Source organism: Ovis aries, chromosome 3 (assembly GCF_016772045.2).
Source record: "Ovis aries strain OAR_USU_Benz2616 breed Rambouillet chromosome 3, ARS-UI_Ramb_v3.0, whole genome shotgun sequence".
Lineage (NCBI taxonomy): Eukaryota > Metazoa > Chordata > Mammalia > Artiodactyla > Bovidae > Ovis > Ovis aries.
In genome coordinates this window covers 137,826,705-137,898,793 of record NC_056056.1, presented here as the reverse complement: position 1 = coordinate 137,898,793, position 72,089 = coordinate 137,826,705, and the positions used below count along the sequence as shown (strand labels likewise).

The following is a 72,089-nucleotide window of genomic DNA, read 5'->3' as shown; positions in this document are numbered from 1 at the left end:
ATAAACTAGTTATAAAGTCTAAGAATAAAAGAGGCTTCCCCAGTGGCTTAGTGGTAAAGAATCTGTCTACAAGGCAGGAGGTGCAGGTTTAATCCCTGGGTTGGGAAGATCCCCTGGAGAAGGAAATAGCAACCCTCTCCAGTATTCTTGCCTGGAAAATCCCATGGACAGAGGAGCCAGGTGGGCTACAGTCTATGGGGTCGCAAAGAGTCAGACATGACTAAGTGACTGAACAACGACAACAAGTGAAAAATAAAAGTAGATCTGAGGGCAGGAGCATAACCAGGCATGAGAAAGGACTGGAACTGAACACAGAAAGTGTTTAAGGATCAAGATCAGAGAGGTATACAACTGAGATACATAGAGAGCTGAATGTTTAAGTATGCCTTTCTAGACTGGAGAAATAAATGTGAGATCCACTTTATCTGGACACAGTAAACAGCAACTGGCAATTTCAACAGAAGATAGGGGCCCTCATTAAGCAGCAGCTGGTACAGGACCAAGAGGGTGAGTTCCCAATATTCTCTTACATTCTCTCTGTTCTCCTCTGTTTCAGGGAACGGTCCAGAGTCTTGTTCTAGAGAGGATCTTCTATCCCAGCTGCTCCTCTGAGTACTGACGTAATTTCCATTCACATCATTCACTTCCTTCTTTGACTCGAGTTTTCTGCCCAACTGAGCTATGCATCCATCCCCAAAGTAATATAAGGGCAAGTGCCAAAGATAAAGATATGCTGAGCATCCCTAATACTCCCTGCCCTGTCTCATTACAGCTGCTCTTCCTTTTGAGAATAATCACATGCCCATCCCTTCTGAGTCAAACTGCCCACAGTGGTTTAGCTTTGGAGGGCTTCCCAGGTGGCACAGGGAACCACTCCAGAGCGACTGCAAAATGCCAATCTTCAGCTATCTTGGTAATTTCTACATGATTTTCTTATACCTCCTTTACAAAATAAATGCAGTAATTATCATAGCAAAAACTTGAATTTCTGATGCAATTTCTTGCATCACCCTGCAAGAGGATTTATTACATGAATTATGCCTACAATGTAGCTTATAATAATAATGAAAATCATAATCATAATAGGTGAGTATTATATAGCATTTTTCTAAATACTTTATATATAAGTATATTTTATTCTTACAGAAACTTTATAAGATTGAGATAATTATTCCACATAGGCAACAAAACTGAGATACAGAAAAGTTAAGTCATTTATACAAGGTCTGAGGAAATTAGTAGTGGAGCTGAGATTTGAGCCTACACTGATGCTTACCTGCAACTACACTATGCTGTTCATTCATACTCTACAGTCCAACTATAAAGAATGATCCTATTTCCTATCTTCACCTTTGATTCTCAATCTGCTGTTCTCTCAATCTGCATGTCTCTCTAGAGAAAGCTTCAGCTCAGTTCAGTTCAGTCGCTTTGCTGCTACTGCTGCTAAGTCGCGTCAGTCGTGTCTGACTCTGTGCGACCCCATAGACGGCAGCCCACCAGATTCCCCCCGTCCCTAGGATTCTCCAGGCAAGAACGCTGGAGTGGGTTGCCATTTCCTTCTCCAATGCATGAAAGTGAAAAGTGAAAGGGAAGTTGCTCAGTCGTGTCCGACTCTTTGTGACCCCATGAACCGCAGCACACCAGGCCTCCCTGTCCATCACCAACTCCCGGAGTCCACCCAAATCCATGTCCATCGAGTTGGTGATGCCATCCAACCATCTCATCCTCTGTCGTCCCCTTCTCCTCCTGCCCTCAACCTTTCCCAGCATCAGGATCTTTTCAAATGAATCAGCTCTTCGCATCAGGTGGCCAAAGTACTGGAGTTTCAGCTTCAACATCAGTCCTATCATGAACACCCAGGACTGATCTCCTTTAGGATGGACTGGTTGGATCTCCTTGCAGTCCAAGGACTCTCAAGAGTCTTCTACAAGACCACAGTTCAAAAGCATTAATTCTTTGGCGCTCAGCTTTCTTTATAGTCCAACTCCCATATCCATACATGACCACTGGAAAAACCATAGCGTTGACTAGATGGACCTTTGTTTACTCTTTCTTTAAATCTTTTCTCAAAGACTTCAATATTAATTCATGACTGGCCCTTTCAAAAGTCACCTCTAACACTCCCACTTCACTAATCATAATAACCTGTATTCATATATGTATCTCACAGAAGTGTGATCTTTAAAATGAGCGAGAACATGCTTAGTTCCTCATCATATTTAAAGTGACTGATATAATGTGTGGCTTAGTTTAGAACATAAGTATTTATTTGCTGATTGACAGTATAATAAAAGAAAATCAACACAATGTGGAAAACTGAAGGATAAAGAAAACACCACTGACAGGATTTTTTGTATAACATTTAGGAAACAGCCTTTGTCAACGACTTTGGGGAACCATAGCACCATCACTCAATTCTTCCTCCTCAGGCTGTCTACTGACCCACGTGTCCAGGCTCTGCTCTTTGTGTTGTTCCTAGAGATTTACCTCCTGACACTAATGGGGAACCTGATGCTGCTCTCAGCGATGGCCTAGGACCACTATGCCACCATCTGCCACCCTCTGCTTTACAGACAGATGATGAAGAAACAGCTGTGTGTGCAGCTTGTGTGGGGCTCATGGGGCTTGGGTTTCTTGAAAGCTCTTATCAATATCCTCAAAGCTACTAACCTGGACTTCTGTGAGAACCATACCATTAGCCGCCCCAGCTGTGAGGTGCCCTCTCTCGTCCCTCTGTGCTGCTCTGATGTCTCCATCGACCTCATAGTCCTGCTGTGTTCCAGTCTGATGCCTGGGTTTTGACCCTCCTCCCAGTAGTTTTTTCCTGTGCTCATACTGTCTCCACCATTCTGAGCATCAGCTCCACCTCGGGCCGAAGCAAGACCTTCTCCACCTGCTTGTCCCACCTCACTGCAGTGAGCTTCTTCTTTGGCTCTGGGTTTCTCCGCTATCTCGTGCCAACTTCAGGATCCCCTCTGGAGTTGATCTTCTCTGTGCAGTATGGTGTGGTCACTCCCATGGTGAATCCTCTCATCTACAGCCTGAGGAACAAGGAAGTAAAGGCTGCTGTGAGAAGAACACTTGGAAAATATATGCGATGGTCCAGATGAGAAAATAAAGCCAGAGGAAAATGGAGAATCAGGATAAAATGATGCCAGTTAGATATTATGAGAGTTCTCACTAAGAAAAATTTCCTGGCTCTACGCAAAGTGTTATGTTACAAGATAAATTAACAGTGCATATGAAATGAGCACAGACATAGAGAGATGTTGGGGTAGTCCAAATACAGGGGAAATGATGGGCTAAATAACTATCTCAATCCAGAATATGTGGTCATGAAAGTGTTGACTCATTCTTCCCAGTACTCCTCAAATATTCACTTTGGTCTTCTTATTAGGTAAAGTATTTGTATATTGAATCACTACTTTAAATTGAATTTAGAAAAATGCACTGAGAAGGTCTTCCCTGACAGCTCAGTTGGGAAAGAATCTGCCTGTAGTGCAGGAGACCCCAGTTTGATTCCTGGGTCAGGAAGATCCGCTGGAGAAGGGATAGGCTACCCACTCCAGCATTCTGGCCTGGAGAATTCCAAGGACTGTATAGTCCATGGGGTTGCAAAGAGTTGGACACGACTGAGCAACTTTCACTTTTACTAAGTATAACTATACTATTAAGAAAATATAGATTATTGGATAAAGAGTCATAAACTTGGAGGTCACAGGAAGGGAAACAATGAACTTCAACTGAGTGGCCCTTGACATAAGTAAAAGAGATAAAGGTTCTGAAGAAAAGTTGAGTCTGCTTTTAGGGATAGATGTTTCATGGAAACCTTCCCCAAACTCTGCTGTTTCTTTCCAGCAGTGGCTCACAGATTAACTTCAGCTCCTGGGGAGTCCTACTAATTTCTTTTACCAAGATTTACCTGAGAACACATCACTGGAGAGGGGAACACTCTGGGAGCACAGAATAAGGAAAGTCAGACTCACTGGTACAATACAGAACCACTAGCTATGGTTTGGGTCAAGATGGTTACTGGTCCAAAAATGCCTGCCTGGCTCTGCAACTGAAGGGCAGTCATTCTCCATTTTAAAATTTAAAAAATAAAAAACTAAAATTAAAAAAAAAATAAATAAATAAAGTAAACTTACTTAGTCTCAATAAAAAAAAAAAAGTCATTACAGTTTTTGAAAATATGGCAAAACAGCATGGGTTCTGGGCATAATTTTTGTTATTGTTCAGTCGCTTGGTCACGTCTGACTCTTTGTGACCACCTGGACTGCTGCACACCAGTCTTCCCTGTCCTTCACCATCTCCCAGAATTTGCTCAAACTTATGTTCATTGAGTCAGTGGTGCCATTCAACCATCTCATCCTCTGTCGTTCCCTCTTCCTCCTGCCTCCTTTAAAAATTTTAAATAATAATTTTAGAGCATAATTTAAAAAGTGAATAATTTGATAACATCTGCCTACCCATTGTATAACTGTTCCACTTCTTGGTGACCCACTTTCATCCATTTCCATCCTCTGCACTTTGCAGATCTGTGCCAGCCTCTCGCTAGCTGCCCATTCTACAAAAACAATTTACTCAAAAAGAGGCTTATTAAATTCCTTTTCTCTAGTAATAAATTGTCTCTATAATAATAAAATCAAACCAGTCAATCCTAAAAGAAATCAATCCTGAACAATCATTGGAAGGACTGATGCTGAAGCTGAAACTCCAATACTTTGGCCACTTGATATGAAAGGCTGACTCATTAGAAGAGACCCTGATGCTGGGAAAGATTGAAGGGTGGAGGAGAAAGTGAACGACAGAGGATGAGATGGTTGAATGGCATCACCGACTTAACGGACATGAGTTTGAGCAAGCTCTGGGAGCTGGTTAAGGATAGTGAAGCCTGGTGTGCTACAGTCCATGTAGTTGCAAAGAATTGCACATGACTGAGAGACTGAACTGAACTGATTGAATAAAAAAATAATAAATAATAAATTTTACCAAATACATTGATTTGGTAATATCACAAATTTTGCATAGAAACATATTATACATTTTAATATGTTGACATTTTTTTCCTTGGCATTTGACTAACTTCAAGATTAATTAAATTATTGATTTTACACATACATTTTCTCCTAAATGTCAGTTCAGTTCATTCGCTCAGCCATGTCCGACTCTTTGTAACCCCATGAATTGCAGCACGCCAGGCCTCCCTGTCCACCACCAACTCCTGGAGTTTACTCAAACTCATGTCCATCGAGTCGGGGATGCCATCCAGCCATCTCATCCTCTGTCATCCCCTTCTCCTTCTGTCCTCAATCCCTCCCAGCATCAGAGTCTTTTCCAATGAGTCAACTCTTTGCATGAGGTGGCCAAAGTATTGGAGTTTCAGCTTTAGAATCAGTCCTTCCAATGAACCCCCAGGACTGATCTCCTTTAGGATGGACTGGTTGGATCTCCTTGCAGTCCAAGGGACTCTCAAGAGTCTTCTCCAACACCACACTTCAAAAGCATCAATTCTTCAGCACTCAGTTTCCTTCACAGTCCAACTCTCACATCCATACATGACCACAGGAAAATCCATAGCCTTGACTAGACAGACCTTTGTTGACAAAGTAATGCCTCTGCTTTTGAATATGCTATCTAAGTTGGTCATAAAGTTCTTCCCAAGGACTAAGCGTCTTTTAATTTCATGGCTGCAGTCACCATCTACAGTGATTTTGGAGCCCAAAAAAATAAAGTTTGACACTGTTTCCACTGTTTCCCCATCTATTTCCCATGAAGTCATGGGACCAGATGCCATGATCTTCGTTTTCTGAATGTTAAGCTTTAAGCCAACTTTTTTACTCTCCTCTTTCACTTTCATCAAGAGGCTTTTTAGTTCCTCTTCACTTTCTACCATAAGGGTGGTATCATCTGCATATCTGAAGTTATTGATATTTCTCCCAACAATCTTGATTCCAGCTTGTGCTTCTTCCAGCCCAGTGTTTCTCATGATGTACTCTGCATATAAGTTAAATAATCAGGATGATAATATACAGCCTTGACGTACTCCTTTTCCCATTTGGAACCAGTCTGTTGTTCCATGTCCAGTTCTAACTGTTGCTTCCTGACCTGCATATAGGTTTCTCAAGAGGCAGGTCAGGTGGTCTGTATTCCCATCTCTTTCAGAATTTTCCACAATTTATTGTGATCCGCATAGTCAAAGGCTTTGGCATAGTTAAGAAAGCAGAAGTAGATGTTTTTCTGGAACTCGCTTGCTTTTTCCATGATCCAGCGGATGTTGGCAATTTGATCTCTGGTTCCTCTGCCTTTTCTAAAACCAGCTTGAACATCAGGAAGTTCACGGTTCACGTATTGCTGAAGCCTGGCTTGGAGAATTTTGAGCATTACTTTACTAGCGTGTGAGATGAGGACAACTGTGTGGTAGTTTGAGCATTCTTTGGCATTGCCTTTCTTTGGGATTGGAATGAAAACTGACCTTTTCCAGTCCTGTGGCCACTGCTGAATTTTCCAAATTTGCTGGCATATTGAGTGTAGCACTTTCATAGCATCATCTTTCAGGATTTGAAATAGCTCAACTGGAATTCCATCACCTCCACTAGCTTTGTTTGTAGTGATGCTTTCTAAGGCCCACTTGACTTCACATTCCAGGATGTCTGGGTCTAGGTGAGTGATCACACCATCATGATTATCTGGGTCATGAGATCTTTTTTGTACAGTTCTTCTGTGTATTCTTGCCACCTCTTCTTAATATCTTCTGCTTCTGTTAGGTCCATACCATTTCTGTCCTTTATCAAGCCCATCTTTGCATGAAATGTTCCCTTGGTATCTCTAGTTTTCTTGAAGAGATCTCTAGTGTTTCCCATTCTGTTGTTTTCCATTTTGCACTGATCGCTGAGGAAGGCTTTCTTATCTCTCCTTGCTATTCTTTGGAATAGTACTAAAATTACTTATCAATAGGCAGACACTGATGTATGACATATTAACTGTGTTTTTTAAAAAAAATAGTTCATTAGCCATAGCTGTTTCTACTCACATTTGATAATACTTTTTGTGATAAGATAAGCTTATCAATCATAGCACCTACACACATTCATTTCTTTATAGTAAGGGATTACTCTGTGACCAGTGGACTTAGAATATATACAGCAAATTATTGGAAGTTTATTTTATTTTCACTGTAATAATCACTTGATTCTAGATGACTAATAAGGTTTTTCATTTCCCAATGTTAAAAACATATAAAATTTAAAATCCTCTCCTTTTACAAATAGAGGAATGAGCTCTCATATTACCCTACTAACATCATCTGTCTGATCTAGACATGGAAAAGATCTTATGTGAAATAATTTTGTGGCTAAATCAAACACCACTGTTTTCCACATGATGAAGACATCATAGACTTCTGCACTCTCTCAAAATATCTTCCAAATTTTTTAGACACATTGGAAACAGGAGTGGCATGGTTAACACTGGCAGATCTGGTCTGGCAACTATTACTAAGGCCACAGAAAAGGCATCTGACCACAACTGTTGGTCATAAAAATATAGATGCTAGGAAAGATTGAGGGCAGGAGGAGAAGCGGACAACAGAAGACGAGATGGTTGGATAGCATCCCTGACTTAATGGACAGGAGTTTGAGCAATCTCTGGGAGATAGTGAAGGACAGGGAGCCTTGTGTGCTACAGTCCATAGGGTCACAAAGAGTTGGACACAACTTGGCAACTGAACAGCAACAAAAACAGAGAATATAGCTTTTTCTTTGTGAGCCCTACTTTCAATTCTGGCATAAGAGGAAAAGTCCAAATCAATTTCTCATATAATAGTCTGTACTTTATGCCTGGTAACAATCATATAATTTGCAAAAGTGTATATCCATCTTACATGCTTAATGTTGTAAGAGTTTTTCCATATTGATTCAAAGACATAGTAAACATAAGTTTTAGTTATCTTAATATTTAGTTATCTTAACATTCATCTTCTTCACAGTTGACTAAACCATTTCCTGAGAATGTCATTAAAGCATATTTCACTGTTACATTTTTAGAATTCACTTCTTTTCATTGTTTAGAACACAATTTGAGTTAGACATTCACTCTTGAAAGTAACATTTTATTAGACTTTTTTACACATTTCCTCAGTTAGAATCACTCCTGAACTGGTTTAGTGGATTAATCGGTAAGAATATTGATGAATTTCTTGTCACAAATTGACAGACTGCTTTCTGAAAGGGTTGACCAGTTTAAAGCCAGAAATGATACTAACAACTGTTTCTCCTTTGCCTTAGATACCACTGTCTTCAAAAAATAATGTACTAATTTGGAAAGCAAGAAACATGAATTTTATGATTTGTATTTCTTTGGTTATTAGTGATAACAAAATATTTTGTGCCTTACTAATTATATTTATTCTTCTGTAAATATTTTCTTCATTTTCTATTTTATCTATCTTAATATATAGCAGTCAATTTCTCAAGGTCTTTAACATACTCACCTCATTACAATTGGTCTGATCATGGTTTTTCTATATCATTGACCTCTCCCAGGTGAAGCCTCTTCTTAATAGCTGTCAACAATCAGAATAAATTTTTTTTTAAATTCAATAAGCACTGTAACCCTCCATGAATGTACCTTCCATGAATAATAGACTATTTCTATTGCTTTCCTGGGCTTAAATTGGGGAATAAACTCCATATATATGCGTAACTCCAGGAGTCAGCATTCCTTAGAAGATTTGGGTCATAGGGTGACTATTGTTATCACTCTGAAAGAGGCTGGTTATAGTCAGCATTCTAGTATCACTTGGATGGCAGTGATTGAGAGAAAAAATACTAAAGACTCAGGCTTATACCTTACAAGGGTAAAAGGAAAGGGCACAGTAGTATTATAGCATAAAGGCAGTCCTATAGATCTCACAGCTATCCCCTCAATCATATCTGAAGACTGTTCCTACTAGGCAGATGACAATAGAGGCAGGACAGATTCTTGAGAGGAAATTTTATTTCATTTCATTGTTACATTTCATTTGGTGGGACATTTTAGGATCTCAAGTCCAGGAGGCAGGAAGAGAGAACTGCTCCAAGGAAGCTAGGGGAAGGGGACCCAAGATATACAGGAGTTTTGCAATAAAGGGCAGGTAGTCTGAGGAGGCCGTACAAATAGCTGAGAAAAGAAGAGAAGTGAAAGGCAAAGGAGAAAAGGAAAGATATAAGCATCTGAATGCAGAGTTCCGAAGAATAGCAAGAAGAGAATAAGAAAGCCTTCCTCAGCAATCAATGCAAGGAAACAGAGGAAAACAACAGAATGGGAAAGATTAGAGATCTCTTCAAGAAAATTAGAGATACCAAGGGAACATTTCATGCAAAGATGGGCTCGATAAAGGACAGAAATGGTATGGACCTAACAGAAGCAGAAGATATTAAGAAGAGGTGGCAAGAATACATAGAAGAAGTATACAAAAAAGATCTTCACGACCCAGATAATCACGATGGTGTGATCACTCACCTAGAGCCAGACATCCTGGAATGTGAAGTCAAGTGGGCCTTAGGAGGCATCACTACGAACAAAGCTAGTGGAGGTGATGGAATTCCAGTTGAGCTATTTCAAATCCTACAAGATGATGCTGTGAAGGTGCTGCACTCAATATGCCAGCAAATTTGGAAAATTCAGCAGTGGCCACAGGACTGGAAAAGGTCAGTTTTCATTCCAATCCCAAAGAAAGGCAATGCCAAAGAATGCTCAAACTACCACACAGTTGTCCTCATCTCACACGCTAGTAAAGTAATGCTCAAAATTCTCCAAGCCAGGCTTCAGCAATACGTGAACTGTGAACTTCCTGATGTTCAAGCTGGTTTTAGAAAAGGCAGAGGAACCAGAGATCAAATTGCCAACATCCGCTGGATCATGGAAAAAGCAAGCGAGTTCCAGAAAAACATCTACTTCTGCTTTCTTGACTATGCCAAAGCCTTTGACTATGTGGATCACAATAAATTGTGGAAAATTCTGAAGGAGATGGGAATACCAGACCACCTGACCTGCCTCTTGAGAAACCTATATGCAGGTCAGGAAGCAACAGTTAGAACTGGACATGGAACCACAGACTGGTTCCAAATAGGAAAAGGAGTACGTCAAGGCTGTATATTATCATCCTGATTATTTAACTTATATGCAGAGTACATCATGAGAAACACTGGGCTGGAAGAAGAACAAGCTAGAATCAAGATTGTCGGGAGAAATATTAATAACCTCAGATATGCAGATGACACCACCCTTATGGCAGAAAGTGAAGAGGAACTAAAAGCCTCTTGATGAAAGTGAAAGAGGAGAGTAAAAAGTTGGCTTAAAGCCCAACATTCAGAAAATGAAGATCATGGCATCTGGTCCCATGACTTCATGGGAAATAGATGGGGAAACAGTGGAAACAGTGTCAGAGTTTATTTTGGGGGCTCCAAAATCACTGCAGATGGTGATTGCAGCCATGAAATTAAAAGACACTTACTCCTTGGAAGGAAAGTTATGGCCAACCTAGATAGCATATTCAAAAGCAGAGACATTACTTTGTCAACAAAGGTCCATCTAGTCAAGGCTATGGTTTTCCAGTGGTTATGTATGGATGTGAAAGTTGGACTGTGAAGAAAGCTGAGCACTGAAGAATTGATGCTTTTGAAGTGTGGTGTTGGAGAAGACTCTTGAGAGTCCCTTGGACTGCAAGGAGATCCAACCAGTCCATCCTAAAGGAGATCAGTCCTGGGGGTTCATTGGGAGGACTGATTCTAAAGCTGAAACTCCAATACTTTGGCCACCTCATGCAAAGAGTTGACTCATTGGAAAAGACCCTGATGCTGGGGGTGTTTGGGGACAGGAGGAGAAGGGGATGACAGAGGATGAGATGGCCGGATGGCATCCCCGACTCGATGGACATGAGTCTGAGCGAACTCCAGGAGTTGGTGGTGGACAGGGAGGCCTGGCATGCTGTAATTCATGGGGTCGCAAAGAGTCGGACGTGACTAAGCGACTGAACTGAACTGAACTGAGTTTGAATATCAAAAGATTATTGTTAATTAAAAAAAATATATATATATATATCTTGAGTAAAGGAATTCAGCACTTTTCTATGTTGGGAAGATGCAAGAGCCTGAGCTCACTAAAATCATTTCTTTGATAAGCACCTTAGTTATCTGGAGCCAGTATCCTGTGTTTTCCCATCCTGAGTTTCTTCAGGGCTCAATGTAAGGAGTGGCTGCAGTCTGATAGCTACTAGATCAAGGTATTCTTTCCTTCCTCAGTGAGAGGGACTCTTTTAAATTGACCAGTTCATGATGATGTTTCTCATTTAAATATAATTTTAGATATAATTTAGACATAATTTTATCTCTTTATTATTGAAGTATTAGTAACTTAATTTTTTGTTATTATGTTAAGTAATTTAGTTGTAAAAGAAGATACAGTTTAAATAATAATTTTAAAAGGACAAACAACAGATTCTGGTGTGTGTATAATAGAATCTCATTGTGGTTTAAATCACATCTCCTTTTCTTGGGCTCCAAAATCAATGCAGATGGTTACTGCAGCTATGAAATTAAAAGGTGCTTGCTTCTTGAAAGAAAAGTTATAACAACTCTAGACAGCATGTTAAAATTAGAGACATTACTTTGTCAACAAAGGTCCATCTAGTCAAAGCTATGGTTTTTCCAGTAGTCATGTATGCATGTGATTTTGGACCATAAACAAGGCTGAGCACTGAAGAGCAGATGTTTTCAGACTGTGGTGTTAGAGAAGACTCTTGAGAGTCCCTTGGACTGCAGGGAGATCCAACCAGTCAATCCTAAAGGAAATCAGTCCTGAATGTTCATTGGAAGGACTGATGCTGAAGCTGAAACTCCAATACTTTGGCCACCTGATGTGAAGAGTTGACTCACTTGCAAAGACCCCGATGCTAGGAAAGATTGAAGGCAGGATGAGAAAGGGATGACAGAGGATGAGATGGTTGGATGGCATCACCCACTCAATGGACATGAGTTTGGGTAGGCTCTGGGAGTTGGTGATGGACAGGGAAGCCTGGCATGCCGCAGTCTGTGGGGCTGCAAGGAGTTAGCGACAACTGAGCAATTGAACAACATACATGAATAGTCTTAGAGACATATAAGAACAAAAGTTGTAAAGAGAAAATAAATAAACATAAAATTAGAATTCCACATAGATTAATAAAAAATTAAATGTCTAAAAAAAAGTAAATTTAATTATCCCAAACATCTTTTCTATTTCTTTTGTTTACTAGTTTAATTGGCAAGTGACAGTAGGGAATAATTATTAGGTCACAAAAGTCTAGTTTGAATGAAAACCTTTTAACTCACTGTAACAAAAATATAGAAATTTTGGTTTATATGAGACTATTCCTACTTAAGACTATAATAAACTTATGAACAAGCATTCCCCTAAATGCTCCCAAACATGGGAGCACACAAATTGTAACACAGCCCTACTTAGGAATCTAATTGGATCTATCAAAGTAAATAAAATTAAAATAGACAGTTTAAGAAAATGATTATCCTTATTTTTTTGTCTGTTTACTTATTTGATCAACAAAATACTTTTACACAGCAAGTTTAACTGGAGGTGATTTCGCCAGAGAGAAGACATAGCCCCTGGAGTGTCACTTGTAAACTATTCCTTTCCTGCTTGGGGAGTCAGATAAATACTCCTTTGGCCATTCTTATTTCCAACTCCCACTAGCTCAGGCGATTTTAGAATTGATATTTAAAGGTCATTGCATCACCTAGACATTCCAAAGGACATACCTAAGAGATCCCCCTTGGCCCTTACAAAACTCAGTGTTGAAAACAGTTCTTAAAAACTAAGTCCAACTTCAGATGGTGACTATGTGATATAAAAGCTGTGCCCTTACCACCTCCTGGGCTGCCAAGGGCAAGGAATCAAACCAGCCAACTGCCTAAACATAGCTGCTCCGTGAAATGGTCAAACTCAGATCTATGTGTGGCTGGGATGTGATACTGGACACAAAGAAAACTAAGGTGTATTGAGACCCACTGAAAGAAAACTGCTCTCTGGCCATATAAGTTTATGAGTGTAGAATTCAGTGAAACATATCATCACTGGGATTTTATAAAGTCTCTCATGACACAAGACTTAGAAACCACTTTTATCTTGGTAGATGAATCATCTTCCTTCTTAATAGATGAATCTAAATAAAAGTTCTGCAGGCACACTGGAAAGCAGAGTGCCTTCTCCAACAGGATGTACAGGTAATCAATCTGCTTTGGGGAAGTGGGGAGATTCTGAGGTGGGTTTATGGGTAAGAAGTCAACGAGTAGGAATCAGAACTTCCCTTTGGCCAAGCTTTGAACTTGCTGGGAATGGACGGGACCAGGAAACTGACTGAGCCACCTCAGTGAGTCCTGCAGGTAACCGAAGACCAGACTTCCAGGAGTGAGGACAAAGCTGGAAATCACTGGTAACTATTCAGCATTCAAGTGGCAAGAGCTTTGTTGTAATCAAGACCTGAAGACATGAGAAACAGAGTCGAGAGACATGAACAGAATCTGGCCATGGAGGAGAAACTTGGGGTATGGAGAGTGAGGACAGTATCTAAGGACGGAAGACAAAAGCTCATCTAAACATCTGTGCAAAAGAGGAATATGAGTGAATGTTCTATTCCTATTTTTTTTTGAACTTGACAATGATTTTATTTTATTTGACACCAAATGCAAAGGCAACAAAAGCAGAAATAAGATTACAGCAAACTAAAAAAATTCTGCACAGCAAAAGAGGCAGTAAACAAAATGAAAAAAACAGCCTATTGAGCAAGGAAAATATTTATAGTTGATGTATTCAATAAGGGGTTAATATATTAAAAATAGAAGGAACCTGTAGATTTCTAGCAGAAAACCAAATAAATGAACAAAGGATCTGAATAGACATTGTTCCAAAGAAGGTATGCAAATTGCCAATAGGTGTATGAAAAGGTGCTCTACATCAGTAATCTTTAGGGTAATGCAAATCAGAATTGCCATAAGATATTACCTCATACCTATTTGCCTGTCATCCAAAAGACAAGATGTAATAAATGTTGGTGAGGATATAGAGAACAAGGAGCATTTGTGCAGTGTTGGTGGGAGTATACATTGGTGCTGCTGCTGCTGCTGCTAAGTCGCTTCAGTCGTGTCCAACTCTGTGCGACCCCACAGATGGCAGCCCACCAGGCTCCCCTGTCCTTGGAATTCTCCAGGCAAGAACACTGGAGTGGGTTGCCATTTCCTTCTCCAATGCATGAAAGTGAAAAGTGAAAGTGAAGTTGCTCAGTTGTGTCTGACCCTCAGCGACACCATGGACTGCAGCCACTATGAAAAACAGTATAGAAGTTCTTTTTTTTTTTTTTTTTTAAGGATAAGAAGGTTAACTTTTTTTTTTTTTCAGACGTAGACTGGCGATTTAATTCTTACATGATAGTATACATGTTAGAATGCCATTCTCCCAAATCATCCCACCCTCTCCCTCTCCCACAGAGTCCAAAAGTCCGTTATACACATCTGTGTCTTTTTTGCTGTCTTGCATACAGGGTCGTCATTACCATCTTCCTAAATTCCATATATATGTGTTAGTATACTGTATTGGTGTTTTTCTTTCTGGCTTACTTCACTCTGTATAATCGGCTCCAGTTTCATCCATCTCATCAGAACTGATTCAAATGAATTCTTTTTTACGGCTGAGTAATACTCCATTGTGTATATGTACCACAGCTTTCTTATCCATTCATCTGCTGAAGGACATCTAGGTTGTTTCCATGTCCTGGCTATTATAAACAGTGCTGCGATGAACATTGGGGGTACATGTGTCTCTTTCAATTCTGGTTTCCTCGGTGTGTATGCCCAGCAGTGGGATTGCTGGGTCATAAGTATTCCTATTTTAAACAGGCCTCTGAATGTGAGCAGAAAAAATGGATAGAGATCTCCTCCTAAGGGACAGACAGTAGCCGCAGTGGGTATTTCCAACAGAAGGTAAGAGCTCTGAATTCTCACTGTCTTATAGGATTAATTTCCAAACCTGTTTGCTACACCGTATTGGAGGGAGGTCCAGAATGTGTGGTACTGGGCAGAGTCCTCTTCCCTGACTGCTACTCTTTCCTGCAGCATGAAACCTCTCAAGCACTCCTCTTGCTGGCTTTCCTAGAGATTTCAACCTGAACTGGGAACACATCCATCCCAGTAATGCTCCTCCAGGTGGGCCCAGGGGTTCACACTGAGTCCCACCCACTTTTTTCCCCCAGTCATCTCTTTAGTCTTACAGCTATACTTACAGTAGAAAATACTTATATAAATAAATATATGTATAGTGGAAATACTTTTATTTCCTCCTTTCTGAGTGAAAGTACCCACAGTAATTACGAATTGCTTTCCTCCAAAATAATTCTAAAATTTACTTTACAACTTCTCTTGGTAAAGGTATATAAGGTATATAAAGTATATACAGGTATGTAAAGTTAAGTACAACAGCAGTATTAACAGAAACAACCTTAGTCTCTAATAGAGCTTCACCGTATGTGAGAATTTAGCTGACTTTTGCCTAGACTTACAATCTCAAATAATAACAGTAATGGACAGTTAGGAGTAGATGCTTTTTAAGAACTTTATATATAATCTCATATTTAATCCTTTCTTAGTACTGTTATTAATTTGCATTTTAAACATAAGGAAATCCAAGCAAGGAGTTCTATGCATCATATACAAAGTCATGTACCTAATTAGAGGTAGAGCTGAAATTTGAACCTAGTCCAATGCAGGAGCCCACATTTTTAGCCACTATCTTTGATGCCCATTTATTCCCTAGGTGTCAGCATCTTAGATCTGATTTTGTGCTCAGTTACTTAGTCGTATCCAGCTCTTTGTGACTGTAGCCCACCAGGGTCTTCTATTCATGGAATTTTCCAGGCAAGAATACTGGGAGCAGGTTGCCATTATGTTAAACCAAATATAATTTGATTTTTCTCTGAGCCTTTGAATACAAACTTCATGTTCATGCAAACTAAATATCTGTCAGAAACATTTTCCAAGAGCAATCATATTGCTTTTGTAAGGATATTGTCAAATTCACTCAATGTAATGTCATTATTGGCCCTCACTAAATCTCAATTTGAGTTCCCATTGTAGTAATTACAGTTATATATTTACTCTTTACATGCATATTCTTCAATGGATATCATATTTTGATCATCTTTTTGTTTCAAGTGATTGACACAAACTGAGGTCATAATAGAAAGCAAAAACATTTAAAAATAATGGTGATATGAACAGAGGACAAATACAATGGAAAAATTCCAGTGTAGCCTGAGGTCACCGAGGAAAACCCCATTATCTGGGGAAAAAGACTTTTGGCTCCCATGCCTGTTTATATTATTTCTAGGGAAAGGCCTTTGTAAATGGACTTGAAGAACCAAAGCACTGTCACAGAGTTCATCCTCCTTGGACTGTCTGCCAACCCTCACACCCAGGCTCTGCTCTTTGTGATGTTCCTGGGGATTTACCTTCTGACAATAATGGGGAACCTGATGATGCTGCTGGTGATCAGGGCTGATTCTCACCTCCACACGCCCATGTACTTCTTCCTGAGCCACCTCTCTTTCGTTGATATCTGCTTCTCTTCAGTCACCATGCCCAAGATGTTGGAGAACCTCCTGTCTCGAAGGAAAACGATATTGGTAGAGGGCTGCCTAGCTCAGGTCTTCTTTGTGTTTGTTGCTGCAGGGACTGAAGCCTGTCTGCTCTCAGTGATGGCCTATGACCGCTATGCCGCGATCTGCCACCCTCTACTCTATGGACAGATCATGAGCAAACAGCTGTACATGCAGCTTGTGTGGGGCTCCTGGGGCCTGGGCTTTCTGGACGCACTCATCAACATCTTCCTAGCTGTGAACATGATCTTCTGTGAGGCCAAAATCACCCCTCACTACAGCTGTGAAATGCCCTCTCTCCTCTCCCTGTCCTGCTCTGATATCTCCAGAAACCTCATTGCCTTGCTCTGTTCCACTCTGCTGCATGGGCTGGAAACCTTCCTTTTGGTCTCCCTATCCTATGCCTGCATTATCACCGCCATCCTGAGCATCAGCTCTACCTCAGGCAGAAGCAAGGCCTTCTCCACCTGCTCTTCCCACCTCACTGCAGTGACACTGTACTTTGGCTCAGGTTTGCTCCGCCATCTCATGCCAAATTCAGGATCCCCTGCAGAACTGATCTTCTCTGTGCAATATACTGTCATCACGCCCATGCTGAATCCCCTCATTTACAGTCTGAAAAACAAGGAGGTGAAGGTGGCTCTGAAAAGAACTTTGGAAAAGTATTTGCAGCATATCAGATGCTGAAATGAAAATATAGGATAGTGAAGAACTGGAATAAATCTACATAGAAAAAGACATTAGGTGAGTTTCCAGTAGTAAGGAGCACTCTTGAGTACTTATAACGTCAGATGCTACAACCTACATCAGAAATACATGAGAGAATGGCATTAAGTTATAGGAAGGAAAGCATCCTTTATTTTCTTTTAAAATAATCACCTTAATCTAGAAAATTTTGTTATGAACAAAATTGATCCATTTTCTCATTCTGAAACATCTGTTTTAGTAAAATTATTAGTTTCATGAATCTATCATTATTTTTACTAACTCTGGAGAATATGCTAAAAGCCATATGTTTGTTAAGAATGTAGGGTCCTGGATCTTTAAGAGAAAAAGTCATAGGTAAGGGTAGAGGGTTGACAATAAAAGAAGTCCAACTGGGTGGCCATAGAAGAGAGGCATAAAAGCTAAAAGCTCTGCAGAGAGACAACGAATGTACAGAGATGGAGCTCAGGCTGGATAATAGGTCTAAGAACTCACGCATGCGCAGTGGAAAGTGAAAGTGAAAGTCGCTCAGTCGTGTCCAGCTCTTTACAACCCCATGGACCATACAGTTCATGGAATTCTCCAGGCCAGAATACTGGAGTGGGTAACCTATCCCTTTTCCAGTGGATTTTACTGACCCAGGAATCAAACCAGGGTCTCCTGCATTGCAGGTGGATTCTTTTCCAACTGAGCTATCAGGAAAGCCCCCATGTATGTGCATCAGTTCAGTTCATTTCAGTCGCTCAGTCGTGTCCGACTCTTTGTGACCCCATGAATTGCAGCACGCCAGGCCTCCCTGTCCATCACCATCTCCTGGAGTTCACTCAGACTCACGTCCATCGAGTCAGTGATGCCATCCAGCCATCTCATTCTCTGTCATCCCCTTCTCCTCCTGCCCCCAACCCCTCCCAGCATCAGGGTCTTTTCCAATGAGTCACCTCTTTGCATGAGGCATAGTGCTGGCCAAATCACCGGTGTAAGAGGCTATAAGGAGGCTCTGTGGCTCTAGAAACTTTATTTCTCACATAGTCATTATTCAGACTCGCATATTCTCCAATTAGCTGATCTCATCAAGATCTTCCCCGTATAGAGTGTAGGCAATATGCCTTAGACAAATAATTTGATCTTATCATACAGGAGTCCTGAAACCATCTTTGTCCCTCACCTCTCAGCTGTCAAACTACTGGTCACTGTGTAGGGGCTGATGGTTTGCTGGTTTTAAGGCACTGCATCAATCTCACATAATTCAATAGTACCTATAAGACATAAGACCTGTAAGACATAAATCAAGTCTCATGCTGCTTCTGCTTTGTTTAATCTGTATTTTGCAATCATCTAAATAACTGTAAAAATGAAAAGGGCAAAACTAAGCAAAAACTTTTTAATTTACTTAATACTAACTTAAACATTTCTCAGGCCTCTTTCATAAACTCAGTTTATGAAACTGTCTGCTATAAAGGTTTTTCAAGCTCATCTAGCCATTTATAATTCATAATTGTGGCCTCTTTTCCATTGATTCTCCAGAAAATTCTACATGCATTATCACCTTCCACAGGCAAAATATTCAAGGCCTTATTTGGTTTCTTTAACCTAAGGTGAAGCACCAGCTAAACGTCCAAGGTCCAGCTCCTAGTGGTGAAGGAACTGCACCCTGGGATGAAAGCTAGTTTTACAGTCAGTGCACAGGTGTCACAGGATGGCAGTGCTTGAGAGAAGATACCAACAAACTCAATCAAATCCTCTGTAGTATAAGTAAAGACACGAACTTAACTGCATGAAGACAGCCCTATAAACCAAGAGGCCCAGCACTGTCCTCTCCTTTGGAGGGGCCATGCCCTTGAACTGCAATGACCATAATGTTACCCCACTGCTTACTAGACTGCCTGATCGGTGAAAGGATTCTGTCTAGGCCGTAAAGAAGCTCTTGCCATTCTCTCAGGGTTTTTTATGTCCATCTGGCCTCCAGAAGTTTGAGAAGACCTTGCTCACATATAGTCTTCCCAAGAGGTATAAGCAACTGGTAATAATCCACCCTATACCTGAGTGTTTATCATTGAGAGGTTACATTTATGCAGAAATTCTCAGTATTAGTTTACCAGGAACACCATTCCCTTAGTAGGCCTGAAGTTTCTTCCTTCAAAAGGTGACCCCAAAAGGCCATAAATATGCCAGAGAACGAGACTCGCAAAGTGACAACTCAAGACAAGTTCTTCAATTTGACCTTAATTCATTATGTCCTTTGCTTTTTTACTGTTAAAATCTTTGCAATCTATTTTATGCCTTTTATCACTTTATCTTTAAAAATCACACAAAAATATACAAAACACATCTGTACGAGTTAGAATAATTACAAAATGAAAGCACATGTACTCACCCTTCAGCTTAAGAAAGTGTTCATTTTACCATCTCTTCACCATGCCTCAAAACTGACACTACTCCGAATTTTTAATTATTCCCTTGATCTTCATTACGTACTTTAGTTTTACCTGTTTCTGAATTTAAATAAATAGAATTAAGACTCATGTATTTTGGAGACTTGGTTCTTTTCACTCACATGAAGTTATTACCACTCAGACACTCTGGCTTTGGCACTCACCTGTGATGTGTCTAAAATTACTAACATAGTCTGCTGCCTGTCTTACTAAGGGGCTCTAAGTTTCGGCAACTTTCTCAGGTTAGGGGCTTAGAGAGCAAATGTACCTTCTGATAAGGCCTACACTAGTGTGTAGAAGAACTGAAATGATGACCTGAAAATTCAGATGGTAAATTCCAACAAGCTGGAAATTTTCAGATTCTTAAAAGAATTAATTTAACTCACTATTTCAGTTTGATATTATAGTATCAAAATTCAACAGAATTTGAAAAACCCAGAGATTAAAACAGTTCCTTAGAATTGACCAGTTGGTTTTTCTTTGCCTCTGACAATTGGATTTAACACCTGAGGCTAAATGTTGCTATTCTGGTCAGAATGCAGATATTCTGGATGTATGAAGAGATAAGAGGCTAGGACGTTGAATGAGTATATAACAGGAATTTTGTGGGAAAGAGAATGAAGAACTGAGAAATTCCCTGGAATAGCAGAATGGAACTTGTTATTGTAGGTTCAAAGATTCAGAGTTTGTGTCATTAGCCAAGGCCAATATTATGAACAAGCCTCAGAGTTCTGGTAGACAGGTCAATATATTGTTGAGAGGCCACCTGCCAATGAGGTCACAGTGAGGAGCTCAATCTGAGCCACAGAGCAAGGTTAAATCTTGGCACACAAAAAAAAATGAAATTACTTGGATACTGCCACAGCTGGTTTACTGGTTAAGTGATAGAGTCTGAAGTTTTGATTGTAGCTTTCTCTCTTAGAGCTATGTAACCTTGATTTTTAAACCTTTGGTGACCTCATAACATATTTTTATGGGGAATAAATGTGTTAATACTTAGTAAAACATTTAGATGTGACTGCAACATACACTGTATTATATAGGCAGTTTTTTACATATTTATTTATGTTCGGCTGTGCGGGTCTTCACTGCTGCACAGGTTTTCTCTGGTTGTGGTCAGTGAGGGCTACTCTCTAGTTATAGTCTGCAGGTTTCTCGTTGCTGCAGAGCAGCAGCTTCTCTTGGTGCAGAGCCTGGGCTCTAGCGCACAGGCTCAACAGCTGTGACACAAAGGCTTAGTTGCTCTGGGGCATGTGGGATCTTCCCCAACCAGGGATTAAATCAGTGTCTCCTGCATTAGGAGGCAGATTCTTTGCCACTGGGCCACCAGGGAAGCCCTATTTTTGCATTTTTAAATTCCATGTTAGCTCAACAAAGGCATATAAAATTCTCTTATCTGTGTGTGCTTTATATGGTAACTTACACATCGAGAACTCAATAAATAACTTTTGAAATAATCAATACTTAGCACAATTCATTGCTAAAACAATGACTAGATATCTGGATAAGGGAAGGAGGAAGGAAGAAGAGGAGAGATGTATGATAAGTGCCTCGATAGCTTCTTGGTGGTGCTGATAGCTTTTCCAGTGCATATAGGTGAAGTTCACTAAGTGACATGGAATAAAGTCATCTAGTGTCAAACCAACAGTGCAAGATTCAGAGAATAAGTCTGGTACATTTCAGATTTAGGAATGACAATGAATTGGGGAAGAAGTGCCTGCAGGGAAGCAGAGAGCCAGCCCAGTAAGATGCATCACCCTGAAGCAGAGGAGCATGGCCAGAGAGAAGGATGAATAAACAGTCTGCTACCAACTGCTACTTGGGAATGTAGTCAGTAAATTTCTTGTAAAGGAAAATTCAGTGCATCATATAGGTAACAATTCATATAATTTATATATTTCAAGAAGACAGCTGTGAAAAGAATAAGACCTAGTATGAAAAGAAAAAAGGAAGCTGAAGATCAGGGATAAAGATATGAGTGGAAAGGAATGGTTCAATTAAGGTCAAAAGTGTGAAAGGAGGATAAACAGAAAGTACAAAAAAAGGATGTTAGAAATTAATCCAAACAATGGTAATCATAATAGATATAAATGGCTTGATTCTAGAAATAAATGGCTTCCTTCCACAGTTAAAAAACAAAACTTATAAGCTGTAGAAAAAATATATATTGTTTAGAGGAGACACCTCTAAAACACAAGGTAGAAAACACAAAGAAAATTCAAAAAAATCAAAGAGTGGAAAAAGGCATAAGAGACAAATATAAACCAAATTATTATATTATATCATAGAAAACAAATATGGCTAAAGAATTTTATGAGATAAAATGTGTCACCTGCAATGATAAAAGTTCAAGTGATTGGTTAGAAAATGTAAATTTAAATAGGGTCCAAAATTTTAATCTACAGGGAGAAGGGAATTAAAACTGCAGCTTAAGGTCACTGAGGAAAACCCACTGTTATAGGGCAAGAGGAACAGAAAAAAGTCCTATATACAGGAAAAGGGCAGGGATATTATTAGTCAGCCAGAGGAAAAAAGATACCCTATCTATAGAGGACCACTTTCTTATACCATATACAAAAATAAACTCAAAATGGATAAAAGACTCCAAAGCATAAAACTCTTAGAAGAAAACATAGGTTGTAACCTCTTTGACACTGATCTTAGAAGTATTTTGGGGGAACCGTCTCCTTAGGCAAAGAAAACAAAAGCAAAAATATATGTCAAACTAAAAAGTTTTTTGCACAGTGAAGAAAACCATCAACAAAGCAAAAAGAGAATCTACTGAATGGGAAAAGAGATTAGAAGATGATATATCCAATAAGGTTTTAATATCTAACATTTATAAAGAACTCATATAATTCAGTATCAAACAACAACAGCAAACAATTGAAAAATGGGCAGAAGACCTGAATAGACATTTTTCCAAGGGAGAAATACAAATAAATGACCTGTCGGCACATGGAAAGGTACTCAACGTCACTAACCATCAGGGAAATGCGAATCAAAACCACAACAAGCTAATCACCTCACACCTGTCTGAGTGACTATTATCATAAAGACAAGAAACAAGTGTTGGAGAGAATGTGGAGAAAAAGGAATCTTCATGTGCTGTTGGCGGGAATATAAATTGATATAGTCACTACAAAAAACAGTATGGAGGTTCCTCAAAAGATGAAACATAAATTCAGCAATTCCTCTTCTGAGAATCTATCTGAAGAAAATGAAAACACTAATTCAAAAAGCTATGTATATCCCGGTGTTCACTGCAGTACTGTTTAAAATACTTGAAGCAACTTAAGTGTCTGTCAAAAGATGAAAGGATAAAGAAGATAGGTTTTCTACACACACACACACATACACACACATATACACACAATGGAATAATATCCAGCCATAAAAAAATAAATCTTGTAATCTGTGGCAACATGGCTTGATCTGGAGGATATTATCTAAGTGAAATAAGTCAGTCAGAGAAAAACAAATATCATATGACTTTTTTAATATACGGATATACGCCCGTGGTGAATTCATGTTGATGTGTGGCAGAACCAATACTATATTGTAAAGTAATTAGTCTCCAATTAAATGAATTTAAATTTTTTATAAAACAATTTAAGGCAAAAGGAGAAGGGAGCAGCAGAGGATGAGATGGTTAGATAACATCATCAACTCAGTGGACATGAATTAGCTCAAACTCCAGGATATGGTAAAAGACAGGGAGCCTGGCATGCTGCAGTCCATGGGGTTGCAAAGAGTTGGAGAAGACTTACCAACTGTACCACAATAACAGCATGCTATCATGTTAATGTATGGCAAAAACCACTACAAGATTGTAATTAGCCTCCAATTAAAATAAATAAATTAATTTTTTAAATGATCAAAGAAAACAGAAATAGATTAATAAATACAAAGTACCAACTGGTTGTTTCCAGAGTTGGGGGACAGACGGAATAGGTGAGGGGATTAAGAGGTATAACCTTCCAACTATAAGATAAATGTGTGTGTGTGCGTGTGTGTGTGTGTGTGTGTGTGTGTGTGTATCCAACTCTTTGTGACCCCACAGGCTATAGTCTGCCAGGTTCCTCTGTCTATGGAATTTTCCAAGCAAGAATAATGGAGTGGGTTGCCATTTCCTCCTTCAGGGATCTTCCCCACCAAGGGATTTTTTTTTCTTACTTTACAATATTGTATTGGTTTTTGCCATACATTGACATGAATCCACCATGGGTGTACATGTGTTCCCCATCCTGAACCCCCCTCCCACCTCTCTCCCCATCCCATCCCTGTGGGTCATCCCAGTGCACCAGCCCCGAGCACCCGGTATCATGCATCGAACCTGGACTGGAGATCCGTTTCACATATGATAATTAACATGTTTCAATGCCATTCTCCCAAATCATCCCACCCTCTTCCTCTCCCACAGAGTCCAAAAGACTGTTCTATACATCTGTGTCTCTTTTGCTGTCTCGCATACAGGGTTATCATTACCATCTTTCTAAATTCCATATATATGCGTTAGTATACTGTATTGGTGTTTGTTTTTTTTTTCTGGCTTACTTCACTCTGTATAATAGGTTCCAGATTCATCTACCTCATTAGAACTGATTCAAATGTATTCTTTTTAATGGCTGAGTAATACTCCATTGTGTATATGTACCACAGCTTTCTTATCCATTCATCTGCTGATGGACATCTAGGTTGCTTCCATGTCCTGGCTATTATAACTGGGGTACACGAGTCTCTTTCCATTCTGGTTTCCTCGGTGTGTATGCCCAGCAGTGGGATTGCTGGGTCATATGGCAGTTCTATTTCCAGTTTTTTAAGGAATCTCCACACTGTTCCCCATAGTGGCCTACCCAGGGATTGGAGTTGCGTCTCTTGCATCTCCTGCATTGGCAGGCAGATTCTTTACTGCTAGCACCACCTGGAACAATGTGATATACATACAGGGACTGTAGTCAGTAATGTTGTAACAACTTTGTATGGTGATGGTGGGTAATTGGCCTTATCCTGGTGATTATTCTTGTCTGGAGAATCCCAGGGATCGGGGAGCCTGGTGAGCTGCCATCTATGGGGTCGCATAGAGTCGGACATGACTGAAGCGACTTAGCAGCAGGAGCAGTGGTGATTATTTCATAATGTATAGAAATATCAAATCACTATGCTGTACACTGAAACAAATATATTATATTGTTAATTATAACAATAAAATAATAAAATAGTATGTGAAATGAGCACAACTGTATGTTAGTTGAGAAATGAAAATCAAAACTACAGTGAGGCAGCACATCATACTAGTCAGAATGGCCATCAGTAAGAAGTCCACAGATGATAAATGCTGGAGAGTGTGGAGAAAAAGAGACCTTCCTACACTGTTGGTGGGAATGTGACTTGGTGCAGCCACTATGAAAAATGGTATGGAGGTTCTTCAAAAAACTAAAGATAGAATTGCCATATCTAGCAATCTCACTCCTGGGCATATACCCAGACAAAACTATAATTTCAAAAGATACATGCACCCCTATATTCATGGCAGCGCTATTCACAGTAGCCAAGACATGGAAACAACCTAAATATCCATCAACAAATGAGTGGATAAAGATGTGGTGCATATCTACAAAGGAATACTACTCAGTCAGGAAAATTATGCAGTAATACCATGTTGCTTTCAGCAACATGGATGGACATAGGGATTATCATACTAAGCAAAGTGAGTTAGAAAGATGAATACCATATGATACCACTTAAATGCGGAATCTAAAATGTGACACAAATGAATTTGTCTACAAAACAGACTCGCAGACATAAAGAAGAGACTGGTGGTTGTAGTCAGGGAGAAAAGGTTGGACTGGAAGTTTGAGACTAGCAGATACAAACTATTAAACAGGCTATGGATAAACAACAGGGTCCTATTGTATAGCACAGAGAACTATATTCAATGCCTTATAATAAACCAAAATGGAAAAGAATATATATAGATAAAACTGAATCATTTTGCTGTATACCTGAAACTAACACAATATTGTAAATCAATTATACACCAATAAAATGTTTAAAATATAAAACTATATACATAAATAGAGAGTATCATAAAATCTTAATCATTGTATTATGAATGATAAAGGGCAAAAAGTAACACGTATCAAATAACATGTTTAAACCACAATACATCTTTACATTAATATCAATTCAGGTATCAAAATATATTTGGTTCTATCAACAGCAAGGAATGGCATAATCCCAATTGCAAATATAAGCCAAAACATACATACAGAAACAAATACATATAAAAAATAACCCCCAAATAACAATTGAGCTGTTTATTACAGTGAAAGCAGGAGAATAATAAATGACGTGAAATGCGTCCTGTCTGCTTGCCCAGAGTCACCCTCCAGAGCAGGGGCACAGTCTTCTATCAGGGCTTAGACTTTGCTTTATCACTCACCCCTCCCTTTCTTTTATATATCCAGCTCCTCTTCAGCCTACAACATTCCTGTGATAGACCTTCAGTTCAACTCCTCCATTTGAGGCCAGTTAACGAAAGGACAAAAACCAGATTTTGAAGCCTGTCATTTGAATTTTAATCCTAACTCCTTCATTTAATAGCTGTGTGAACTTGGCCTAGATAATTTCACATTCCTCTGCCCCCATTTCCTCACCTGTAAAGGGGATAGTGCAATATTCTAACTCATAGAGTTGTTGTGCAGAAATAGTTAACATGTCAAAAAGAAATAAAACAATATCTGGCTTTTGGATAGTAATTATAAATATGGGGTTATTATTTTGTTACTACCCTGGTCTTATTATCTTCCAAAAATGAAAACATACTAGTTTTTCCTGCATTAATGCATAATCTAATTCATCTTCAATGTAATGCGTCCACTCGTCCTTCTTGATAATAAGGCCAACTCCAAAATCCAACTAATATTTTTCAGTTCTGTTCCTTCAAGATGAAAATGCCTTTGTCACTGTTTACATATCATTCAGTCCTTAACACCATCTACTCCATTGGCTTTCTTGGTCTACATTCAAATGTTTTCCTGAAAATCTCTCTGATCATTGACAGAAATGGTCACTAAAATATCCATCAGAGAGATGTTTATGATCATATGGACAAAGAAAAATAACCTGATGGTCAGTTAAAGATCAACACACAGCTTTCCCTGGCATTCCCAAATGTGATATACTGAGAGTAAGTGCATGAAAGATGTTGTGACCCACCTTGTCTCTTTACAAATCCCACTAGACAGCCAAGAGTTTTCATCAAAGTCAAAGCTTCAACACAGAATTTCCAAAAGTCCACATTAAATAAAATACCCAGAGGCTTTTAGAAATTTCCTTTTGTTTTGTTCTTAAGTCTAAAGTTGGGCTTTAAGCTGTGACTCCAGAGAATAAAAGACACTGACTACTCTGTCTCCTGTGCTTCCAGGCTCAGCAGTCAATTACTGCTGCCTAATTCCAATCCCAAAGAAAGGCAATGCCAAAGAATGCTCAAACTACCGCACAACTGCACTCATCTCACACGCTAGTAAAGTAATGCTCAAAATTCTCCAAGCCAGGCTTCAGCAATATGTGAACCGTGAACTTCCTGATATTCAAGCTGGTTTTAGAAAAGGCAGAGGAACCAGAGATCAAATTGCCAACATCTGCTGGATCATGGAAAAAGCAAGAGAGTTCCAGAAAAACATCTATTTCTGCTTTATTGACTATGCCAAAGCCTTTCACTGTATGGATCACAATAAACTGTGGAAAATTCTGAGAGAGATGGGACTATCAGGCCACCTGACCTGCCTCTTGAGAAATCTGTATGCAGGTCAGGAAGCAACAGTTAGAAATGGACATGGAAAAACAGACTGGTTCCAAATAGGAAAAGGAGCACATCAAGGCTATATATTGTCACCCTGCTTATTTAACTTATATGCAGAGTACATCATGAGAAAGGCTGGACTGGAAGAAACACAAGCTGGAATCAAGATTGTTGGGAGAAATATCAATAATCTCAGATATGCAGATGACACCACCCTTATGGCAGAAAGTGAAGAAGAACTAAAAAGCCTCTTGATGAAAGTGAAAGAGGAGAGTGAAAAAGTTGGCTTAAAGCTCAACATTCAGAAAACGAAGATCACGGCATCCGGTCCCATCACTTCATGGGAAATAGATGGGAAACAGTAGAAACAGTGTCAGACTTTATTTTAGGGGGCTCCAAAATCACTGCAGATGGTGACATCAGCCATGAAATTAAAAGACGCTTACTCCCTGGAAGGAAAGCTATGATCAACCTAGATAGCATATTCAAAAGCAGAGACATTACTTTGCCGACTAAGATCCATCTAGTCAAGGCTATGGTTTTTCCTGTGGTCATGTATAGATGTGAGAGTTGGACTGTGAAGAAAGCTGAGTGCTGAAGAATTGATGCTTTTGAAGTGTGGTGTTGGAGAAGACTCTTGAGAGTCCCTTGGACTGCAAGGAGATCCAACCAGGCCATTCTGAAGGAGATCAGCCCTGGGATTTCTTTGGAAGGAATGATGCTAAAGCTGAAACTGCAGTACTTTGGCCACCTCATGAGAAGAGTGGACCCATTGGAAAAGACTCTGATGCTCGGAGGGATTGGGGGCAGGAGGAGAAGGGGACGACAGAGGATGAGATGGCTGGATGGCGTCACTGACTCGATGGACGTGAATCTGAGTGAACTCCGGGAGTTGTTGATGGACAGGGAGGCCTGGCGTTCTGCGATTCATGGGGTCGCAAAGAGTCGGACGCAACTGAGCGACTGAACTGAACTGAACTGAACTGAATCTATACCTGCCCTTCTAAAGGCTTATATCTGGGAATCACTCACATCATGCATTCTCTAGCACAAAGTTTAGAATCAGAGAGGAAACTAAATAGATGCCCAAGTGGCTGGGCTTAAGATCATCAGAGAAACTCCTCATAACTTTTGTTAAGGTTCGAGAGTCCTAGAGGCTAGAAGAAAAGAAGCAGGACCAAGCCAGAGCTCATAGGATGCATGTCCTGAAGTTTTAGGGGTAAACATTTGTGAGCTAGCTACAAAAGCAAATGCTCTCAAGTTTCTGCAATTGGATTACAAAAATATTGGTCCCTATGAATACAGAGACCTCTCAGCCTCAGGAAAGATCATCAAAGCAGGGTGTGTTCTGAGTCATAAAAAGCCCAAAGCTTGGTAATGTTCTCCATGATTCTCTGAAGTTTTCCCTCTCTCTCCTGACAATTTCTTTCACTCCCCTCATATGACCTCCTTCTGGTTCTCTGAGATCATTGGGTCTTCTTTCCACCCTAGGTTTTTCTCATAGACTTTCTATCTGTGGAAACCAATCCCTAAATTTAGACAGGCTTTCATTACTTCCTTGCAGTGAGGTATTTGTTTACCTCTCTGAGCAGTTACTTGAGAAACACTCACTGTTCTTGGTGACTTTTGTTGGGCAATGGGAATGGGATTTCATGCACTTTGGGTTCAATCCTTGCATTAGCCCAGGCTTTAGAATTTGGCAACCCACTCCAATATCCTTGCCTGGAGAATTCCATGGACAGATGAGCCTGGCAGGTTACAGTCCATGGAGTCGCAAAGAGTCAGACACGACTGAGCAACTAACCACCACCCCTGGGATTATAATGAAAGCCGGGAACAGCAGCGAAGCTAACAGAGGAGAAATGGGGAGCATATACAGGGATAGATAGTAGGGTTTTAGTCCTTCCTAGGGCCCAATCATATGTACCTAGACGGTTCACTTTTGTGCTGTTACTAACATTATCTTCAAAACTGATCAAACTAATATAGATATTGAAGCATATGAGAGAGAGGCAGAAGCCAAGAAAAATTTAAGAAACAAATTTAAATTCAGTGATGTTATTGTTCCATACTTGCCTACTTTTATCCCACTTTCTAGTTCTAGGGCCCCCAGATACTCATGGAATTTTCCTCCTTCCTACTTCTGACTCTCCAAACTGTCCCACTTGGAGTCATATAGTGCATGCTTTCATGCTCAGTGAATGGAGGAAACACTGAACCTCTCTGTGCCCCTTCTTATTAACCCATCAATCCTAAGACTTGTGACGGTAACCCTTTTGTATTAAATATGTATGTGGCTAGAAAACTGTTAAGAACATTTTGTTATATGTTCCATTCTCAAGGAATATTTCCCATCTACCTGTCTCCTTGAAAAGGATGCAATAAGGCACATTCCAGGCTACTGAGCTCAAACTCCAGCTCCACCATTTGAAACCTTTGTGATTTTGGCAAATTGCCTAATCACCTTCTGCTTCAGTTCTTCAACTATTTTTTAAGTAAAAGGATGAAGGATAAAAACAGCCATGATCTCATATGATTTATGTGAGAAATAAGTAGGCTAATATATGTAAAGTGCTTGGAGCAGTGTTTGACATCTTCATCTCAACAGCACTATCACCATTTTTCATTGAATCTAGAGGTATTAATATTGAGTCTGGTTAGAAATGCCATCCCACATTTAAATACATAATTATTCTAGTAAAGTAAATGATAAACAGAATGACTATTAAAATAGCCCCCAAAATACAACATCCTGCTGATCTGTAAAAGTGATACTGGGCAAAAGTGTTCTCATATCACCATTTCTACAAACTGATAAACCCACTTCCCATTAAGGCAGCATTCTAACTAACTCTCTTTTCTCCCTGTAAAGATAAAGTTCATCTCTTCTATTAATACTACTCTGGATCTGGTCTCACTCACTGAAACTTCAGTGTGAATTGGAAGCACTGTGATCTCTCTGGAAGGGTAAGTGAGCACAAGGAAGCTGAAAGACTGCTGTGGAATAACTGAAGCAATTATCTGCCTAACTCGCACAGAAAATTTCAAACACAGAAATGTTCATATTCTTGCTGATAGTGGCCTCAATTTCTGTTATTGCTTTGTTTCAGTTATACTAGTATTACTACTAGAGAAACTGTTTCCTTCCAAGAGAATTTGACAAGTCCAGAGACAAAGGGACTCAAAATTTATTTTGTTCCAGCATGCTGTTTCCTTTCAGTGTTGAATCTGAATAGATATGAACTATATATACCACATATTGGCATAGAATGAATACCTGAGATGTAACCTGAACCTAATAAGGTCCCGTCATCTAGGAAAATGTATGAGTATTCAACATTACAGTGGAGAAATAACCAGAAACAACAAAGATTGAGAAGGTGACTGCTCTATAAGATATAACTTGCTGTGAATTCTTTGGGCAAAACCAAGGTCAGACTGTGGTATCAGGGTAAAGTTTGGTAACATAGGGCAGATTTATACCCCAAGAGGACTGGTCAGAAGACTGTATGGTGTAACTAAGCACGGCAAGAGTTTTCATGAATAGGCACAACCTAAATCAATTCAGTTCAGTCGCTCAGTCGTGCCCAACTCTTTGCAGCCCCATGGACTGCATGCAGCACGCCAGGCCTCCCTGTCCATCACCAACTCCCGGAGCTTACTCCAACTCATGTCCATCAAGTCAGTGTTGCCATCCAACCACCTCATCTTCTGTCATCCCCTTCTCCTTCCGCCTTCAATCTTTCCCAGCATCAGGGTCTTTTCCAGTGAGTCAGTGGTCAGTGAGTGGTCAGTGGTCAGTGAGTCTTTTCCAGTCACATCAGGTGGCCAAAGTATTGGAGTTTCAGCTTTAGCATCAGTCTTTCCAATGAATATTCAGGACTGATTTCTTTAGGATGGAATGGTTGGAGCTCCCTGCTGTCCAAGGGACTCTCAAGAGTCTTCTCCAACACCACAGTTTCAAAAGCATCAATTCTTTGGCCCTTAGCTTTCTTTATAGTCCAACTCTCACATCCATACATGACTACTGAAAAACCATAGGTTTGACTAGATGGACCTTTGTCGGCAAAATAATGTCTCTGCTTTTTAATATGCTGTCTAGGTTGATCATAGCTTTTCTTCCAATGAACAAGTATCTTTTAATTTCATAGTTGCAGTCACCATCTGCAGTGATTTGGGAGCCCTCAAAACAAAGTCAGCCACTGTTTCCATTGTTTCCCCATGTATTTGCCATGAAGTGATGGGACCAGATGCCATGATCTTAGTTTCCTAAATGTTGAGTTTTAAGCCAACTTTTCACTCTCTCCTTTCACTTTCATCAAGAGGCTCTTTAGTTCTTCTTCACTTTCTGCTTTAAGGATGGTATCATCTGCCTATCTCAGTTTATTGATATTTCTCCTGGCAATCTTGATTTCTGCTTGGGCTTCTTCCAGTCCAGCATTTCTCATGATGTCCTCTGCATATAAGTTAAATAAGCAGGGTGACAATATACAGCCTTGATGTACTCCTTTCCCTTATTTACAAAAAGCAAGCTTCTAAAATCTACTAGAAAATTAAACAAAGAAATACTAAGACTATTTCATAAAATAGACAATGTAGCAGAAAGGCATTTTGCTATTGAACAAGATGTTAAGATACAAGAGGATAAGGCATGGTTTGAGGAGGTAAAGGGCAGATTTAACAACTGAGTCAAAGTGGAGAAAAACAGAATTAAAAATCCAAACCAGCTGGACAATGCAAACCACTAATTAAGTTTTAGGTATACCTGATTTGGTTAAAAAAAAAAAAAAAAAAACAAACAATGACTGCTTGGTGCTGCAGTGAAAGATGAAAGTTCTCCCTAAAATTCTGCTGTAAGACACAAGACTGAGCCTCTAGGATGAAACAGATTTAGGCAAGGAGGCTCCAAAGCACGGGACACAGGTTGATGCCCAGCTTACATGTATAACAAACTAGTTGTCTTTCCCTTCTCTTTCTTTGCCCTTCCCTCTTTAAAAAAAAATTACATATTTATTTTCAGCTGTGCTGGGTCTTTGTTGCTGAGCGCCCGCTTTCTCTAGTTGGGAAAGCGGGGGCTACTCTTCAATCACTGCGCAGGCTTCTCATTTCAGTGGCTTCTGTTGTTGCAGAACACAGGTTCTAGGCACTCAGGCTTCAGTAGTTGTGGCATGCAGGCTTAGATGCCCCACAGCATGTGGGATCTTCCCAGACCAGGGATCAAACCCATGTCCCCTGCATTGGCAGGCAGATTCCCAATCACTGGACCAATAGGGAAGTCCCTTTCCCTTTTCTTGATGCTCTTTTTCCCACCCAGGCACCCATTGCTCTCAAACTCCTCTTCCATAATCTCCTTGAATTTAATAATCAGAACAAATGAGCTAAGCACAACTGAATAGGAGGAAATACCCTCAGATCAGCCAAGATGGAGGAGAAGAAAGATCCTAAACTTACCTCCTATCATGGGCACATCAAAATCACAACTATCTGCAAACCAACCAACCATGAAAAAGATCAGAACCATCCAGAACAGATCTTCTACAAGTCAAGACACAAAGAAGAAACCACAATGAGATGGGCAGCAGGGGTGGACTCACAATACAATCAAATTCCATACCCCTGGGTGGGAGACTCACAAACAAGAGAATAATTACATCTCAGGGATTCTCCCAAAGGGGTGAGAAGTCTAAGTCCCATCTTGCACTCACATACTAGGGGTCCTGCAACAAGAAGACACACCCCCAGAACATTTAGTTTTGAAAGCCAGTGGGGCTTACTTTTGAGAGTCCCAGAGGGCTTGGGGGAAATAGAAACTTCCCACTTAAAGGGCACACCAAAATTTTATATGCTGTGGGACAGAGGCAGTAATTTGATAGGAGCCTGGGTCAGACCTGCCTGCTGATCTGGGACCCCCAGAGACAACTGCAGCTCATCCTGGGAACACAGACACTAGCAGCAGCCATTCTTGGAAGCTCCTTCTACCACAGGACACAAATGCTGCAAATGCCATTCTGGAATCTTCCCTCTAGTTTATTAGCTTATAAGCCCCAGGACCCAGCCCTGCCAGGACCCAACTGCCTGTAGGTGCCAATGCTGGTATGCCTCAGGGTAAACAATTAACTGGGCAAGGACACAGCCCCAGCCATCAGCAGACAGGCTGCCTTAAGACCTCCCTGAGCCCACAGCCACCTCTGGACACGCCCTCCCCTTCCTCCCACCAGAGGGCCCAGGACCAGCTCCACCCACAAGTGGGCAGACCAACCTCAGAATCCCCTGGAGCTTGGCCCTGCACTCCAGGAAGCCTGCTCCAGCCTCTGGTCCAGCTTCAGCCACCAGGGAGCAGACACCAGGTGCAAGAAATTCCTAATCCCACAGCCTGCTAACACAGCTGGCTCACCAGCAGCCCAGACTCTGCCCTGGGACCAGTTGGGCCCTGATTCTACCCACTAGCAGGTCAATACAAGCTTCAAGCCCCCCCAGACCTGGTATTCAACTGTCTCAGAAACTGGCATCCCTTCCCTGCAACCAGACTCTAGGACCCCACTCCATCCACCAGTAGGCTGGCACTAATCCCAGGGCCTAGCTTTACCCACAAGTGGGCAGGCAACAACACCAGAATCTTCTGGACTATGATTCCACCCACCATGAGCCAGCACTACCGCAAGGTCCCTGGGGTTCTGCAGGAGGCCACCTCTCGACCCAATCCCACCAACCAGTAACCAATGGCCTCCATATGACGCAAAGCCTGGCAACAAATTGGACTGGCACCAACCAAACTTACCAGACTGCCCACACAGTCAGCCTGCCACAACAGACGGACCCACATAATTCTCATAGAGGGAATTCCTAAAGGGGAGTGCACTGCTGGGATGCATAGGATATATCCTACAAAAAGCCACTTCTCCAAAGTCGGGAAACATAACTAACCTACCAGATACCTACAAATACAAACAGCAACTCTGGCAAAACCAGGTGACAGAGGAACGTGATCCAGATGAAGGACCAAGATGAAACCACAGAAGAAGTACTATGTGAAGTGGAGATGGGCAATCTACCTAGGAAAGAGCTCAGGACAGTGATCATAAAGATGATCAAAAGGCTTGGGAGAATAATGATGTACAGAGCGAGAAGTTAGAAATTTCTCACAAAAAGCTGGAAAACATAAAGGACAACCAAACAGAAGTGAAGAATACAACGTGTGTGCTTAGTCGCTCAGTCGTGTCTGGCTCCTTTTGGCCCTATGGACTGAGCCCATCAGGCTCTTCCATCCGTGGGGTTCTCCAGGCAAGAATACTGAAGTGGGTTGCCATTTCCTACTCCAGGTGGACATCATGCTAAGTGACAAAGTGACATAAGTGAGACAGATAAAGTCAAAAATTGTATGATCTCATTTTTATGTGCAAAATTTAAAAGTCACACCTATACAACCACAGAGTACAGCTGTGGCTGTTAGGAGATGGAGGATGAGGAAATGAGGAAATTTTGCTCATGGAGTACAAACTTTCACTTTTAAGATGAACAAGTTCTTCAAGGGATCTTATATAAATTACTGTGACTATATTTAAGAATATTGCATTTTATACATAAAATTTTCCAAGAGAGTATATCTGAAAAGAGTTTCCACTTAAAAAAGATTTTTACAAAAAGAATAGCTATGTGAGGTGACAGATGTATTAGTGAATCTGATGGTGGTATTTGATTCACAATATATGTATATATTAAATCATCACCTCGTACACTTTTAAAAATTCAACTTGTACAACCTAAATATATACAATTTTCATTTATGAATCATATCTCAGTAAAGCTGGGTGGGGGACAATTTACCCACAAAAATAAAATATCTTCTTTCTTTTTTATGTTTTTGTTTGTTTTTGTTTTAATATAAATTTATTTATTTCAATTGTAGGTTAATTACTTTACAATATTGTATTGGTTTTACCATACATCAACATGATTCTGCCACGGGTGTACATGTGTTCCCCATCCTGAACCCCCTCCCACCTCCCTCCCCATACCATCCCTCTGGGTCATCCCAGTGCACCAGCCCTGAGCATCCTGTATCCTGCATCAAACCTGGACTGGAGATTCATTTCACGTATAATATTATACATGTTTCAATGCCATTCTCCCAAATCATCCCACCCTCTCCCTCTCCCACAGAATCCAAAAGACTGTTCTATACATCTGTGTGTCTTTTGCTGTCTCACATACAGGGTTATCATTACCATCTTTCTAAATTCCATATATATGCGATAGTATACTGTATTGGTGCTTTTCTTTCTGGCTTACTTCACTCTGTATAATCGGCTCCAGTTTCATCCACCTCATTAGAACTGATTCAAATGTATTCTTTTTAATGGCTGAGTAATACTCCATTGTGTATATGTACCACTGCTTTCTTATCCATTCGTCTGCTGATGGACATCTAGGTTGCTTCCATGTCCTGGCTATTATAAACAGTGCTGCGATGAACATTGGGGTATACGTGTCTCTTTCCATTCTGGTTTCCTCAGTGTGTATGCCCAGCAGTGGGATTGCTGGGTCATAAGGCAGTTTATTTCCAGTTTTTAAGGAATCTCCACACTGTTCTCCATAGTGGCTATACTAGTTTGTATTCCCACCAACAGTGTAAGAGGGTTCCCTTTTCTCCACACCCTCTCCAGCATTTATTGCTTGTAGACTTTTGGATCACAGCCATTCTTGACTGGCGTGAAGTGGTCCGTCATTGTGGTTTTGATTTGCATTTCTCTGATAATGAGTGATGCTGAGCATCTTTTCATGTGTTTGTTAGCCATCTGTATGTCTTCTTTAGAGAAATGTCTGTTTAGTTCCTTGGCCCATTTTTTGATTGGGTCATTTATTTTTCTGGCATTGAGCCAGAAAATATATCAATCTAAATATATCTAAAATATATGAAGACCTCATACAACTCAGTAGCAAAAATAATCTGATTTTTTTAAAACAGCAGAGAATCTGAAAAGGTTTTTTTTTTTTCCCAAAAAGACTTACGGATATGCTAGCAAGTATTGATTGAAACATGAAAAGATTCTAAAATCACTAGTCATTCAGGAAATGCAAATCTAAACTACAATGAGAAATCACCTCACACCTGTTAAAATGGCTATTATCAAAAAGTCAAGAAATAACAAATGTTGGTGAGGACATGGAGAAAAGGAAAACCTCCTGCATTGTTGGGGGGAAAGTAAATCACTGCATCAAGTATCAAAAATATTGGATTGGCCAAAAAGTTCATTCAAGTATTCTTTTTTCTGTAAGATATGAAAAACGCAAACAAACTTTTTGGCCAGCCCAATAGTATGGAAGTTTCCCCAAAAAGCTTAAAAATAGAACTATCATATGATGCAACCATTCTACTTCTGGGTGAAAACAACAATAGTTTCCATCAAGGAATAAACAGTTAAAGAAGATGTGATACAGATATACAGTTGACCCTCAAACAAGGCAGGATTGTTCAAGTATAACTTAAACCAACACCACAGTGAAAAATTCAAGTATAACTCTACAGTCTGCCTTCTCTATCCTCAGATTCAACCAGCTGCAGATTGTGTTGTACTGTAGTAAGCATGACACCCCACTCCAGTACTCTTGCCTGGAAAATCCCGTGGATGGGGGAGCCTGGTAGGCTGCAGTCCATGGGGTCACTAAGAGTCGAACAAGACTGAGCAACTTCACTTTCACTTTTCACTTTCATGCATTGGAGAAGGAAATGGCAACCCACTCCAGTGTTCTTACCTGGAGAATCCCAGGGATGGGGGAGCCTGGTGGGCTGCCATCTCTGGGGTCGCACAGAGTTGGACACGACTGAAGCAACTTAGCAGCAGCAGCTGTAGTAAGCATTTAGTGAAAAATAATCCATATTAAGTGAACCCACACTGTTCAAACCCATGTTGTTCAAGGGTAAACTGTGTGTATTGATATTAATAGATTCAGATGGATGTAGATATAGATAGATACCGTGGCCAACTTGGATCCACTTGCCCAACATGTGGCAAAGCCAATCCACTGGGTTGTGGTGAAGGAAAGTACAGTGTTTATTTCAGGGCCGAGCAAGAAAAATAAGAGCCTAATGCTCAAAAGACCCAAATTCAATGGTTTTTCAGGAAGGGTTTTTAATGGCATCATTAGAGGTAAAAGTTGTGCAGTACATGATCAGCTGATGGACATCCTTCTGATTAGTTGACAATGAGGTAACAGGATAATATTATGGGAATCTCAGTCACCAACCTTCTGATTCCAACAGGCCTGGGGTCTATGTGCTGGGGGTCAGCATACAATTAACTTCTTCCACCTGGTGGAGGTTTTAGCATCTGATAAACAACTCAAGGACATGACTCAGAATATTATCTATAGCACTTGAGGAAGAATTAAGGGTCCATGACATTGTTCTATGGCTAAAACTTTTATTCTTTTGCCTTGCTTGATTGTTTTCCTTTGCTTCTGCCTTTTCTTACTTCTCTGACTAAATTTGCTCTTTGAAACTCAGGGATGGCTTAGGAGGCTAAAGCTATTCTACAAATAAGAGGCAGGGAACATGGAGGGTGTCTCTCCTGGAGGAGGCCCCACGGGGTCCTATCCATTTTCAAGATAGAGATATATAGATAGAGATATTATTCAGTCATAAGAAAAAAGGTAACCCTGGCATTTGCAACACCATGAATGGACCTTGGGGACATTATGCTAAGTGAGATAAGACAGACAGAGACAAATATTACATGGTATCATTTATATGTGGAATCTAAATAAAAAATTAAGATAGTTAATTCTGAATAAAAAAATAAAAAATAAAAGTCAAACTCATGAAAATAGAGAGTAGAATGGTAGTTAACAGAAGCTGAGGAATAGTAGAATATGTGAGAGATTGTCTAACAGTACAAACTTGTAACTAGTAGATAAATAAGCTCTGGAGATCTAATGTACTTTATAGAGATTATAAACAACAGTACTATATTATAAACATTAAGCTTGCAAAGGGACTGGATCTTAATTGTTCACCAAAAAAAAAACACTTGCCTGACTTGACAGATGTGTTAGCTAATGCTACAGTGGCAATCATATTGATACATATATGCTTGTATCAAATCAATAGAGTATAGCTTAAACTTACACAATGTTACATATCAATTATATCTCAATTTCATTTTTAAATAAAAATAAAGCAAAAATTTCACATTAACTGAGTTGATTTTCATTACAGTCCAACAACTTATTCCCAGAGATAAGGATGCCTTCCACAGGGTGATTGTGCTGATTTGTACACTGCTTTTCACAGCACTGTTATATAAAATAAGCTTTCGTAGATGCATTCAATTCAATTTGGGTAGTGTCATTGCTAACTGTTTGTGATTTTTTTTTTAACGGATTTAGTAGCCAACTTGTTCATCCCAGGTGTGTTTAAGCCAGTCCAGTTTCGATGCATGAGACAGGGCGCTTAGGGCCAGTGAACTGGGACAATCCTGAGGGCTGGGATGGGGAGGGAGGTGGGAGGGGGCTCAGGATGGGGGACACATGTACACCCATGGCTGATTCATCTGAATGTATGGCAAAGCCCACTGCTGCTGCTGCTAAGTCGCTTCAGTCGTGTCTGACACTGTGCAACCCCATAGAAGGCAGCCCACCAGGCTCTCCCGTCCCTGGGATTCTCCAGGCAAGAACACTGGAGTGGGTTGCCATTTCTTTCTCCAATGCATGAAAGTGAAAAGTGAAAGTGAAGTCGCTCAGTCGTGTCTGACTGCTAGCGACCCCATAGACTGCAGTCTACCAGGCTTCTCCGTCCATGGGATTTGCTAGGCAAGAGTACTGGAGTGGGGTGCCATTGCCTTCTCCCGGCAAAGCCCACTACAGTATTGTAAAGTAATTAGCCTCCAATTAAAATAAATAAATTCACACACAAAAAAAAAACTACAGTTCCTTATGGAAATGGGAAAGTGAGCTGTCAGGTGAATTACATCTTGCTAAACACCTTCCTTGATAATTTCCTAATAAAGTATCCCTCCAGTAAGTGGCCAATAGGAAAAGACTTCTCAGCTTGCCTACTTTTCTTTTCTTAGCCACACCTCAAGACATGCGGGATCTTAGTTCCCCTGAACCCACACCCTCTGCAGGAGAAGAACAGAGTCTTAACTGCTGGACTGCTAGGTAAGTTCCTCAGCTTGCCTGCTTTTAAAACCCACACTATTCCAGGGTTTACAGTAAGAACTTCAGTCCTAAAGTTCTATAGCTTATATTTGTGAGATTCCCCTAGGAGTTGAACAGCCTTCACTCTTCTAAGTTCAAATTTTGGCTTCAGATTTGACCTCAGGGACTACAGCTCTCTGGCACTGCTAAGTTTCATCAGCTCCACCAGCTTCTCTGGCTTCCCTTCAGCTGGATTATATCTGAAAATCACTTGCTTCACTGATATTTTTTGCCTGGTATATAGACTCACATCTGTGAATTGGCTTGGGATGACGTGAGAGAAATTTCTCCTGTGCTCCTGTCAGAATTTGAAAGTGGCAGGACCAAGGCAGTTTTCAACTTCATCTGAGTTAGTCAGTTTTCTCTCCCTTGTGATATTTGTAAATAGAAAACCTTAACATGTACACTTTATGGAATTCAACTATAGAATTATTGATTTCCCTGTGAGTAGTGGCCACCTGACCAAAGATGACTTCGTATATCACAGTGAGACTAGAGTCAAAAGATGAGCTTTATGCCACAAAAACCCAGACCTCTACGATTTCTCTAAAATTTTCCTTCATTCCCACCTGGGACTTGCAGTTTCTGTTTTATTTTCCTTCTCTCCTTTCCAGCCTTCTGCACCTGGCTTTCTCAAGCACTTTATCTTAAGTTCTCCCCTCATCGTTTCCTTGTGCTGCAGTCTGAGTTTCATACATTAAGAACTTTATGGGTGTCTCTCTCATTTGAAGCTCTTAGCATCTACTAAATAAATCCTATCTATGCTTTTTAGAGTTAAGCACAAACTGGTTATGTGATCTGCATTAATCTGGGGAGCTTAAAGCAAGAGCCTGAACATCCCCATTCTGGGGAGGAATAGGGAAAAGCATAGCATAGTTGATAAACTTTAGTAACTTGACATCCTCCTCCTTCTTTTAGACTCTAAATACATGTGCTAAAAATAGTTCACCTTTCTGCTATTATTAAGCACCTTGCTGCTGCTGCTGCTAAGTTGCTTCAGTCGTATCCGACTATGTGCGACCCCATAGACGGCAGCCCACCAGGCTTCCCCATCCCTGGGATTCTCCAGGCAAGAACACTGGAGTGCATTGCCATTGCCTTCTTCGATTAAGCACCTTAGTCATCAACAATATTCTGGTCATCAACAAAATTCATGGTTAAAGGAGACCAGGAAGAGCAGGATCTGGTGAAGATTATAAGGAGAATATTAAGGTATGCAAAGTCTGTCTTCCATGAATACAAACCACATGTCCTGCATCCCTTCTCTCATTTTCCCCTTCTGTCCTTTTCAAGGTATGCTTGGGATACCCATATTCCATATACTCTTCCGAGTTTCTTGTATTTCCAATAATTGTTACCCAGACCATTTCTGCCTTCCAACACTATACTTGTCTCTCATTCTATTTTTATTAACCTGTCCATCGAGTCATTAATGTAATTAGTGGATATTTTGTGTGTGATTACACTTAGTAGCCTGGAGACGGAAGTGGCAGCCCACTCCAGTGTTCTTGCCTGGAGAATTCCATGGACAGAGGAGCTTGGTGGGCTGCAGTCCATGGGGTCACAAAGAGCCAGACACAACTGAGCAACTTTCACATATACTTAGTAGATAAATCTGGAGACTGTTTTCTTAGAATATCTTTTTGGGAATGATGTAAAATAATTGGATATAAATGAATTAATAATTTATAATGGCATTTATGTTCTTTTGCTTTTGGAATTTGTTGAATTTTAAATTCAGGCAAATGTTAATTTAAGCAAAATGAATTCACAGTAGTGTAAACACAAGTAAAAAACAATAGGGTAGAAAGTGATAATAATTTTTTATTATTCTTCAGTGATCCAGAAATGCAATACCTTGCTCTTCTTCTCTTGAAGATACTATCTGACATGAACATTTATAAGATATTAAGAGCTGACCTATTTTGAGAAGTGCTCACATACAGTTACCCAGCAAATTGGTAAATAGCACATTACTATTAAGAGGATCACCTTGAGCTTTATGTTCTTATCTCCCCCTCTTCTCTATGTAAGCATCAAAACTTCTCTCTACCTTTTTCTGAATTTCAAAATAAGCATTCAACTTTAATGTGAATTGAAGCCACTGTGTTCCTTTTCAAGGTAAGTGATAAGAATTTGAAATTAGTGTATAACCTTCACTGCAAGGTTGAAATGAAGTTCTGTCTTTGCTTGCTCACAGTCAGAGGATCTATGCTGGAAGTCAGAGGGAGAAAATCACAGAATCTAACAACTTCGGCTTCCACCTACCTTGCTGATGGGCTTTGTGAGATGTTAACAGAGGACAGAGGTTTTCAAATATCGGATCTCTTACGGTTTCTCCAAAGTCCTTTGGGTATCCTAGAGTTTTCTCAGGCTGAGTGCTGGAAACAAAACTTGGATAGTAACTAGGTCTACACTGAGAGTAAATATGGGAAAACTGGAGAATAAATATGGAGCAAATGTGGCCAAACTGTGTCTGACCAAAATTAGACAGTAAATTACAAACTTTGAGAAATTTTCCAGTTAAAGTGAATGGACTGGATTGACTACTTTGCTATTGAAGAACACAAAGAATTGTTTATTTCTGTAAGATTTTACAAACTCAAAGACAGGAAAAATTGACTTTTCCATTTGGTTATCATTCCATTATTCATCTTTACTGAAGAGTAAATATTAATTTAGGTCACCATATTGGACTACAACTTACTCACCAGATAGAACCAAGAGGTAATTTCAATATGGGTTCTGATAAGGGGTGAAAGTATAAGAACTTGTCTAAACAGAAATAGGAAAATAAAGGAAAGTTAGGGAAAGCAGGGCATTGGCTAGCCCAGCAAGAATTGAATCTATTCTGGTAAGTTCTTTGGGCAAGAACAACTGAGACATTGGTGAGATTATTCCCCAGGTGAAAGCTTGGGGAATTCATAGTTGATTCCCAGTTCTAGTTGACAGATCAAGATTTCAGCAAGGAGTTATCATACCAGGAAAGAGCACTCATGGCAGAATAGAGTCTGAGATTTCACGTTGGCTACAAAAAAATTAACCAGTGCAAGAACTCAACGCTGGGTTCTGGAAAAATGTAACTGGAAAAACAGGACAAATAAGTGTATTTACACAACAATTCAACAAAGGTTAAGCAAGGTCTTTTTGCCCAATCTATTGTAAGTAAGCCTGAAGTGAAGTCACTCAGTCGTGCCTGACTCTTTGCTACCCCCATGGACAGTGGCCTGCACCAAGCTCCTCCATCCATGGGATTTTCCAGGCAGGAGTACTGGAGTGGGCTGCCATTTACCAAAAAAAAAAAAAATCTATAATACTTTGAAGAATTAGATAAATGACAGAATTGATGAAGTAATACATAACTGAATGAAACAGAAGGATACATTGCTGAATTGACAGGATGGAAAATGGAGTGGACAAATGAAATATTAAGTGACTAAACAAGTTAGTAACTGATCAGTAAGTTATCTGATGGATATATGAATAATTGTCATGTTTTTAAGCAACCTTCTGAATGTGGCCCAAAATGAGCTAGTAGGTACTCCTCGGAGGGAATGAATCTTTAGGTGCCAATTAATACAATAGAAAGTAAGTCCTCTGCGATCACAAAACCCCACAGAGCCTTCCTTTTCTTTACAACTTCCCAGTCATTCTCAAGTTGTTTATTTCTGAAGCCAGAAATCAAACAGGTATGGGGTAGGGCAGGGAAGAGGCGGGTATTCCTCAAACAAACCACACACAATATGTTCTAAACTAGTTTCATTATTTCTATATTCAACAAATATTGAGGACCCATCATATGCCTCTCATTCTGCTATAGTTCAAGATTTAAGATAATAAAGATGATTGAATACCAAACCTGTTCTCGATAAGCAAGCAATATGCTTGGAGAAAAAGGAAATAGTATTCACACATTCTGCTGAAAACCAGAGCAATAGATATCCAAATGAAAGTTGAAAGAGTTTACAGAATAAGGAGTAAAAGAGAACAGAGAGTGGAGATAAGTAAACAGGTTTAAGAAAATGGATATCAGATGGTCAGAACATAAAAATCAGAGATAATGATAGCTTCATAGACCTGGGATGAATGTAAATCTTACCCACTCACTCTCTCAATAGCAGCAAGTTACTGCAACAGTTTCAGATTGAAGGTCCTTCTTCTAAAATTTGAGATAATTCAGCACTTATAGTTTTGTTGTGATCTTCCAGTAGAGGGAAAGCTAAATGTTTGATAATACCTAGACATAACTGACAGTGAAAAAAAAAAAAAAAAGACAGGTATCATTCTTTTCTATAATCTGTGCAGGAAGAGAAGGAAGACATATATAATGGAGGAGGTAGAAATTATAGTGAATATTCAAGAGCAGTGGGATTTGGGTCAAAATTTGAAGAGAAAAAATTTCAACAGACTATCAGTTGAAGGCAGAGAATAGAAGAGTAATGAGGTCACCAGAACAAATAGGATCTGACAGCTGGTGCCCTGATTCTGCAGCTGGAGGCGCACCAGAACCATCCGGCTTTACTGGATTTGACCAGTAGTGCTACAGAATAGGGCTTCCCTGGTGGCTCCGATGTTAAAGCATCTGCCTGCAATGTGGGAGACCAGAGCTCGATCCCTGAGTTGGGAAGATCCCCTGGAGAAGGAAATGGCAACCCACTCCAGTACTCTTGCCTGGAAAAATCCCATGGACGGAGGAGCCTGGTAGGCTACAGTCCATGGAGTCACAGAGTCAGACACGACTGAGCGACTTCACTTCACTTCAGGTTACAGAATAAAAACAAGGGATGGTAGGGAATTTCCTAGTGGTCCAGTGGTTAGGACTCTGCATTTTCACTGCAGTGGGTGTGGGTTCAATCCCTGCTCAAGGAACTAAGATCCTGCAAGCCATGCAGTACAGCTGGAAAACAAAAAAATAATCACAAGGGATAGCTCAAGATGAAACCAGTTAGTCATAGACTAGACTGAAAATTTAAATTAAAAATTAAATAAATTTTAAAAAAACTAAATAAATTCTCCAGAGCTATTTTGGTAGAGGAGCCACAAAGGGAAAGGGCATAGACAGATGGACTGGCTCATGGTTCCAGGAGTTAAACAGCTGGCAACTGAGTCAAAGAAGAATTTGGGGAAAGGAGAAAGACTTTTTTAACTCCTTGTAAAAGATGAGCAGGCTGAAGAGAGACATATGTGTGCATGGAATGAAATAAGAACTCTGAGATGGCATGAAGAGGAGGTGAATACTTCACACTTCTTTCTGCTTTCATGCCAGTGGAACACCTTCTCTCCTGGCTTTAGGAAACCATAGCACCATTACAGAATTCATCCTCCTTGGACTATCTGCCGACCCCCGCATGGGGGTTATGTTCTTTGTACTTTTCCTGTGGATTTACCTCCTAACCCTGATAGGGAATCTGATGATGATGACTGGCATTGGGAGGGAATCTCACCTCCATTCACCCATGTACTTCTTCCTCAGTCACCTCTCTTTCCTGGATCTTTGTTTAACTTCATTCACTGTGCCCAAGATGCTGGAGAATCTCCCGTCTCACAGAAATCAGTATCAGTAGAAGGTTGCCTTGCCCAGGCTTTTTCTGTGTTTTCCATTGCAGGGACGGAAGCCTTCATGCTCTCTGCCATGGCTTATGACCACTACAGTGCCATCTGTCACCCTTTGCTCTATGGCCAGCTGATGAGTAAACAGCCGTGTGGGGGTCTAGTATGGCTCTCCTGGGGACTGGGCTTTCTGGATGCTCTCTCATTAACACCCTCATGACTTTGAGCTTGGACTTCTGTGGGGCACATGTCATGCCTCACTTCAGCTGTGAGCTGCCATCTCTGTTCTCTCTCTCTTGCTCGGATATCTCCATCAACTTTTCAGTCCTGGGGTTCTCCACCATTGTGCATGCTTCTGGAACTTTACTCTTGGTCTTCTTCTCAAAAGCCCGCATTGTCTCCACCATCCTGAACATCAGCTCCACTGCAGGCAGAAGTAAGGCCTTCTCTACCTGTTCGTCCCACCTCACCGCAGGGAGCTTCTTCTATGGATCTGCTTTTCTTCGCTATCTCGTGCCAACCTTAAGTTCCCTGCTGGAGTTGATTTTTTGCCTGCAGTACAGTGTGGTCACTCCCCTAGTGAATCCCCTTGTCTACAGCCTGAAGAACAAGGAAGTAAAAGAAGCTCTGAAAAGAACATGGCAAAAAGGTTTACAGCATTTCAGAGAGCAGAGAACAGGTAGGAATGACTGGGAAATGCAAAAGCATCTCATCAGATGTTTGAATAACAAGTTGAGGAAAACTTTTCTTAGTTCATAACAGATGTGACAAAATATCTCACAAGAACCTGTTTCATTTGAAATTATTGAGAAAATCCAATAGCTCCTTGTTGTTTTGTTCAGTCAGTTTGCTCAGGGACAAAGCAATGCATCAGTTAATCATTTCAATCCAGGAGACTGAGATAATTTGGTACAGATTAATTCTGTTTTTTTAATTTATGAAACATCCCCATTGAGATTTGCGCTGAGAAAATTGTCTAGAACCTGAATTCTTATCTGAATCTGACATTTATAGGGGGGGTTTTGCTAGAAATAAAAGAGGCAAGGTCACTGATAATAAAGAGTCATAAATTTTAGATGGGGCTGGGATTGAGCTTAAATTGGAGAGGGATTTGGAGAAAATATAGAAGCCAGGAATTACTGAGAGAGGGAGTATGCTATTAAAGCAAAGTAGACATTACCCATTCTCTGTACCTTTCCTGGCACCTTTGACTGGTGGCAAAAGGGAGGGAATCCACTCCGAGGGTGGCTCAGCCCTGCTGTCTCACTGGGGGCACCACTGTTAGGTGCTGGGAAGTACTAAGGCCAGGTGGCAGGCCATGAGCACGGAAAAGTGCTGCTGATTCTGGGAGTACTGAAGGGATACTACCTTTCCTCCATCAGAACCATATTAGCTGTCTCTTTTAGTTTCTGCCCATACTTCTCACTGGCTGAGGCTAATCAGAAGCCAGGAGTAATAGAAATGTCCTTGGGAAATGTCCTCTGTAGTGGTCTAGTCCTGGTAATATAAAACCAAGTATACAAGACAAGTGTGGGATTGAGAGCCAACAGAAAGCTACCTAGTGTACCAAATAATCATGTAAATATGATCCCTTTCAGGCAAGAGAGAGGGAGAACATGCACAAGAGAGAATGAGAGGGAAGACAGGTTGACCAGATGAGAGAACATGAGCCAGAAAGGAGAATGGCAATAATAAGGGGAAATTAAAGAAAGAGAAGTCTTCAGTAAGGGTCAGAAGAATGAGGAAGAGGGACACTCATGAGAGACAGGATTTGGAAACTCAGGTCTACACATGTGCTGGCACGCTTATGTGGTCTGAGGGATTTACTGCACGAATAAACAAAGAGGACATTAAGGGAGGAAGGAATTCTTCCTCCTCTATGCTCAAGCAAAATATGGTCTGAAGGGTCAGTGGTTCTTTCTTCCAACCCTGGAATCCTAAGAAACTTTCAAGGAACCTTGAGGAGCTGGCTTGTTTTGGTGGCCTCCTCCTTTCTTTTTTGTTGCCCTGCCATCCCGTGATGTCTCTGTTTCCACCTAGCCTCTCAAAAGACCTCACCAAGATTTGGGAAATGACCCAAATTCACATAAATCCTTTTTTCTAAAGAAGATGTAGATTGAAAATTTTTGTTTCTAATCTAGAGAGACAGTCATCAGGGAAAAAAAAAAACAACCCTGCATTTATAAAATTTCAAAGTTTCACATGTTTCAGACTTTTCCTACAATTACGCCATATTGCATGCGTAGTTTTCCTATTTTATCTTTCATGATGGTTTAAGGGATTTTTAAGTTTTCCTTCTCAATTTACCTTTTAAAGGAATTATTTTAGGAAAGATTTATTACATGTTACATAGTTATAGGTTATTCACCAAAGTTTTATATTTTAAAGATTCTTATTTTTACTATTTCTCTTTTTTATACATTTTTATATAAGAAGAATTTATAAAACAAGTTAGCATCTGCTAGTTTTTGTTCCCATTTCTCATCATAAGAATGAAAATATGAAATAGATGCTGTGAAATAGTTTCTATTTTGTTCATCATTAAATATTTCCAAAAATATTTGAAGCCAGAGTTTTTTCTTTCCTTCCTTCTATCCATCTCTCCTTCCTTTCTTCCTTATTTCCTGTTTTTCTTTTTTTCCCTTTCTTTAAAACCCCACATGATATCTAGACTTATGGTGAACAGTAGCTAGACTTATCATGGTGACCATTTTGAAATGTACAGAAATATCAGCTCACTATGTTGTGTACCAGGAAAGAATACAGTGTTGTAGGCCAATTAGACTTCAAAAACAAACATACAAATGAACTCACAGAAAAAGAAATCAGATTTGTGGTTACCAGAAGTGGGGGTAAGGAAAGGGGGAACTGGATGAAGGTAGTCAAAAGCACAAACTTCCAGTTAACAGATATGTGAGTAATAGAGATGTAATGTACACCATGGTTAATATAATTAACACTGTGGCACATTATGTATGAAAGTTGTTAGAGTAAATCCTAAGAGTTCTCATCACAAGGAAAATATTTTTTCCATTTTTATTGTTGTATCTATATGAGATGATGGATGTTCACTAAACTTACTGTGGTAATCATTTCATGATGTATGTAAGTCAAATCATAATGCTGTACTCAAACTTATACAGTGCTGCAGGTCAATTATATCTCAATAAAACTGAAATTTTAGTAAAAAAGAAATGAAGGAGAAAGAAAGAAGAGACAACACCAAAAAAGGAGAAAGAAATAAGAGCAAAAGCAAAGGACCTCGCCTCACAGAATTTAAGAAATAATAACCCTTTTTGGATGGTATGTAATGATTGGTTGACACACGTACATCTTTTACTTTATTTTGTTTATTTTACTATTAGTTTTCTTTTTATTAAAATGGTATTATAAACCCTCCAAGATCCCACAATTTACACAAATAACTAAACTATTGTGAATAATATACATTTATCAATGACTTCTCCCCATCTCATTGCCAAATATTTCCCATGTCTTGTTTTAACATTACAAAATAAAGACCAAGTTTTTTATATTAGTGTAATTTTGGTTTCCCTATTTTTAACTATTTACATATTAACCATTTCTTCTTGAAACTCAAATATCTTTGGGGGATTGTTTGCCTTCTCCCTCAAGAACACTCTACATTAAGCAGATACCAGTAAAGCAATTATCCTTCAATTAAAAATAAATACATAAATAAAATATATATATATGCTATAATAAGTAAACAAAACAAAAAGCAGACACCAGACACTCACTCAAAAAGCAGATACTCATCTCAAAATATGTGAGACTGACAACAGACTTCTTCACAGAGATTCTCCATATTCCCCTCCAGCCTCAGTACATTACATATATTCTCCTGGAGTCACAAGGAAACTCTCTTCAAAAGTACAGGATACACACAAGGGTCAGACCTCCACGTCCTGTGGTGTCTTCTAAAGCTATGTTCATATTCTTACCTCAAGAAATCTAAAAGCCTACCCCATGTTTCAATACCCATTCACCTCCCCAACTCAATAAGTAGCCACCATTCTTTTCTGTTGTTGGATGATTCATCTTGATAAATCAGAGATCATCTGAAACAGGGAATCTCCCCCACATACATCTATCTCCCAGATAAGAAGGGTAAGAAAAGAGGATGAGAATGTAAAGAGAGGTAAAGTCACTAGAAACATGCAGTTGCTTTCTCTGCTTGGGCATCAATCATGGAAACAGATGATAGGTTTTTAAATCCATAACTTTTCTCATTTATATATTATTTTTGTCTTGTTTTTAGCAAAAGAAATAAGCAAATTAATATTTACTGAGCTGTTACTGAGTCAGGTATGATACATGAAATTTTATATACTTCATACCTACATGATAATCACACCTCTACAATTTTGATAATTTCATTTTCTTGCAACTTATCAGTTTTATAAAAATATTTAATATTATTGTTTCTCTGATTATAAAATAATGCACTTTATTTCTGAAAAATATAAAAACATGGTAAAAGGTTAAAAAATCAAAGTTACCCATAATCCTAAAGTGTTGTCTGTGGCTCCAAGAAGGCACAAAATAAAAATACTCTCTTCCTTGGCTACATATAGAAATATTTGCAGATATGTATGCAAACACCACTTACTACACAAATGATTTTTTTATTGCTGTTCTGTCAACTCAAAGGGCCTGAAAGTAACAACATATCACATAGATAGCAAGGAGCATAACTCAGTGCCCAGTGCTTGTTTCTAATACCTTTCCACACTGGCAGCCCACTCCAGTGTTCTTGCCTGGAGAATTCCATGGACAGAGGAGCCTGGCAGGCTACAGTCTATGGGGTCACAAGAGTCAGACACGACTGAGCGACTACACACACAGCACCCTACAATAAAAGGAAACAGAGCTACATGAGAACTGACTGATTCCAAGCCTGGGGCAGAGAAATTACAATATGAACCTGAAGCATCTTGTGTGACAGAAAGTAAGGAAGTACTTTTTTCAAAGCTGATAATAATGGAGTTACATAAGAGAGACACAGAAGCCAAAATTATTTATAATTGCCAAGATATGAAAGCAAAATAAACATCCAACAACAGATGAATGGATAAAGATGTAGTGTATATATATATATATATATATATATATATATATATATATATATGCAATGGAATACTACTCTACCATAAAAAAGAATGGAATTTTGCCATTTGCAGCAACACAGATGGACTTGGAGGGCATTATGCTAAGCTAAATAGATCAGACAGACATTTACATGTGGAATCTAAAAAATACTAGTGAATACAACAAAAAAGAAGCAGACTCACAGATATAGAGAACAAACCTGCAGCTACCAGTTCAGGGGAGGGAGAGGCAGTGAGGAGTTGGGGTGGGAGAACACAAACCACTGAGTGTAAGATAGGCTCAAGGATGTACGGCACAACACAAGGAATATAGCTTATATTTTGTAATAACTATAAACGGAAAGTAAACTTTAACACTGTATAAAATTTAGAAAAAAAAATTTAAAGAAAATCTATTGCCTTTCCCACACTAAAAATGAACTATCACAAAGAGAGATTAAAAAACAATTCCATCAAAAGATTATAATACTTACAGTAAATCTCACTGAGAGGTAAAAGACTTATACTCTCAAAACTATAAGATATTGATGAAATAAATTGAAGAGGACACAAATGAAAAGATGTGTCCATGCACTGTAAGAATTAATATTGTTAAGATGAGTATAATAATCAAGCAATGTACAGATTCAGCGCAATCCCTATCAAATACCCATGGCACTTTTCTGGAACTAGAACAAATAATTCTAAAATTTGTATGGAGATACAAAATACCCCAAAATCAAAGCAATATAATGAGAGATAAAAACAAAGCTGGATGTATCACACTTCCTGATTTCAGCCTGTACTATAAAGCTACATTAATCAAAACAGAACAGTATTGGCATAAAAATAGATACATGTATCAATAGAACAGAATTGCTGTTGTTCAGTCACCAAGTCATGTCTGACTCTTTGTGAACCCATGCACTGCATCATGCCAAGCTTCCCTGAACAGAACAGATAACCTGGAAATGGTGCTTTCATGGTCAGATAAATGGAAACCCACTCCAGTATTCTTGCCTGGGAAATTTCACGGACAAAGGAGCCTGACAGGCTACAGTTCATGGGGTCACAACAGTTGCACACGATTTAGCAACTAAACCAACTAAGCAAAGCTACCAAAAGGAGGCAAAAACATACATGGGGGAAGGAAACCTCTTCAATAAATAGTGTTGAGAAAACCGGACAGTTCAGTTCAGTTGCTCGGTCATGTCTGACTCTTTGCAACGCCATGAACTACAGCACGCCGTGCCTTGCTGTCCATCACCAACTCCCAGAGTCCACCCAAACCCATATCCATTGAGTCAGTGATGCCATCCAGCCATCTCATCCTCTATCGTCCCCTTCTCCTCCTGCCCTCAATCTTTCACAGCATCAGGGTCTTTTCAGATGAGTCAGCTCTTCACATCAGGTGGCCAAAGTACCAGAGTTTCAGCTTCAGCATCAGTCCTTCCAATGAACACCTAGGACTGATATCCTTTAAGATGGACTCGTTGGATCTCCTTGCAGTCCAAGGGACTCTCAAGAGTCTTCTCCAACACCACAGTTCAAAAGTATCAATTCTTCGGCACTCAGCTTTCTTTATAGTCCAAGTCTCACATTCATACATGACCACTGGAAAAACCATAGCCTTGACTAGATGGACCTTTGTTGACAAAGTAATGTCTCTGCTTTTTAATATGCTGTCTATGTTGGTCATAACTTTCCTTCCAAGAAGTAAGCATCTTTTAATTTCATGGCTGCAATCACCATCTGTGGTGATTTTGGAGCCCCAAAAAGTAAAGTCAGCAACTGTTCCCACTGTTTCCCCGTCTATTTTCCATGAAGTGATGGAACCAGATGCCACGATCTTAGTTTTCTGAATGTTGAGCTTTAAGCCACCTTTTTCACTCTCTTCTTTCACTTGTATGCAAAAGAGTCAAACTCGAATACTTCTTCATATAATACACAAAACAAACTCAAAATGAGTTAAAAACTAAAATGTAAGACCCAAAACCATAAAACTCCCAGAAAAAAAAAATACAGACAGCTAGGCAGTAGATACTTTGATATCAGTCTAAACAATATTTTTTTTGATCCATATCCTCAGGCAAGGTTTAAAAGCAAAAATAAACAAATAAGACTATATCAAACTAAAAAAAGCTTTTGAACAACAAAAGTATCATCAACAAAATGAAAAATCAGCCTACTGAATGAGAGAAAAGTGAAAGTAAGTCACTCAGTCATGTCCAACTCTTTGCAACTCTTATACATGGACTGTATAAGTCCATGGAGTTTTCCAGGCCAGAATACTGGAGTGGGTAGCCTTTCCCTTCTCCAGGGGTCTTCCCAACCCAGGGATCAAACCCAGGTCTCCCACACTGCAGGCAGATTCTTTACCAGCTGAGCCACAGTGGACTGTGAGAGAAGATATTTGCAAATGATAGCTCTGATAAGGAGCTGATACCTAAAATATACAAAGGACTCATACAAGTCAACTTCAAAAAATTAACACTCTCATTATAAAATGGGCTGAGGACCTGAATGGAAATTTTTCCAAAGAACACATACAGATGGCCAAGAGATAAATGAGAACATGTTCAACATCACTAATCACCAGGGAAATGCAAACCAAAACCACAATGAGATATCACTTCACACCTATCAAAATAGCTATTACCAAAATGCAACAACTAAGCACTAGCAATAACATGGAGATAAAGGGAACTCTCATGCACTGTTAGTGGGAATATAAATTGGTATAGCCACTGTGGAAAACAGTATAAAGATTCCTCCAAAGTTAAAAATAAGAATACCATATAATTCAGCAATTCCACTTCTGGGTATTTTTCTGAAGAAATCAAAAACACTAATTCAAAAAGATATATGCACTCTTATGTTCATTGCAGCACTATTTATAACAGCCAAGATATGGAAGCAACCTAAGTGTCTATGTATAGATAAATGGATAAAGAAGATAAATAGATTCCACTTAAATTGGAATGTTGTGTGTGTGTAATTAAAGGTACTCATGAAAGAATTTGAGGAAGATGCAAATAAATGATCAGACATCCCATGTTCATGGATTAGAAAAAACTAATATAGTTAAATGTCCATACTACCCAAAGACATCTATACTTTTGGTCTCTATCCAAATTCCAAAGGCATCTTTCAAAAGAATAGACTTCTTATGGTAAAATTAATATGGAACTATAAAAGATCCTAAGCAGTCAAAGCAATCATGAGAAAGAAAATTAGTTGACAGCATCATATTTCCTGATTTCAAGCTATAGTACACAGTTATAGTAATCAAAAGAGTATCATATTGGCATAAACATAGACACATAGACCAATGGAACAGAATGAAGAGTCAAGAAATAAATTCATACATACAGAGCCAGTTAATATTTTACAAGGGCCCCAAGAAAACACAATAGGGAAAGGACAGTCTCTTTAATAAATGGTGCTAGAAAAACTAGATATCATAATCACTGGACCCCTGTCTTACACCACTCACAAAAACTAACTCAAAAGTGGATTATGGACTTCAATTCTTTTATTTGGTCTTGGCAATGATTTTTGAGTATGACATCAAAAACACAAACAATATAAGCAAAAATAAACAAATATGACTACATCAAACTTCAAAGCTTCTGCATGTCAAAGAAAACAATCAACAAAAAAGAAAAGGAAACCCTCAGAATTGAAGACTATATCTGAAAAACATATGGCTGATATTCAAAATATGTAAGTCACTTATCCAGCTCAATAACAAAATATATAATAATAATAATCCAATTCTTAAAATGGGCAAAGTACCTGAGCAGACATCTTTCCAAAGAAGACCTCCAAATAGCCAACCAGGACATGAAAAGATATTCAACATCACTAATCATCAGGAAAATGCAAATCAAAATCATGAGAGATACAAGCCTTCACCTATATGATTAATTAGCTCTGGGGATCTGATACACAGCATGGTCACTATAGTTAGTACTTGAAAATGCTGAGAGTAGACCTTAAGCATTTTCACCACACATATACACAAATGCAAAAAAAAGGATAACTATGTGAAGTAATGGATGTGCAATTAACCTGATTGTGGTAACCATTTCACAAAGCATTCATATGTCAAATCACATTATATATTTTAAATATATAAAACTTTTAAAATTATCATTCAATAAAGCTGAAAAGGAAGGGAGAGAGGGAGGGAAGGATGGAGGAAGGGAGGAAAAGAAAAACCACCAAACACACAAGGGTTCTTACCCAAGAATTTCCCAAAAAATTCAAAGTCAAGACAAAAGGCCAATATCTGAGGGAATCTCCTGTGGTTCTTTGCTAAGTGTAACTTCGCTAATTAATTCACATAATTTGGGCCTCAGGCTCTAACTCTAGGGAATAAAGGGCATTGGTCCAACTTTCTCTTCGTTCTCCAGCTCAGTCCACCAATAAACTAACTGCTTGAGCTGTACCTGCTTTTCTGAGAGGTTAAAGCTGAGATTCACTCTCTTGCCTGTTAGGTAGGTCAACAATATTTATAATCACAGAGGAAACTAAATGAAATACCCCGTAGCTGGGCCTGAGACCATCTGAGAGTGATCTCTCACCAAATTCTACTTACTGAGGACTCGAGAATCTTTTCACTGTGGCCAATGGAGAAGCTGAGGACAAAGACTTCAGGACTGTCCAGATCTAGAATATTCTGTCTTCCTGTCCTCACTGTGACTCTCAACTGGAAAAATAAGAGTTGTTGTTTTCCTAGAGTTATTTTTACAAAAGTATTGGTTCTTACAACCCCAGTTAAGTTCCACTACCAGGAAATGGCAATGTTACAAAACATCTTTTGTGCCAGGACAGTACAGGAGTAGGGTAATATTTTCTATGAGTTTTCTGAAAGTGTTCCCCAAATGTGTTCCAGGCACTTTACAGTTTTATTAACATCTCTTTGACAGAACTTCTCTGTCTGTCCTTTACACATTCTCACTTTACTTTCTGTTTTCATTTTGAGTGTTCAAGGAAAATTGGTAAGGTAAACAGTTTGGGGGGATCCCTTGGGCTTCTCTTTTCTAGCTCTGCCTCCTCAGGAATTATCTTATGACCTCCCTACTCTCACACCCATTTTTAGATCTGGAACTACTCACTCAAACTTTGGGCTGAATTGAATTCACTGTGTTTCTTCTTGGAGGTAAGTGAGAAGATCTTGATATCAATAATTTGCCATTTCTTTAAAAATTAACATGTAGATGTTGTCCTTCCTTAAAAGAAGGTTAGTAAAGAGTTTTGTGCTTCGGGCCTGGAGTGAGATGGGGTCATGAATTTATATAATGTAGCTGTCTCACTGATAAACTGTGGTACTTCCATTTTAGGATAGAAGTTCTCAGGTTTGGGATCCATAATCTAAACTTCTCTAAAATTCTCTGAAGATTCTAGAGTGTTCTCAAGCTAGGACTTGGTCCTTATGGTCAGATCTATATTACAGAGTAAATAGGGAAGAATTGGACCAGCTTCTATGATGAATTTTTATACTTAATCCCAAATTCTTAAATTTTCACATTCTTGAAAAGGATGACTTTTGTTCACTGTATTATTTTGTTTGTACAAAATCCAGAGAAGTTCTTTATTTTCAAAAGTATTTTTACAGACTCAGATAAAACTGACTTTTACAGGTTCTTCATTGATGAATTGTCATTATTTTGAGTCAACTCCTTGGACAACAGATCACACACTGGACAAAACGCATAGGTGATTCAGATATACATATTCTAAATAAGGGCCTAGAGTTTGGGAGTTACATGAGTCCTTGATAGGCACAGGGATAGGGTAGTATGCAATAGCAAGTTCAAGGACTGGGAAATTTACCTTCTGAGCAGGGTCATACCTTTTATTGCAAGTGACAAAATATACCAAAATTAGATTTGTCTGGTAGACAACCAAAGCTAGAGATCCCAGGAATGATTCAGAGTTCAAGAGGTAGATTAGAGTTACTCTAATAGACAGCAAAGCAGGCACGAGAGACCCAGTAAAGACTGAATCTGAACATACAACTACATATCAGGGTTCTATCTGACGAGAAAAAAGGCTAGAAGGATTGATCACCTTGAATAATGGAGAATAGTCTCTCAGGTAGGTGCATTCATACAGCAATTTAACAAGATTTACAAAAAAAAAAAAACAACAACAACAAAGAAAATGGTAATAGGATGGTATATATTGGCTATTACCTTAAATGTAAATAGATTAAATGCACCAAGCAAAAGACAAAGACAGATTGGGTGAATACAAAGACAAACATACATGCAGACTTGTCTTCAACTGCATGTATAACACAGTACCTTAGAGTGAACAGACTCAAAACTACTTATTAAATAACTGATGAACGCAGGGCTTCCCTGATAGTTCAGTTGGTAAAGAATCCACCTTCAATGCAGGAAACCCTGGTTCAATTCCTGGGTTGGGAAGATCCACTGGAGAAGGGAACGGCTACCCACTTCAGTTCTGGCCTGGAGAATTCCATGGACTATATAGTCTATGGGGTTGCAAAGAGTCGGACACGACTGAGCGACTTTCACTTTTGATGGATGGATGGATAGATAAACGGATGTTGCATGTTAAGCACAGTGTAATGTGATCCCTCTGAAGCAGGGATCTGTAGGTGCTGATTTCAGAAAGAGCTAAGCTCTCAGTCAGTCTATTATACAAAAGGAGATAAACAATCTACCTCCTCCCTTTCTCTCCTAATTTCAAGCTCCCTTAATGCCCTTAACTCATTTCACAGGTGAGAAAATTTAAGCCCCAATATTATCTAACTTGCCTATATCCCCACACTGATTAGTTCTTTGAACTACAACTTGAACATCTGGGCTTGGAAATAATCACCAAGAGTTTTTGCTACATAATCTGTCCAGTTTTCTTAATTTTTGTCTTTATTTAACAATAGTTGATTGCAGGTTCATTACATTTTGATCTGTCTGTGTGTGACTATAGGCATAGAAACTAACAGCCCAATTCCTGCCCTGTCATTGTAGAAACTGCACTCTGATTGTAGAGACAAAAATGACACACATATCACTAAGTGATGAAGATTTTAATACAGATGATGGAAAAACTTACAGTGTGTTGATGAATTGTTATATATCAAAGGGAAACAGACAAGGTTTTAAGTCCCTGGACTAGAAGAAGGTAAATTAGAATCTTGAATTTGCTTATTTATCTTTATTTTCCTCATTCAAAAAACTGGGGTTAATAATTATTTCCACAGAGGTTGAAGTGAGAAAGGAGCAGTAACTGTTCAAAGAACTCATGGAACAAGAGCACCACAAAATATATCAGCTTGAACCAAGTCAGAGAAAAACAGGAAGGTTCACAGGGTGATCAGAAACAAGCAAAGATATCTGACCTCAGCAGTGGGGCATCAAGAGAATCCATAGGTCATCAATGCTTTGAAATGCAACTAAAGAGTTTGGCCTGTTCTCTAAGTAAGTGGTATAGAAGAAAAGCCTTTAACAACCAAATGAAGCAGATTTAAATCCTTGCTGTTGAAAGAACTAATACGTGTGCGGATCTAGACAAGTTAGATAATATTGGGGCTTAAATTTTCTCACCTGTGAAATGAGTTCAATGTCTTCTCTCACCATCCATCATATACACACAAACATAATACATACACACAAACACACACCCCACAGTAGAAAACATGGGAAAGTCATTTGTATAAGATAAACTGCTACCCAAACACAACATGCTATTAATACCATTAATCAGTTAATAAATCAGTTTTAAATGGACAGTAAAGACCAGGTAATAAAGGTGACTGGAGATCTGCACCTCTCCTGGAGGTTTGTTGGAATCCCTAAAAGATGATGAGGAAAGCTGTGGAATACAAGGGCTCAGACAAAGAAGATGGTATAATATAGTCATAAACGCAGTTCTCTGGTAGGCCTGTAGAGTGGATGATATCCTCACATTTCATCCTATTGGGAAAAAATCTTGTGGGGCAGGTTCAGAGCTCACAGATAGCCCAGCAGAAAGCCAGGGAAAACAACTCCATGGAACCAGTGAAGGCAGATATGAGGGCTATGAAAATGAAGATCAGACAGAGGAAGGAACATACAATTGCCTCTTGAACATCACAGGAGTTAGGGGCAGCAACCACCCTCACACCTTCCCACAAGTTGAAAATCTGAGTATTGTGATCTCTGCCTCAAAAATCAATGACTTTGAGCTAGGTCAAAGATATCTCTTGGTAAATGTCACATTGCACTTGAAAATAAGTGCATTATTTTTAAATATCTTTTGATATTGATCTCTAATTCTACAGAGATAAGAGAATAGACTCTGTATGATTTCAATACCTTTAGATCATCAAATGTTTGCACCTAAAGTTTTGTCCCTGGATATGTTCCAGTGTCTCCTAGTTTGTAGTCTATGAGAACTTGAATAGAATTTGTATCCTACTGTTGTGTGAAAATTATGGGCTTCCCTGGTGGCTCAGACAGTAAAGAATCTGCCTACAATTCAGAAGACCTGGGTTTGATCCCCTGGTTGGAGAAACTGTATAAATCTTAATTATGTTGAATTGATTCACAGTGCTTTTCAGACCTACTATATCCTTCTACTTCTCTGTATATTCATTCTATTAGGTTTTGAGAGTTTGATATTGAAACTCCAACTAAAAATCTTATCTATGTTTTTTAATTGTAATATATAGTAAAACTATACATAACTTTGTTCAGTATTTTCCAAGTCTCCTGTAAATGTGTTATCATGTTTTCATAATTTAAAAAATGACATTGATAAATGGCATACAATGGCAGGAAGCTAAAACAGTTAAATTAGAACTCAAGACTAGTTCTTTTGAGTCCACATATTGTGATCTCTAATCTAACATAAATCTTTTCTTCATACTTAGTTAATTTAAAGGTCTGTAAAATGAAAACATAAGTACTATATTTATTTTTTTAAGATAAAAATACTTCTTTATAAAGTTGTGATGAGAATTCAAAGATTTAAAATGCCTATAAAAGTAACCAAAATAATGTTGACAAATAAAATGTACTCGATAAACTGGAGTACTCTTAACATGTATGCATATTTCTTTTACTCTTTTATTTAGGAGCTAACAAAGTTCTGGAAGCAACCTCAACAACAATAACCCCAAAAATCTCCCCAGTGATCAGAAACTTCAGCCACACTGTAGTCTCTACTACTCAGTCAAACCTCACTATCTCACATCCTGACTCTCCAAGCAAAATCATCAAAATATCTCCAGTTCCGGAAACTCTATCCCTTAGATTTTTTTTTTTTTTTACTTTTTTCTACTTATTTATTTTGACCCAAAAGTTATTTATTTAAAAATATAAGTGGACTGCCATGATTCATACCCATGTTGTTCAAGGATCGACTCTGTAAGGAAAGAGAACAGAACAATGCCTTCTGGAAACTGCTGTAGAAAGAAGAAATTTCAGTCCTCTTCCTAATTTTTCTCTGAAGAACAGTGACCATAAATGGCTACAGGGAATCACAGCAGCATCAAGGAGTTCATCCTCCTCGGGCTGTCTGCTGACATCCACATCCAGGCTCTGCTCTTTGTCCTGTTCCTGATGATTTACCTTCTGACTGTTCTGGGGAACCTGCTGATAATACTTGTGACCCATACAGATTCTACACTCCATACACCCATGTACTTCTTCTTGAGCCATCTCTCCTTTCAAGACCTCTTCTATTCTTCAGTCACTGTACCCAAGATGCTTGAGAACCTCCTGTCCCAGAGGAAAGTCATCTCAGTAGAGGGATGCATGGCTCAGGTCTTCTTTGTGTTTGCCACCACCGGGATTGAGGCTTGCCTGCTCTCAGTGATGGCCTATGACCGCTACGCTGCCATCTGCCACCCTCTGCTCTACAGACAGGTGATGAGGAAACAGCTGTGTGTGAGGTTGGTGTGGGGCTCCTGGGTCGTGGCCTTTCTGGATGCACTCATCAACATTCTCCTGGCTTTGGATTTGGACTTCTGCGAGGTTCAAACCATCCGCCACTACTCCTGTGAGTTGCCTTCCCTCCTTCCCCTCTCATGCTCTGATGTCTCCACCAATGCTGCAATGCTGCTCTCCTCTGTCCTCCTGCACGCCATTGGGACCTGCCTCCTGATCTTCTTCTCTTACACCCGCATTGTCTCCACCATCCTGAGCATCAGCTCCACCACAGGCAGAAGCAAGGCCTTCTCCACCTGCTCCTCCCACCTCACTGCAGTGATCCTGTTCTATGGCTCAGCCATTCTTCGTTATCTCATGCCAACCTCAGGTTCGCCTCTGGAGTTGATCCTCTCCATACAGTACAGTGTAATCATCCCCCTGGTGAATCCTCTCATCTACAGCTTGAGGAACAAAGAGGTGAAAGCAGCTCTGAGAAGAATGATTCTAAAATATTTACAATGTCTCAGACAGCATGGAAGAGACAGACCGTGAAGGGAATGCAGAAGAGAACTGCAAGAAATCTAAAGATTGACATTAAGAAGTTCCTGATTTCCTATTGTCACACGTAGCACTGTGCATTGCTGATTCTCCCTTCTCAAAATTATCAAGGTAAAGTGTAGGAGCTATTTCCCTTGCCATGGCTCAGAATCAGTCCTACTCAAAGACAGAACATATGACTGAGAAAAACCTCAGTGTCCTAGATTTAGTTAATGACATGTCACTTTATGAGTCACATTTTTGAAAATCACTCATATTAGGATAAACTCTGAAATATTTTTTGTTCTCAATTTTGTGTTTGAATTGATGTGTCTGGTGGGGGGAGAGTTTTTTTTCCAGGAATAAAAAATCCTGAAACTCTGAAAAAGGAAAAACAAAGACTTGGGCTTTATGGGGTAGAGCACAAGCCCGTTATGGGGCAGTGCCTCCAAAGACAGGCATAAGTAAATAAATATGATCAACAGACGGGAGTTGCAATTTGCCAGGTGTATGCCTGGTGCATGCTCATTCAGTCACATCCCATTCTCTGCAACCCTACGAACTATAGCCCACCAGGTTCCTATGTCCGTGAGATTTTCCAGGCAAGAATACTGGAGTGGGTTGCCATGTCCTCCTCCAAAGCATCTTCCAGACCTGAGGATCAAACCCCAGTCTCCTGTGTCACCTGAACTGCAGGCAGATTCTTTACCACTGAGCCACCAGGGAAGGTATACTTGTTCTCTGTTGCAGCCATAATAAATTATCACAAATTTATCAAATTAAAATAACACCCATTAATACTGTACAGTTCTCTAGGTCAAAAACGCCAGTGGATTCCACTGGGTTCTCTGTTTAGCATCTTACAAGGCTGAAATTAAGGTGTTGGCTGGGCTGGGCTTTTACCTAGAAGCTCCAGGGAAGAATCTGCTTCCAAGTTCATTCAGGTACTTGGCAGAATTCAGCTCCTTGAAACTGTAGGTTTGAGGTCACCAAATCCTCGCTGCCTGTGGGATGAGAATTGCTTTCAATTTCAGAAGTCTCTTCACTTCTTAAGTGGCAATCTCCATTTCGAAACAGCCAGCATATATGGAGTACTTCTCATGTGATGAACCACTCTCCTTTCCTCTCTTCTACACCTGGAGATAATACTCTGCTTACCTGTATAATCTTGTATTTTAGTTCTCTCATATTTTAAGATCAACTAATCTGGGACTTTAATTACATCTACAAAATCCCTTTGCAGCAGTTTCTAAATTAGTGTTTGATAACCAGAGAATGAGAACTTTGAGGGGCTATGTTTAGAATTCTTCCTTTCACACTAGTACATTTATAAATATGCTACTTCTACTACAAAAATACAGCACAAAAGGGATTAAAGTTGTAGTGATGTGGAGAGAAGGAATGATGAGAGATGTGGAAAGGGAAAGGGTTCAGTAAGAGCAAATAGTGTTAAAAATAATCAAAGAAGGAATCAGTCTAGAGAGGGAGATGATTAAACAACTGTCAAAAGCGGAACTTCTGTCTGTCCCAGAATAAGTCTGGATCTAAGAAATTCATTGCATCAGTGCTTGGGACTGATAATGAAGAAAAACTTTTTTTCTGGACTTTACAATGAAGCAAAATACAGAAACATGCTCCTACACAAAGCCTGTGGTAACTTCTTTCAAATTAGGGTGGGAGGGCTTAAAAGCATCAGGAATCCTTTTAGTCTTTCTTTCTCCATGTCTCCCACTTTGTGTCTCTGTGCCCACCCAGGACCCTCAATTTACCTTTGTAACACAGAAGAAACTTTGTATTCCATTACAAGTTAACCGTTAAAGGGATGTTGCCTAAAAGCTTAATTATACATAATAATCCATCTCTAGGAACCCTGCCTCCCAGGTAATGAAGAGCATTAAGCTAAAATACCTTTCTTTAAAAATATACAAGCAACTTATGCAGCTCAATTGCAGAAAAATAAATGACCCAATCAAAAAATGGGCCAAAGAACTAAATAGACATTTCTCCAAAGAAGACATACAGATGGCTAACAAACACATGAAAAGATGCTCAACATCACTCATTATCAGAGAAATGCAAATCAAGACCACAATGAAGTACCATTTCACACCAGTCAGAATGGCTGTGATCCAAAAGTCTACAAGCAATAAATGCTGGAGGGGGTGTGGAGAAAAGGGAACCCTCTTACACTGTTGGTGGGAATGCAAACTAGTACAGCCACTATGGAGAACAGTGTGGAGATTCCTTAAAAAACTGGAAATAGAACTGCCTTATGACCCAGCAATCCCACTGCTGGGCATACACACTGAGGAAACCAGAATGGAAAGAGACACGTGTACCCCAGTGTTCATCGCAGCACTGTTTATAATAGCCAGGACATGGAAGCAACCTAGATGTCCATCAGCAGATGAATGGATAAGAAAGCTGTGGTACATATACACAATGGAGTATTACTCAGCCATTAAAAAGAATACATTTGAATCAGTTCTAATGAGGTGGATGAAACTGGAGCCGATTATACAGAGTGAAGTAAGCCAAAAAGAAAAACATCAATACAGTATACTAACACATATATATGGAATTTAGAAAGATGGTAATGATGACCCTATATGCGAGGCAGCAAAAGAGACACAGATGTAAAGAACAGACTTTTGGACTCTGTGGGAGAGGGAGAGGGTGGGATGATTTGGGAGAATGGCATTGAAACATGTATACTATCATGTAAGAAACGAATCACTAGTCTAGGTTCAATACAGGATACAGGATGCTTGGGGCTGGTGCACTGGGATGACCCAGAGAGATGATATGGGGAGGGTGGTGGGAGGGGGGTTCAGGGTTGGGAACTCATGTACACCTGTGGTGGATTCATGTCAATGTATGGCAAAACCAATACAGAATTGTAAAGTAAAAAAAAAAATAATAAAATACCTTTGTTTAGCTCACAGGAAATATCCTGACCAGAGCCATCTGTCAATGACTGCAGGGAAGAAGAAATTAAACACATCCACTCAGGAAGCTGACTGGAACAAGGAAATATTTGACTTGACTCCCTCTCCTTGTGGTATAAATGAAGCCTGAACTCTTTTAATAACTCAGGGAAGATGGTTCTTTGGGACACAAGCCCACCATCTTCTTGGTCTGCTGGCTTTCTAAATAAAGTTGTTATTCCTTGTCTCAGCAATTCATCTCTTAATTTATTGGCCTGTCATGTGGCAAGGAGTGCAAGCTCAGACTCAGTAACAAATTCTGCAGAAGTCCTTCAACTTTTCACCTAAAAGATATTTGCCTAAAAGCCATTTTGCCAATTATCAACTCTTCTTGCAAAACACTTTTTATACAATTACCAAACTTAAGTTTTTCACACAAAGTAAATATGTTTCAGCCCACTTTAACATTTTGTTTCACTTTCAATCTATGTCCCTGTTTTGCTTCTTTGGGGGACTTTGGCCAATTTATCTTACTTGTATTGGCATATTTTAATAAGTTTCATCAAACATGTAATATTCATTTGTGATTCACTAAATGTTTTTGAAGACCCTTATGTTTTGCTATTTTTAACATTTTACTTTATATGAAACAAAATGCCTACTCAATTTTTGTTGCTATGTCTTCACTAAATTTTTCCCACTAATTTAGAGTAAGAATAAAAATATGTCGTGGATGTTTTAAAACATTTAAAATTTGATACACTTTATTTTTTACTCAAATTATAAATGATTATTGAATTATATTTTATTAATTAACAGTAGCTGGGAGGGATTGGGGGCAGGAGGAGAAGGGGATGACCGAGGATGAGATGGCTGGATGGCATCACTGACTTGATGGATGTGAGTCTGAGTGAACTCTGGGAGATGGTGATGGACAGGGAGGCCTGGCGTGCTGTGATTCATGGGGTCACAAAGAGTCAGACACGACTGAGCGACTGAACTGAACTGAACTGAATTAACACTAACTGACATTTTCTGTGTAAATATTTAAATAATAAAATATTAAAATAGATCAACTACCTAACTAAAACTGTAACACAGAAATAATTTTATTTCTATCCTTCTAAATGTGTTCTACAGAAAAATGTTTTTGTAGGCATTCTCTGATACATTTATCATTAACTCTATCATTATACCAAGAATGATATCATAAACATTTCCCATTACTTTCAATTTTCAATTATTATCCAGTGTCACTAAGTATGGGCTTTCCAGGTGGTGCAGTGGTAAAGAATCCGCCTGCCAATGCAGGGGACATGGATTTGATCCCTGAGTCAGGAAGATCTCCTGGAGTAGGAAATGACAGCCCACTCCAGTATTCTTGCCTGGAAAATTCCATGGACAGAGGAGACTGACAGGCTACAGTCCACAGGGTTGCAAAACAGTCAGACACGACTGAGCATGCACACGTGCATCATTAAGTATACCCCCGAAATCTAATGTGAAAATTCCACTATATTAGACATATTGTCAGCCTTTTACCACAACACCAGCTTCTTTACTTCTTATGTTGCTGCAAATTGTATCGAGGGCAGAGTTTTGCTGTGGTAAACAATACTGCATTAACCAGTTTTGAGCATGAACTTTTCTCTCACGCTTATTTCTCCCTCTTATTTCTCAGAGTCCAAATAATTGGGTCCAAGGTTATTAACACTGTTAGAGTTCTTGATACTGCTCAATTTAAATAAGACAAGACTAAAACCCTCTGAGAAGTAAACCCAGCATATTCATGAATTTTGTTCTCAACTACAGCAAGTGACAGAAGAAAGGGATTCCAATTATCCTACTCTGCCTTAAGGAATGAATATCAAAACCTCTTAACTTTCAGAAGCAGAATGTCACTCTAAATTTTATTTCCAAGGCAACATACCATGAAATAAGATAGTCTATTGAAATTATTGCCTTTTGGAGATTAAAGGTTACATTCATGTATCAGAGCAGCAGTGTCTCAAGTTCCACAGCCTTACAATGACACATTTCACATAGAATAGTATTTGCTTTTCTGTAACTAAAAGGTAAGAATCATTATCTGCTTTTCATTTTACTGAGATTTCTCTGACAAGCATCTAGAGGGCCTGGAGTTTTTAAAGGCAAGTGTTGAAATCCACTTTACTTAAAGGCAAAATGGGATTACTTACAGAATGAATATGAGTCACACAATATTACAGCAGTGTCACTTGAAGGTAATACATCTTATATTTGAATCTGCATATATTTCCTATATCTTGCACACATGATTTCCTTTTTCATTATGCACTCTTATTTTAAATCTGGGTTAGAGAGTTTGTAATTCACCTTTGTAGGTTACAAATTATACAACATTTAAAAACCAGTATTGCTAAACATGAAATGAATTTCTAAAATTACTTCAGTTCAGTTCAGTTCAGTCACTTAGTCATCTCCAGCATGCCAGGCCACCCTGTCCATCACCAATTCCCAGAGTTCACTCAAACTCATGTCCATTGAGTTGGTGATGCCATTCAACCATCTTATCCTCTGTCGTCCCCTTCACCTCCCACCTTCAATCTTTCCCAGCATAAGGGTCTTTTCAAATGAGTCAGTTCTTCACATCAGGTGGCCAAAGTATTGGAGTTTCAGTGCCAGCATCAGTCCTTCCAATGAATATTTAGGACTGATTTCCTCTAGGATGGACTGGTTGGATCTCCTTGCAGTGCAATGGACTCTCAAGAGTCTTCTCCAACACCACAGTTCAAAAGCATCAATTCTTTGGCGCTCAGCTTTCTTCACAGTCCAACTCTCACATCCATACATGACTACTGGAAAAGCCATAGCTTTGACTAGATGGGCCTTCGCTGGCAAAGTAATGCCTCTGCTTTTTAATATGCTGTCTAGGTTGGTCATAACTTTTCTTCCAAGCAGCAAGCATCTTTTAATTTCATGGCTGCAATCACCATCTGCAGTGATTTTGGCAATGGCACCCCACTCCAGTGCTCTTGCCTGGAAAATCCCATGGACGGAGGAGCCTGGCAGGCTGCAGTCCATGGGGTCGCAAAGAGTTGAACACGACTGAGTGACTTCACTTTCACTTTTCACTTTCATGCATTGGAGAAGGAAATGGCAACCCAGTCCAGTGTTCTTGCCTGGAGAATCCTAGGGACAGGGGGAGCCTGGTGGGCTGCCGTCTATGGGGTCGCACAGAGTCGGACATGACTGAAGTGACTTAGCAGCAGCAGCAGTGATTTTGGAGCCCCAAAAAATAAAGTCTCTCATTGTTTCCACTGTTTCCCCATCTAATTGCCATGAAATGATGGGACCAGATGCCATGATCTTAGTTTTCTGAATATTGAGTTTTAAGCCAGCCTTTTCTCTCTCTTCTTTCACTTTCATCAAGAGGCTTTTTAGTTCTTTTTTGCTTTCTTCCATAAGGGTGGTGTCATCTGCATATTATTGATACAGGAGGTTATTGATATTTCTCCCAGCAATCTTGATTCCAGCCTGTGCTTCATCCAGCCCAGCTATTCTCATGATGTACTCTGCATAGAAGTTAAATAAGCAGGGTGACAATATACAGCCTTGATGTACTCCTTTCCTGATTTGGAAACAGTTTGTTGTTCCATGTCCAGTTCTAACTATTGCTTCCTGACCTGCATACAGATTTCTCAGGAGGCAGGTCAGGTAGTCTGGGATTCCCATCTCTTTAAGAATTTTCTACAGTTTGTTGTGATCCACACAGTCAAAGGCTTTGCTGTAGTCAATAAAGCAGAAGTAGATGTTTTTCTGGAACTCTCTTGCTTTTTCGATGAAACAAAGGGCGTTGGCAATTTGATCTCAGGTTCCTCTGCCTTTTCTAAATCCAGCTTGAACATCTGGAAGGTCACGGTTCACATACTGTTGAAACCTGGCTAGGAGAATTTTGAGCATTACTTTACTAGCATGTGAGATGAGTGCAGTTGTGCGGTAGTTTGAGCATTCTTTGGCATTGCCTTTCTTTGGGATTGGAATGAAAACTGACGTGGCCACTGCTGAGTTTTCCAAATTTGCTGGCATATTGACTGTAGCACTTTCACAGCATCATCTTTTAAAATTTGAAATAGCTCAACTGGAATTCCATCACCTCCACTAGCTTTGTTCATAGTGATGCTTTCTTTTTTTTTTTTTTTTTTTTTTCGTTTCACATGTGATAATTTATTTTTTATTTTAATACTCAAGATATTCCACAAGAAAAATAACTTTAAAAACTGTAATACATGAAAAATGTTATTAATTTTAAATAATATATAAAACGTATGTATATATTTCTAACCACTAAAGAATGTACCCTATTAATTTATCTTGAATTGATTATGGAAAACAAAAAATAATTTATTACCACGTTTTCTTTAATGTCTTATTATGTTATGTTTGGCTAGTTTACCAAACATGTACAAAAAGTACAGACTAAAATGTCATTGAGTGTTAGGACATATACATGGACAAAAACAGTTTTTAAAACCCACTGCCTAAATTTTAACACTTCATGCTTTAAATTTTTTAAAAAATAATGTTAAAAAGTGAAAGATTCAGTCTTTTATTTGTAAACACTTATCAGTTATTTTATTTTTTTTTTATTTTTTTTTATTTTTTTTTTTAAGTTTTTTATTTTTTAAATTTTAAAAACTTTAATTCTTACATGCATTCCCAAACATGAATCCCCCTCCCACCTCCCTCCCCATAACATCCTTCTGGGTCATCCCCATGCACCAGCCCCAAGCATGCTGCATCCTGCGTCAGACATAGACTGGCAGTTCAATTCACATGATAGTATACATGTTAGAATGTCATTCTCCCAAATCATCCCACCCTCTCCCTCTCCCTCTGAGTCCAAAAGTCCGTTATACACATCTGTGTCTCTTTCCCTGTCTTGCATACAGGGTCGTCATTGCCATCTTCCTAAATTCCATATATATGTGTTAGTATACTGTATTGGTGTTTTTCTTTCTGGCTTACTTCACTCTGTATAATCGGCTCCAGATTCATCCATCTCATCAGAACTGATTCAAATGAATTCTTTTTAACAGCTGAGTAATACTCCATTGTGTATATGTACCACAGCTTTCTTATCCATTCATCTGCTGATGGACATCTAGGTTGTTTCCATGTCCTGGCTATTATAAACAGTGCTGCGATGAACATTGGGGTACATGTGTCTCTTTCAATTCTGGTTTCCTCGGTGTGTATGCCCAGAAGAGGGATTGCTGGGTCATAAGGTAGTTCTATTTGCAATTTTTTAAGGAATCTCCACACTGTTCTCCATAGTGGCTGTACTAGTTTGCATTCCCACCAACAGTGTAGGAGGGTTCCCTTTTCTCCACACCCTCTCCAGCATTTATTGCTTGCAGATTTTTGGATCGCAGCCATTCTGACTGGTGTGAAGTGGTACCTCATTGTGGTTTTGATTTGCATTTCTCTAATAATGAGTGATGTTGAGCATCTTTTCATGTGTTTGTTAGCCATCTGTATGTCTTCTTTGGAGAAATGTCTATTTAGTTCTTTGGCCCATTTTTTGATAGGGTCGTTTATTTTTCTGGAGTTGAGCTGCAGAAGTTGCTTGTATATTTTTGAGATTAGTTGTTTGTCAGTTGCTTCATTTGCTATTATTTTCTCCCATTCAGAAGGCTGTCTTTTCACCTTGCTTATATTTTCCTTGGTTGTGCAGAAGCTTTTAATTTTAATTAGATCCCATTTGTTTATTTTTGCTTTTATTTCCAGCATTCTGGGAGGTGGATCATAGAGGATCCTGCTGTGATTTATGTCTGAGAGTGTTTTGCCTATGTTCTCCTCTAGGAGTTTTATAGTTTCTGATCTTACATTTAGATCTTTAATCCATTTTGAGTTTATTTTTGTGTGCGGTGTTAGAAAGTGATCTAGTTTCATTCTTTTTACAAGTGGTTGACCAGTTTTCCCAGCACCACTTGTTAAAGAGATTGTCTTTACTCCATTGTATATTCTTGCCTCCTTTGTCAAAGATAAGGTGTCCATATGTGTGTGGATTTATCTCTGGGCTTTCTATTTTGTTCCATTGATCTGTATGTCTGTCTTTGTGCCAGTACCATACTGTCTTGATGACTGTGGCTTTGTAGTAGAGCCTGAAGTCAGGCAAGTTGATTCCTCCAGTTCCATTCTTCTTTCTCAAGATTGCTTTGGCTATTCGAGGTTTTTGTATTTCCATACAAATCTTGAAATTATTTGTTCTAGTTCTGTGAAAAATGTGGCTGGTAGCTTGATAGGGATTGCATTGAATTTGTAAATTGCTTTGGGTAGTATACTCATTTTCACTATATTGATTCTTCCAATCCATGAACATGGTATATTTCTCCATCTATTAGTGTCCTCTTTGATTTCTTTCATCAGTGTTTTATAGTTTTCTATATATAGGTCTTTAGTTTCTTTAGGTAGATATATTCCTAAGTATTTTATTCTTTTCGTTGCAATGGTGAATGGAATTGTTTCCTTAATTTCTTTTTCTACTTTCTCATTATTCGTGTATAGGAATGCAAGGGATTTCTGTGTGTTGATTTTATATCCTGCAACTTTACTATATTCATTGATGAGCTCTAGTAATTTTCTGGTGGAGTCTTTAGGGTTTTCCATGTAGAGGATCATGTCATCTGCAAACAGTGAGAGTTTTACTTCTTCTTTTCCAATTTGGATTCCTTTTATTTCTTTTTCTGCTCTGATTGCTGTGGCCAAAACTTCCAGAACTATGTTGAATAGTAGCGGTGAAAGTGGACAACCTTGTCTTGTTCCTGACTTTAGGGGAAATGCTTTCAATTTTTCACCATTGAGGATAATGTTTGCTGTGGGTTTGTCATAGATAGCTTTTATTATGTTGAGGTATGTTCCTTCTATTCCTGCTTTCTGGAGAGTTTTTATCATAAATGGATGTTGAATTTTGTCAAAGGCCTTCTCTGCATCTATTGAGATAATCATATGGTTTTTATTTTTCAATTTGTTAATGTGGTGAATTACATTGATTGATTTGCGGATATTGAAGAATCCTTGCATCCCTGGGATAAAGCCCACTTGGTCATGGTGTATGATCTTTTTAATGTGTTGTTGGATTCTGATTGCTAGAATTTTGTTGAGGATTTTTGCATCTATGTTCATCAGAGATATTGGCCTGTAGTTTTCTTTTTTGTGACATCTTTGTCAGGTTTTGGTATTAGGGTGATGGTGGCCTCATAGAATGAGTTTGGAAGTTTACCTTCCTCTGCAATTTCTGGAAGAGTTTGAGGAGGATAGGTGTTAGCTCTTCTCGAAATTTTTGGTAGAATTCAGCTGTGAAGCCATCTGGACCTGGGCTTTTGTTTGCTGGAAGATTTCTCATTACAGTATCAATTTCCGTGCTTGTGATGGGTCTGTTAAGATTTTCTATTTCTTCCTGGTTCAGTTTTGGAAAATTGTACTTTTCTAAGAATTTGTCCATTTCTTCCACGTTGTCCATTTTATTGGCATACAACTGCTGATAGTAGTCTCTTATGATCCTTTGTATTTCTGTGTTGTCTGTTGTGATCTCTCCATTTTCATTTCTAATTTTATTGATTTGATTTTTCTCTCTTTGCTTCTTGATGAGTCTGGCTAATGGTTTGTCAATTTTATTTATCCTTTCAAAGAACCAGCTTTTGGCTTTGTTGATTTTTGCTATGGTCTCTTTTGTTTCTTTTGCATTTATTTCTGCCCTAATTTTTAAGATTTCTTTCCTTCTACTAACTCTGGGGTTCTCCAACTCTTCCTTTTCTAGTTGCTTTAGTTGTAGAGTTAGGTTGTTTATTTGACTTTTTCTTGCTTCTTGAGGTATGCCTGTATTGCTATGAACTTTCCTCTTAGCACTGCTTTTATAGTGTCCCACAGGTTTTGGGTTGTTGTGTTTTCATTTTCATTAGTTTCTATGCATATTTTGATTTCTTTTTGATTTCTTCTGTGATTTGTTGGTTATTCAGAAGTGTGTTGTTCAACCTCCATATGTTGGAATTTTTAATAGTTTTTCTCCTGTAATTGAGATCTAATCTTAATGCATTATGGTCAGAAAAGATGCTTGGAATGATTTCGATTTTTTGAATTTATCAAGTTTAGATTTATGGCCCAGGATGTGATCTATCCTGGAGAAGGTTCCATGAGCACTTGAAAAAAGGTGTAATTCGTTGTTTTGGGGTGAAATGTCCTATAGATATCAATTAGGTCTAACTGATCTAAT

General features: G+C 39.2%; 2 protein-coding genes and 2 pseudogenes across 2 annotated transcripts; all 4 read left to right on the top strand.

Annotated features, from left to right (window-relative positions):
• LOC101103226 (olfactory receptor 8S1-like) overlaps positions 1–3,110 on the top strand; it is a 3,478-nt pseudogene extending 368 nt beyond the window's left edge.
• A 13,319-nt stretch (positions 3,111–16,429) lies between these two features.
• LOC101102972 (olfactory receptor 8S1-like) lies at positions 16,430–17,368 on the top strand. Its single transcript, XM_004007427.1, has one exon. The coding sequence runs from the start codon at positions 16,430–16,432 to the stop codon at positions 17,366–17,368; it is 939 nt and encodes a 312-aa protein (XP_004007476.1).
• A 27,740-nt stretch (positions 17,369–45,108) lies between these two features.
• Positions 45,109–46,129, top strand: LOC101102718 (olfactory receptor 8S1-like; annotated as a pseudogene).
• Positions 46,130–59,966: 13,837 nt separating this feature from the next.
• LOC101102472 (olfactory receptor 8S1-like) lies at positions 59,967–60,923 on the top strand. Its single transcript, XM_004007426.4, has one exon. It carries the CDS (start codon positions 59,967–59,969, stop codon positions 60,921–60,923), a length of 957 nt encoding a protein of 318 aa, XP_004007475.1.
• Positions 60,924–72,089: the final 11,166 nt, after the last annotated feature.

What these genes read in the sequence shown, in the direction of transcription:
- LOC101102972 (XM_004007427.1), top strand. Translation starts at nt 16,430, where the DNA reads ATGGACTTGAAGAACCAAAGCACTGTCACAGAGTTCATCCTCCTTGGA.
- LOC101102472 (XM_004007426.4), top strand. Translation starts at nt 59,967, where the DNA reads ATGGCTACAGGGAATCACAGCAGCATCAAGGAGTTCATCCTCCTCGGG.